The sequence below is a fragment of the Hevea brasiliensis genome, chromosome 7, assembly GCF_030052815.1.
Source record: "Hevea brasiliensis isolate MT/VB/25A 57/8 chromosome 7, ASM3005281v1, whole genome shotgun sequence".
In the NCBI taxonomy this organism is placed as follows: domain Eukaryota; kingdom Viridiplantae; phylum Streptophyta; class Magnoliopsida; order Malpighiales; family Euphorbiaceae; genus Hevea; species Hevea brasiliensis.
Genome location: NC_079499.1, coordinates 90576796 through 90648884, shown reverse-complemented (window position 1 = coordinate 90648884; position 72089 = coordinate 90576796). Strand labels below are relative to the sequence as shown.

The 72089-nt window shown below is 36.0% G+C and overlaps 4 protein-coding genes and 1 pseudogene across 5 annotated transcripts; 3 read left to right on the top strand and 2 right to left on the bottom strand.

Moving 5' to 3' along the window:
* Positions 1–23666: 23666 nt before the first annotated feature.
* Positions 23667–28440, top strand: LOC110663214 (wall-associated receptor kinase-like 14; annotated as a pseudogene).
* A 3058-nt stretch (positions 28441–31498) lies between these two features.
* On the bottom strand, positions 31499–34974 carry LOC110663216 (thioredoxin-like protein HCF164, chloroplastic). 2 transcript variants are annotated; one of them, XM_021822469.2, is made up of 5 exons: positions 34696–34974; positions 34400–34618; positions 34212–34315; positions 33660–34001; positions 31499–31804 (listed from the first exon to the last, which is right to left on the bottom strand). In XM_021822469.2, the coding sequence occupies exons 1-4, from the start codon at positions 34870–34872 to the stop codon at positions 33719–33721; spliced, it is 783 nt and encodes a 260-aa protein (XP_021678161.2). In that variant the 5' UTR covers positions 34873–34974; the 3' UTR covers positions 31499–31804; positions 33660–33718. The 2 variants fall into 2 exon arrangements, with proteins under 2 accessions (XP_021678161.2, XP_021678160.2); XM_021822468.2 differs by lacking the exon at positions 31499–31804 and adding an exon at positions 32089–32283.
* Positions 34975–35590: 616 nt separating this feature from the next.
* LOC110663217 (uncharacterized) lies at positions 35591–36143 on the bottom strand. The gene has a single exon (XM_021822470.2). It carries the CDS (start codon positions 36141–36143, stop codon positions 35664–35666), a length of 480 nt encoding a protein of 159 aa, XP_021678162.2. The 3' UTR covers positions 35591–35663.
* A 270-nt stretch (positions 36144–36413) lies between these two features.
* LOC110663215 (uncharacterized) lies at positions 36414–42466 on the top strand. Its single transcript, XM_021822467.2, has 6 exons — positions 36414–36724; positions 40062–40339; positions 41005–41205; positions 41320–41410; positions 41543–41816; positions 41896–42466. Exons 1-6 carry the CDS (start codon positions 36414–36416, stop codon positions 42220–42222), a joined length of 1482 nt encoding a protein of 493 aa, XP_021678159.1. The 3' UTR covers positions 42223–42466.
* An 8203-nt stretch (positions 42467–50669) lies between these two features.
* LOC110663213 (BTB/POZ domain-containing protein At5g66560-like) lies at positions 50670–53598 on the top strand. Its single transcript, XM_021822465.2, has 4 exons — positions 50670–51139; positions 51239–51308; positions 51425–52735; positions 52840–53598. Exons 1-4 carry the CDS (start codon positions 51102–51104, stop codon positions 53407–53409), a joined length of 1989 nt encoding a protein of 662 aa, XP_021678157.2. The 5' UTR covers positions 50670–51101; the 3' UTR covers positions 53410–53598.
* Positions 53599–72089: the final 18491 nt, after the last annotated feature.

Sequence of the window (72089 nt, the reverse complement as noted above, 5' to 3'; positions counted from 1 at the left end):
ACGACGCATGATTTGCTTAGCCATCATATGCCCATTGGCATGGGTTGCGCAATTCCCCTCATGAGTCTCAAAGAGGATTCTCTTTGCTTCTTTTGCATCTACACATCTCAATAATTCACCGTTGGAGCTCCTCTTGTATAGGGTTTCTCCACTGGGGAAGTACCCCAATGCTAATCTCCGAATCATCTTCTTTTCATTTTTGCTTGCCCCAAAGGGAATTCTCTGGTTCTACAAGAGACTGTGATGTCATGATACTGTGGCTTTCCATCTGCTCTTCTTCAATCATGAAGCAATAAGTCGCTCATCCCTTGCTTTGACCCTCAATGCTTGAGTTGTCCGCTTCTTCCATTTGAGCCATAACGCCAGAGTAGCTAAAGCATCAGCAAATTGATTCTTGTCTCTGCTAAGATGAGTGAAAGAGATTTCTTCGAATTCCTTAATCAGCTCCAGTAAGTACTTCTGATATGGGATCAACTTGGGATCCTTAGTTTGCCATTCTCCCTTGACTTGATAGATTATCAGAGCCGAGTCTCCGTACACCTCCAACTTTCTGATTTTCATTTCGATAGCAGCTTGTAGACCCATCACACAAGCTTCATACTGCGACATTGTTGGTACAATCAAACCTCAACTTGATGCCTATTGGGAAGTGCTTCCCATGTGATATCAATACTGCTCCAATTCCATTACCTGACAAATTGACAGCTCCGTCGAAATACATTTCCCATACATCGGCTGGCCCCCCTTCTTCGCAGTCTACTTCATTAATGTGCTCATCAGGGAACTCAAAATCCAGAGCTTCATAATCCTGGATAGGATTTTCTGCTAGGAGGTCAGCAATCACGCTACCTTTCACCGCTTTCCGGGTCATATAGACTATGTCATATTGGGAGAGTATAACCTGCCACTTGGCTATCCTACCTGGCACGAATGGGCTTTCAAATACATACTTGATAGGATCCATCCTGGAGATAAGCCATGTCTTGTGATTCAACATGTAGTGTTTGAGGCGATTTGCTGTCCAGGCTAACGCGCAGCAAGTCTTTTCTAAGAAAGAGTACCTTGACTCACAATCATTGAACTTCTTGCTCGTAATAAATGGCCCTCTCTTTTCGCAGTATCATCATGTCGTCCCAAAACACATCCCATAGAATTCCGTTGGACTGCCATGTACAGGATCAGAGGCCTGCCTGCCACAGGCGGGACCAATACTGGTGGGTTTGACAAATACTGCTTGATTGTCTCGAAAGCCTTTTGACAATCCGAATCCCATTGGGTAGGGTTGTTCTTCCGGAGTAGTCTGAAAATAGGCTCGGCTTTGGCAAAGTGAGATTAGAAATAAATCTTGAAATGTAGTTCAACTTTCCTAGAAAATCGCGCACCTCCCTTTCTCGCTTTTGGGGACGGCATTTCTTGAATAGCTCGAACTTTGTCCGATCCACTTCTATCCCTTTCTCGCTTACTATGAATCCCAATAGTTTTCCCGATCTAGCTCCGAATATGCACTTAGCAGGGTTCAGCTTCAACTGGTATTTCCTGAGCCTTTCGAACACCCTCCTTATCACCTGAACGTGGCTCTCTTCTCCCCGGGATTTGATGATCATATCATCCACATATACCTCCACTTCTTTATGCATCATATCGTGGAATAATGTGACCATTGCGCTGGTAAGTAGCCCCGGCATTTTTCAACCCGAAAGGCATGACCCGATAGCAAAATACCCCATTGGGTGATGAAAGCGCTTTATCCTTGTCTTCCTCGCCCATTGGGATCTGATTGTACTCAAGCCCCATCAATGCACGAACACCTACCCAATCCCGCAAAGATTGTCAACTAGCACATCAATGTGGGGAGAGGGAAATCGCTCTTCAAGCTAGCTTTATTAAGATCCCTGAGTCAACGCACACCCGACTCTTCCGCCTTCTTCATTACCGGGACGACGTTAGCCACCCATTGGGGATATTTGACCACTTCCAAGAACCCGCCATATCGCTTTTGACTTCATCCCGAACCTTAAGCAAAGGTGTCGATTCATTCTTCTTAGTTTCGCTTCACCTAATCGCTCTCGGATTAAGGGAATCTTGTGCGTCACTATCCGAGGGTCCAAACCCGCCATATCATCGTAGCTCCAAGAGAATACATCGAGGAATTCCTTGCTGCATCGATCATATCTCCCAATTCTTCACTCTCAACTACCTTAAGTTCCCTTTTTTCTTCTTCCGTGCCTAGGTTTATGGTGCGCGTTTCATCTCCACAAGGCACGAGGGAGACCTCGTTCTTTTCACCGTCTTCTTGTATAAGGTCTTCTCGTAATCACTCAAGTAATGGCAGTTATGGGGATTTCAAAATTAACCAGAGGAATTTCTGAATCTATTGGATTATTAGGTGTTAATTGATGAATAGTCCTGAATGAATAAAGAATAGAACGTGTTATAAGGACGGAATTAAAAGGAAAGAAAGAGAGATTTAAAATGCGCGATCAATTTATTAATATTAATGCCATAAGAAAAGGTCCATTTACAGTATTACACTTGTCATCATGGACAAAATGATCAAGTGCAGATAACCAAAGGTACTTTACTCGAGATTGAGTACAGGGATATCCTCCGTTGTCCAGTTATCCAGCCTCTTGCCCTCGCCATTGGCGAAACTAGGGCCTCATACAAGGAATCCAGCTTGGATGACATCTATGGATGGATCATCGGGTGATTCTTCCAGATTCTTGCCGGATGTTGAATGACCGGTTTAGTGAAGATCTCCGTAATTTCTGACTATTTTCATCTTTCCCATCTCCCGTCGAACCTCCGATCCCAAGTATTTTCCTCATCCAGAATCGCCCATCCACGAGGGCATCCTCCTCATATCCCAAACCACAACGGCCTATCTTCTGAATAGCCGGTATAGGTTCCACGATTCCTTGCAATGCGGTGCCCAAGCCTTTCCCCTCTTGATACCCATTCCTTGACATCACTTTGGCCACCATAGACATAGCACCCTCATTTCCGGTGTCTTGCAATTCAAGGGCCTTGAAAGAACTCTCCAATGACTCCTACCGCTTCCACATAAGGAAGTGATTGCGCTTGGTAACCAATATGGCTTCTTCACCCTTATGTTGATGATTTTGCCGCCTTAATGTATTTGATCTTCTCGTGCAAAGTTGAAGGAACAAAGATTCGCAGAATGGATCCACGACCTTCCCAACAAAGATAGTGTAAGCGGCCAATGTTCATCACCGAACGTGATGTTGAAAGTACATGCACCGACTTGATTGGCAAGTCAATGTCTCCCAAGATTTCTCTCCTTGTACCACAAAGGCTCTTACCACCATCGCGCTCGACGATATGCGATTGGTCGACCGCAGAGTTCGCTAAGGTTGCGCTTAGGCAAGACATTAAGGGCCGATCCGTTATCGATGAGAACTTTGGCCACTATACAACCCTTGCACTTCACAGTTACATGCAGAGCTTTATTGTGCCCTAAGCCTGCGGGATCTACCTCCTCTTCAGAAAAGGCTACAAAGTTGGAAGCCTGGATTTGTTCTACTCTCTTCTCAAACCGTCCCTGTGATGCCTGGTTCACAAAGGCTTGATCCAGATTCTCTGCAAGGCTTGTCGGTGGACCTCGTGAGCTCGTGATCAGTGATAACAGTGAAATTCGGCGTGTGTCTTCCTCAATTGCTCCACTACATCATACTCACTGCTTTCATTATTTGGAGCAGTAGTTCTTCCTCTTCTTTATGTTCAGTAGGTTCTACTTCCCCTGCTTTCTCAACCTCCTCTTCTGTATTTTTTGATGACTCTCCCATTTTTACTTTCCCTTTCCTCTTTTCTCTTTCTTCGTTCCCGTAACACCTCCCACTTCAAGTTATAAACTCAACTTCTTGCTCTGTGGAGAGGACTTTGTTGCGATAACGGGCCGAGAACCGGTTTGGGAGTAATGTTGCCGGTAGGTCCAAAGATAAGTCATTCTGAAATGCTCGTGAGGAGCGAAACATGGTTTTGGTGGTGCCGGAGGTGAGGCGAGACTGGGAGTGGATGTACTGCTTGACGCATCCTGAGTGAAAACTTGGAAGTTATAGTTCCAAGGGACAGCGTGAGTATTGGTGATGGGGAGCTAGGGTGGAGTTTGGATAACCGTTACTGGCGGTGAGGCTACCGGGGGTGAGAAGGTGATTCTGGGCTTGGAGGTAGAAGCAGTTTGGCTGAACCTAGTGGTGTTCACTCCCTCTTCCGTCTTTGACCTCTTCTGATATCTCAGAACCTTGAGAGACAATAAGTTCCGGACCTCTTGCCTGAACCCCTTACAATCTCGCAACTCATGGTCAGCTGCCCCTCCATGGTAAGGACACCTCATACTTTCTTCGAATCCCGCTACCTGAGGGCAAAGGTAGCCTTCCTCGTTGCTACAAAGAAAATCTCCTCAAAGTATGGAACCAGCTTATCCATTTCTGGTGTTGATCCCTCTCCCTTAGACTCTATCATATTTACACCACTGCCCGCATTATGGTTAGGTAGTGGGTTTGAGGTGACATTGGGGAGGGAACCATTTCCCTCGATCTTCAACCACCCGTTTCGGATTAAAGCGTGCACTCTCCCTCTGAGTGCCCCGCAGTTGTCGGTTGAATGCCCTTGTGCTCCTCCATGATACTCACAACGGGCAGTGGCATCATACCACCTGGGATATGGCGGCTGGATTGGGTCTAAGGGGACTAGTACGATTTGGTTTATACCGACAAGGTATCGGTATATTTCACTGAGAGGGAGGGGAAGAGGTGGATCAGGGTTCCTTGGAGGTCTCGGGTTGTTTTGTGGTGGTCTTGGTTGAACGGGAGGAGGAGGTGGTCTTGGTTGAAAATTTGTAGGTGGGGGATATTGTGGGCGTGGTTGCGGATAATTAGGGAAAGGAGGTGGAATGTTGGCGATGGTTTGGCCATGAGAAGAAGGATATGGCCGGTAATTATTTTGGGGAAACTGGGAGTAATTATTCGACGGTGACAGAGTGCACATCACCCTCCTTCTTCTTGCCAAAGTCGCGCCTTCTTCACAGGTTCTCACCAACTCCTCGTAGTCTTCCTATTCTCGAGATTAGCTTCAATTCTCTCACCAGCTTGATGATATCCGAGAAGTCGTTGGAGGTATTTCCAATCATCAAAGTTGAAGTAGGGAGCCTTCAATGTTTCAATGAATAGGAGCAGAGTTCATTGTCGGTCACCGGAGGATATACTTCGCAGCCTTCTCCCTCCATCGTTGGGCATACCGCTTGAAACCTTCCCGCCTTTCTGCACTGTGTTCCGGAGGTCCCTCCTTGTGGGTGCCGCATCACAATTGAATTTGTACCGCTTTAGAAAGGTATCGCTAAATCCTTCCAGAGTGCACTTTGCTCTCGCCCAATTGTATGCACCATCTCGTAGCCGCTCCGAGAGGCTCTCGTGAAAGAAGTGAATGAGAAGTCTATCGCCTTCGTTAAGGCGCATTTTGGCAATGTAGGTTGCCGTGTGGATGCGGGATCCGAAGTTTCCGTGTACTTGTCAAATCCGAACCTTGAATTTGGGTGGTACCACCACATCCGCACCAATCTCGTGATTTACACATCGATCGAACCATACATGTTCAGCCCTCTATTGCTCTCGCCTTTCTTCTAGAGCCGATAGTTTCTCGTTTTCTTCGCCTATGTTCTCCTTCCATCAGATGATACGCTCCTCCAACCGAGCCGAGGGGTGGAGTAAACCGAGGGATCGGGATTGAAGGGTGAGGCTCGCATTTGAGATAGCCGTAATAGGAAAAAGGTAGGTCATTATTTATGGTCACCGGATTGACAAAGGACTGCTGGTCCGGATTGATGGTCGGAAAGTGAAGGAGGTTGAAGCGTAGTGAGAATCAACCGCTGTAGGAGGTGGGGAGGTAATGGTAGGTTAGGGTCCAAGTGGGCCTATTTTGGGACATCTCCTCATCATCTTCATAAGTTCTCAAACCTGGTCTTTAGTTCGCACACTTGCCCTCGTAGGTTCTGCATTTGTTCCCGGTCTTCCATTAATCTTCTTGTTCGAGATCTTGTTAAGTACACTCACGGTTGAACCGTGTGCTTGGTCGACTTGCGTTGTTAGAAGCAATATTGATTTCTCAGAGGTAAAAAAATTTAAATGAATTTTAAATTTTGCAAAGAAACTAAAAGTTCTGGTCCGACGAAGGATACAAAGGGCATTTGAGAGCCAGTTGGGAATCGCAAAAGGATAATCGCATCAACTTTATCATGGCATCGCTCGATAGTCCGATCGCGAATGACGGATTGAATGCGCATTTATGATACCCGGCCCATATAGCGCATTTCAATTTTTCACATAACCCTAGCGAGGAAGTTCCTTGGAGTCATACTATTCATTCACAAATTTTGCTAAACAATGGTCCAAAAATCACTTCATTAATCGAGTAATTTGTACATCGATCTTTTACATTGGCCTAGGCTCGAAGGTTCTTTATAATAAGATGACATTTTCTCGAGATACTCATATAACCTTTCTTCTTGCTTGGCGGGTCGAATGCTTTCAGAGCGCACTTGATCTGTAATAATTCTTGTTTTCCCCGTGCTATCGTTCTCTCCAGCTGGTCTACATTCTCTTTCAACTCTTGATAGAGAGCAGTTTGTTTTTCCCTTTCCTTTCTTTCCTTAGCACACTCTTTCAAGATATCGTCGATGAGTTGTGCCTGTCCTTTCAATTTGAGCTTCTTCTTCTTACTTTCTTGCTTATATTCTTCGACGAGTACCTCTTGGTATTTCATCTTCTCCTGAAACTTACTATTCTGTACTTTCGCTTCTTTTACCTCAGCTTGGAGAAAGTCTCTTTCCCTTTCCCACTGTACCTCTTGCTCCTCGAACCCCATCCTTTCGGCCCTTACCTCTTCCTTAAGTCTTCTTACTCTTCTTTTAATTTTTTGCTGTTGGTCCTTCAGCTGTTTTATTTGTTCCTATAGTTGTGAGTTCTCAGTATTAGCCTCTCGCAGTGAGTCATCCAGATGGCCATTCGTTTCTTCTAATAGGACATCTAGGAGCGGGTTGCTGTCTTCGAATTTCACAGTTGAATGTTCTCGCCCCTCGCCCTCCATTTAAGATAATCGCCCGAGGTGCTTGGGCCTTTAGGCGATCTCTCCATCAGAGTGACGTTTTCCCAAGATTTGCGAGCCTTTTTCAACCCTTCTTCTCCTTTGAGCTCGTGGTAGAAGCGACCTTGGTGGTATTCTTCAATGTTGATCACAGACTGTGTTGAGCCGAACTGCCTCATTACCAATGCCGGAGTGTAACTTGTGTATCCGGTTACATTCGATCGTGACACCGATCGAATACCTCGCATCGATCAAAACGGGTTGGCTTGACGCCCACGCCTTCCTCCAACAAGAATCATGGCTATTGAAACTCAAAATCCGCTCCCACCATCGCTTTTCATTCTGGCTGATCACTAACCTGATCATCTTCTCAATGGGAGGCTTGTCAAGGTACCAAGTCAATCCTTTTGTCTCCACTGGACACATGTGACTGATAGTCCAGATGTATAACAACTGAGAGCATCACTTAATGGACCCTTTCCCCGTTGTTTGCAGTAGTTAGGTTAACAAGGTTTCTACAAGAATTGCCGGTATCGATTGATCCCCGCTTTCTATTGTCCAAAATACCTCCACCGGCCGCAAGTGATGATCCCCAATGGCCCCGGAATGTAATCGCACCGTAGATTCCCAAAGCGAGAGCCATCAAGCCCTGGCCCCACTGCTTTCTTGGAGGCATTGATCTAAACATTTCGGAGATATGTCCAATACCAACCATGTGTTTTTCCTTGGCGCTTTTTTGACTTTACTTCTTCCGGGAGAACCCAACATATGTGCCAACCGCTTCTGTGTCCGCCTATGCTCGAGGTGTAAGTAGATCCTGCTCGCAATGAGTATGGGATCCCCAAAGAATGCCCGATATTCTTCCATAGTGGGGACCGTATCAATGTCATTGAAAGAGAATACCTGCACTTAGGATTCCAAACCGACAACATGGCTTTTAATGCCGGGATTTGGACCTTGACTTGCATTAAGGTTGCAATCCTCCCGTACTTCTCTTCAAAACGTGCCTTGGCCTTATCGGGAAGCGACCTCCATCCGTTAGACAGACCCTCTAGGCTGTTCATTCTGACCTCTATTTTATTCAGATCTAGCGAAGGTAGCGAGCTAGCAGGTGCCTTGGAAGCATCATTTTGCGAGGGTACCGGACTATGAGCTGATTCAGACCAAAGTTTAGCATTCTGAATCTTTTCTGCCGACTGACTCGAGGATGCCATGGTAAAAATGGTGCCTATCCTTTACGCACTCTTGGTTTGGTAACGTCATGGAAAATTTGTTAGCAAGATAAATTCGTAATTTTGAATCATACTGTTGATTACAGTGACACATACACATTTATCAAAGTAGGAAAATGTGTAGGTGTTTCAGTAGAATTCAAGATTACCCTCACAAAATGAACAAAAGGAAGTCAAAACAGAGCAAGGTAAGAGTAAACATGTCCCTTTTTGTCCTATAGTAGGGAGACTCCTAATACTGGGTGAGTGCTACCTATCTGGATAGTTCTATCTTATAAGGTAGTTTACTACGGCTTTCAGCTATCGTGATAGTTTAGCTCAGGATCTATTTTTCTAAAAGCCACAGGTTCCCAAACTGCCCTCATCAGAACAAGAGAGCCCCATTCTACCCTCATGATATTATTGGGAAAATTCCACGGGTATCACGGTGAATAGAATGAGTTTCAATTTGAGCAGAAGCCTTCACGGATACTAACGGGGTAAAACCCACGGGTACCGCTACATGACCCCCACCTACGTTCCTAACAGGGTAAGACAGCCCGGGGTAGGACCAGCGAGTGGGAGGATATTGCGTGAGTGTTCAGTGTGTGAAGGGACACCTTTACCTCTTCCCAATTTAGGGGGATTTTACTTTTCCATTTTTCCCCTTTTTCCCTTTTTTTTTTGAAATGAAGAGCACTGTGAGAAATAGAACAGTCAAAACAAACAAAATAGTTAGCAGCAATAATAATTAACGCATACAACATCGCCGAATGAGCCTATCTAACTATAATTTGATCGGACAAAATTAAATCTACTTTTGGACCACTAGACCGGGGTACAGGTCCCCAGTGGAGTCGCCAAGCTGTCGCAATGGGATTTTGCGGTCGCCTGGACGATCACTCACCGAAGTGGGAAAGAGTGAGGAGTCGCCACCTTAGTTTTGAGGGAAACTAAAGAAAACCATTTGGGGAGATAAATTAAAAATGAAACCACTTCAAGACAGAGATTCTAGGTTCGGGGTCCGTAAACGGGTGGGGAAGGTGTTAGGCACCTCACCTCGTCCCTTAACAAGGGTAAGTAGATTTAACTTTACACTTTCAAATTTGATAGTTAGGAAGGCTCGAATGAATATGTTACCCTTCTGATATAGGGGAATATTTGCTTTCTCACCATTTGGATTACCCAGATACATAAGTAAATGAGACAACCTTAGTGAGTTGAAGTTGAGTTATGTCTTTTGTTTGCGAGATTATTCTGCATATTTATTAAAATTTGATTTGGAGATCGGATAAGAACTCTCCTCCGATCTCTTTTGAATATTTATTGGGGTTTTGAATTGAGACCTGATAAGAACTCTCCTCCGATCCCTTTAAATATGTATTAAAGTTTTGGATCTGAGATCTGATAAGAACTCTCCTCCGATCTCCTTTAATGGTTCATTAAAATTTTGGATTGGAAACCGGATAAGAACCTCCTCCGATCTCCTTTAAGAGTATTGAGATTTTTGGATTGGAGACCGGATAAGAACTCTCCTCCGATCTTCTTTTATTGGGATTTGGGTTGAGACCGTATAAGAACTCTCCTCCGATCTCCTTTAATCGTTGATTTAAAACTTTTAGACAAGGATAGGATAAGGACTCTTCCGACCTCTTCTATTTTGACGGACTCTGACAAAGACTTTTCCGACCTTTAAAAATTTAACTACGCCACGGGTCCTAAGAACCTAAAACTAAGAATTCCGCATTCAAAAATGCCGGGATAAGGTTTCGGATACCCCGTGGATCGAACGGGAACACTAGACTTGATTCACTGACCTTTTCATGTAGTCATTTTACCAATATCTATTAACATCCGATCTATTCTGTTTTGTTTACTTTTGTTCTATTTCGCTTTATGACATCTTGCCGAATTGTCGCTTAACGCCACCTAATAGTTTGGCTATCTTCCGACGTGTTATTCATGTTTTTTTTTAAAAGAGACCTCTAAGTTGCAGCTACTCACGCTTACCCAACCATTTACATACTACTAGGAGTTAGAAAACTTGCTTTCGTAAATGATAAAGATTAATAAAATGAACCGATCACTAAAGAGATGATTTGGGAGTGTCATTCTTAGGGATCGCTTGTGCAAAAGTAATCTTGAAGAAAGTCACGTATGTAAGAAGAACAAAGAAAATGCATAAAGTAAATATAGGCACTTAATAAATCTGAGCTCGTTCCTGTAAGGAGCCAATTTTATTGAAATAACTATGGGGTGTCGAATGGTGATAAGGCAACGGATTGATTGGCCTGAGGGTGGTGTTCTTCGTGAACTGGAGGGTACTTAGCTAAAATGCGATCGATCAAGATAGAAAGAACCGAGTGATATGAAGTTGAGCTTGGACAAAGGAAAACAGAGATGATAAAAGGCGTAAAGTGAGAGTATGACCAGATAATGAACAAACCGGAAATGTAGAGTTCCAAAGATTCGTAATCTCTTCAAGAAAACACTTTAAAACTAGTTTCAAAAGTCTTTTAATCGACACTTCTAAATAGCAGAGTAACAAACTAAATGAACTTTCAGAGTTCCTCCGCTATAATAATGACCTCTTGTCTATTTTTCCGTCCATCCTTGAACAGCTTTTTATGCGTGTATTTATAGGAATCGGTGCTCTTCGTGAAGGGTCGATTTATTTTGAGGGAGATGGAGGGTCAAGATTTCAAGGACATGATCGGAGGTTCAGGAATTAAAGAGAATCAAAATGAATGGTTGAGATCACTCTTCATAATATTTGTCCTTTTCTTCTTTCCATCCGACGGTCCAAATTTCCTTGTCCGAACGATCGAGGGCTAAGAGCGAAAGACGCCGTATTGTCGCCTTCTCTCTTGATCTAAGGGTTCCGGTTTGTCCTTACAAGTGGGATCAACTGGAGATTGGAATGTACAGATCACATGACATACCTCGCACTGCCAAAGATTGTGGGCGATTCTTAGGCGCGGTGGAGATCTCGCTTGCAACGCCTTAACTACTCTACCCGATTCGACGATCGTTATTGGGATTTGTCTTATTCTTTTACCTACCGATCCTCCTCTTCTCGATCTCTTTCACATGTTCTTTCCAACCTTTCATGCCGGGTCTCCCACCTTCCGATCTAATATTCCGATCTTTTCCTTCTTCAGTCCGGTCCGGTCAAAGCATTAATTGTCCTCGATTCCCAAGGCCCGCTGCTTTCTGCTTAGCAATAAATGCTCGTTTTCCCCCTATATATACCCCTGACAACAGAGACATTTCCTTCATCTGATTCTCCTCTCTTCCTTCTTACTTGTTCCGGCAGTGATTCCGGCTAAGACTGTGGCTTTTGATCCCTTTCCGATGGACCTTTTTAGTCACCGACTGAAAATTTACGATCCCGGTGATCGAATAACCTTGTCTGATGACGGTGAGAGAACTGGATCAATTGACCGACCGGATTGCGACCTTGATCGTGCCGGTCTCGAGTCGCTCATCTGAGTTTATTCGGCTTCTTACCACATTGGGTGTTCCGACAGCGTCTTTCCTCCACATTGGGTGTTCCGACAGCGGGTCGGTTTCGAGTGGTAACATCGGTGACGATGTCTCTCATCTTCATGGGAGTCATAGTCACCCCATCTGAGCTGTACATCTATCCGATGTCAATAGCCGGTCTCCTGATCGAACACCTCTCACGAGACTAGGCTTTGACATAGGTCCTTTAGATAGGATGTTCCACCGGTCTCTAGAGATCGCCCAAATGATGTAATCCTTCAATGTAATCAGATCTCTAGAGATCGCCCAAATGATGTAATTAGACCTTTATCATAATCCGATCCCTAGAGATCGCCCAAATGATGTAATCCGAACTTTTGGAAATAAAAATCTTGTTTCTCCAATTATTATCTTATTTGATTATTTTCTGATCTCTGATATATTTGTCCGATCTGGATTCTAACAAAATGACTCTTAACTGATCCTTTATTCAAAATATTCAACTTATTATGCCAACCTCTACTTAACCGATCTCCTTGGGATGTTCGAGAGACGTGTCGAATCACCGGCACTCACGTTAACCGATGCAATCGCTCGAATCTCGTGAGCATTAAATGCTCTGAATAGTATAAATAGGGGTGAGGGACTAGCCATTTTTTCTCTCATTCCATTTTCAGTCTCTTGCTCACAACTTAGAAGTTCTATCATTTTATCCAGTTCTTCCGACGCCATCGACTCGGTAAGGGCTTTGATCCTCTTTTTAGTTTAAATTCTTTGTTTCTTTTAAAATGAGCTGCCAAGGTCGAGAGCGCGAGCCCTCCTTCCATTCGGTTCTCGTGGTCATCGCCCGATGAAGAAGAGGCAATGGGCCAAGCGCTCAACAAGAACCTCCTGTGGCCTCCGCTCCAACTCTGGGGCGGGTCATACCATCAAGGCTTGCACCTTCTTCGTGGAGAGAGACTCTCCTATAGACGAGCTACCATCGGTTCTTTGAGAATCCGACCGCAATCGCTTAGCCAAGAATATAACATTCGCCCGATTCGCACGAGCTAATCAAGTGCCACGGCGATCTTCGTGTCGATCACTCCTTTGAAGATAATCAAATGGTTATGGTGTAACAGGAACAGTTAAAGGCCGGTCTGACGTACACTCTAGACGATTTCTATAAGGAGGTCCTAAAACTTCACCGAGCGTGCATTGCTCAAATTCACCCTAACTCGTGGCGGATCTTGGTAGCCTTCCGAGGTCTATGCCGATCTACGGGAATCAGACCTACGGCTAAAGTGTTCGCCGAGCCGCATGCACTAACTCACAAAGGATGACGAACATCGGTTCTTTCAGCGAAGCCTCATTATGGCTCTTTTCCGATCTGCCCTCATCCCTTAAGAATTGGAAGAACCGTTTCTTCATTCTGAGGAGCAAAGATCCGAGCTGCTTTGAGGACTTCCCCCGTAGCTGGTGGTACCAAGGGCCCTTGCTTCCGAGGCACATTACCCTGAACCAGGAGGAAAACTTAATAGTGATGGATCTGAAGAGTCAGGCCGCCACTCAAAAGTATTCTTGTTTGGATGCGGTGACTGCCGAGCTGTACCATTGGACTATTCAATTGCTCACCGGCCAAGACCGCGAACTTCCGCTCTCGACTCGGCATTGGTATTTTCTATATCTCGTTCTCACGACCTTAGCGATCTCACTAACCTTTTCTTTGTGCAGTATGGCGGGTGGTGAGGGTTCTAGGAAGCGGAAGAAGGAAAGAGAGATCTCCTGAAAGTAAAGGAGATGAAGCGTTCAGAAATGCTTCGAACACCCGGTCATGAGCCTGGGGAGATACAAAGAGACCCGCCTCAACCTTCGGGTCCGCCGACCTCGAAGTCGTCCGATCTCCTCCTAGAACGGAAGAGCAGCCTCCACCTCTCCCAATTGTTCCAAGCACGTAAAGGGGGCCTACTCAAGCTTCCGAGGACCTCTTCTCGTGGCGCCAAATACCGATCGACTCCTTGAAGAATAACCGATCGTTAGGAGAACCCCGATTTTGCCAAAGTCCCGGGTCTACCATCTTCTTTCAGAGGATCGGACAAAGCTATCCCGAATGGTCTTGATGATATCTTGACTCGATCCATGAGCTCGAACGTGGAGTGTCCGTGAACTAGACCATGGTTCGGGAAAAGATTCTGGCTGCAAGGAGATCGGAAGAAGAATGAGGAAGTGGCTTCCTCCGATCCCAACTCTCATCCGCCGGATTATATATCTCAAGTCGAGGGACGCAAAGTTCCATGAAGACAAATGGCCGAACAGTAATCATATTTTGGCCGAGAGGGACCGTGCTCTTGGGAGGTCCAGCGCTTCACGCCAACGGCCGCCAGTCGCTCAACTTATAGAGAAACTCAAGGCGAAGTATGAGGAGCTTAAGGATTAAGAGGAGGAGATGAATGAGAGAGACGAAGTGATGGTGGCGAATAGCCGAGCCTATGTGAATGCTCACAAGGACCTCTTGGCTGAACTCTAAGCGCTACTCAAGAGGACTTCTCTGGATGGCCGACTGCCCCTCGAGGGCGACGATGAGGACAGTGAGGAGGAAGCCGAGGGTGAGAGAGAGAGTGAGCAAAATAAATCAGTGGGGTGATCCTCACCGAATAGCTTGTACAAAAAAATGAAATGAAATGGAATGTCTCTTTTGTTCAATGAATGGATGTGATCGGAAAATCTCGAATTGCCTAAGTATCTAAATGCAATTATTAATCTAAGTATAAGACATCGGAAATCAAAATAATAATGAGATCGGTGTGGAAGAAATGCTGAACGGGACTTGATTAAAATTGAAAATTTAACTTGAAAACTTAAGATCGGAACCCTCGTTAAACCGAACCAAAACTTTAGCTCTTAATCTTCCGAAAAGGAGATCGGCAATAAAACTGGTAAGAAAAGATCTAATGCTAGTTCACTTCATTTATCAACAGAGATCAGGGATATACCCGACGGTCGGAAATTCGACAGTGCGTGAGATCGGTAAATGATTTGAGAGATCGGCAGGGCTTTAACGAATGTTAGGACTTAGCATTGATTCAATTCCTTTTAAGGAGAGTTCGGAAATATGGTCATCTGGTAAAGAAAAATAAAGAGAAATCGGAAATGTCATTGGCTGGCCCAGGGAGACCTAGTGCTGGGGATCGGCTTCAAAGTCTTGTTGATTTTGGGGATCGGCCAAAATATGGTGTCGACACTTGGGATTATAAGATTATTTATTTTAGAATTGTAAACTTATTAATCTATGTATGTGGAATGAGTGGATGGATGATCATGTTGAATGAGGGAGTTTGACTCCCATTTGATCTTATATTGAGTTGTTGATGATTGTGAGGAAGAGCTGAGCTCCCCATATATTTGTATATTGTGATCACAGGTTCGGAGAGCTAAAAACTCTCCACTGGACGGTCTAGTTTATGGCCAGACTTTGTCCGGTTGATTTCTTAAAAATGGGATTGTATATAGGCTTTAAGGTTGGGCTAATGAATAGTTAGGCTTACTACGGGTTTTGGGGCCTTATGCTGACCCAAGTCTTAGTGCCAGTCCGGCCATAATTTGGGTCATGACAATAATGGTATCAGAGCTTAGGCTTGAGATTCATGGAAAAGAGTATAATTGGGAGTGTAAAAAGGGTCTTGTTAGGAGGTCACATGCGGAGTGTAGAATCCTATTTCATCTTCCTCTGTAACTCCTTGTTTCTAACTTCTGCTTTATACCTCGGGTAATATAAGAGTGCTTCAGTTAGTATATTGATTTTCGTGGAGTACATAGAGATGTGAAATAGAGTTAGCAGACATGTTGAGGTCTGCCACGGGAATACGTACTCCAAAGACTATTGTGTTTTTATCAGTATGGGGCTAACGATGTGCCTATCTAGTGTAAGATATTTAAAGGTGAGTTATGACAGCATAGCCATCTTAGATGGGAGTGAGGGTACCACTGCTAGCAGTTATCAGTGGATAGCCCAGTCAGAGTAAGTGTATAATATTAGTGAGTTTAAGAGAGATAAGAGGTTCGAGAAATCTGGTATGTGGGATGTATCATAGTAACTATACAATGTTCTCGATGTTCGTGCTATAAGTTACAGATTACAGTACCGATATGAGATTATTATATAGCGCTGCCTGTTTTCCCATGGTGCATTAGGGTGAGGGTGTTTGCAGACTGTCTCTGTTTTGGTATAGTTATGCCAGAACAGAGTTCTATTTCTGTAGAAGAGTTTGAAAGTCTTAGTTAGCAGTTTAAAGCCCTTGAGCTAGAACATTGAAGGTCACAGTTAGGCAGTAACTAGAGTCAATGACTTAGTTATCCTAACTTGAGCGCATAATTATAGCATAAGTGGCACGAGACTAGAGGTTTTCAGTATGATTGTAGTGTAATGATGACACCTACTTAGTGGGATCATCTGGTCTCCGATATGAGATCGTTGGTAGTATTGGCGTTATCGTAGACGTATTGCCTAAAGTTTAATGAAGATAACACCTCCTTTATGTGACAATGGAGTATAAGCATGGCTCTACTCCCTAAAGGAGATTGGAAGTTATAAATAATATTCGTAGCCTATGAAGTGACATTCTAGGAAAGTTTACAATATAAAAAGAGAGCAGATAACCTTGTATGATTGTGGTAATGTGGTAGAGGTAATACCTCTCTTGCAGTTAGTTATGCTATAGAGTATGGTAATGTCTTCTCAGGAGAGACAGAACAGTGCCACTAATATAATGATTTGTGGAATGATGTCCTGAATGGGACTGTAGTGTAATAGAAAATAGTGGCTTAGGTACCCTCCCTTAGGGAGAGTACAATTTTCATTGTAAGGATCATAAGAGATCAGATCATAATGGATGTAGAGCTTTGGAGTAGTAAGGGAAAAAAAGGATCCTGTAGGTTCCCTCCTTGAAGTATTAGAGGGTAGTTTATAACTAAGCAGAGGAAAGGACAATGACTGTAAGTCAACGAGAATAAGTCATAGAATGTCAGTAGATAAAAGAAATTATAGAAATGAAAATTTGGATAGTTGGTTTCAGATATAACAGGAGAGAAATTCGAATGGCAATGGAAGTGCTAATCAGAGTGGTCGAAAGATCAATTCTAAATAGTACAAAGGTGAAGATGACCTAGTAGAGACACTGAAAAGTACAGTTATCTAGCATAGCTGTTAGGTTAAAAAGAAGAATGGAACTAGGTAATAATGTAATCAATGTTTTATTTTGGATAAAATAAAAAAGATGAATTAAAGAGCAAACTGAATAGCCAAGAATAGGAAAAGATTAGGAAGAGTAGAGTCAAGATATAGAGGAGACAAAGTGTAGTTCTAGGAAAGTTAACAAGATAAACAAAATAATTAGGATGGAGAGTTTAGAAAAGGATGACATTAAGAGGACGTTTATCACAGTATAGGACCTAGAAGTGTAGAGTTCAGAGCAGGTCATAGTTGATACAATGTTGGGAGTTAGAACATGAAGCTCAGAGTTGAAGGATCTAGAATAAATTTTATATATTTTCTGTCCCCAAGGAAGAATAAGAGGCAATGTGACAAGGACCTTTTGAGTGTTAATGGTATGAGAGAAGCTAGGTGAGGTAGGTAACCAAAGTAAATAATAACCTGAGGGTATGCAATGGCAACCTGAACAGTCTTAGCAGACAAATAAGTGAAGTCAGTAGGTAGTAAGTTGAATAAAACTCAACCTAATGGATTCGAATATGCCAGATGGGAGAAAGAAATGATAGATAATGGCATAGAGGTTTACATTAGAATTCAAGATGGTGAGACCTAGAGTCTGTAATTGGAGTTAGACAAATATTTTCGATGTGACCAACAGGATAATTATGTAAGAAAACATGAATAATAGTATGATAATATATAGCATAATACTAGTAAAAGTTAAGATAGGACAAGATAGGTATAGATGTAATTATAAGATATTGAGAAGTACATGGATTAGAGGAGTGATTGTTGGTAAGATTGGAGTAGATCTGAAAGAATCTGTTAGTGCTTTATCTTCCAAAATATAACCAAGTATAAGGAGCATTGGACAAATAATTATAAGCATGGAGGATAAATAGAGAGTAAAAAAAGAAATTATAAATTCTAAGATGATATGTTAGGTAGGACAACAGTACAATAAAGGGTAGATATAATTGATATCTTGTAGTAAATCACAATAATTACAAAGAAATGGTGGAATTGAAAAGGAGACTAGGAGGTGTGAGCTAAACATTGTTTATTAAACACTAGTGTATTATAAATTGTAAGAGAAGATCTCTCCTTCTTTTCAAATTAGCTTATGTTTTGATTCTAGGAAATGGTGTTAAGAAGGGAGGTTGTGTCAAGGTGACCAATCAATTGAATTTTGATGGGCATTAATACTTACACAGCCTCATGAGGCAAAAATGATGGTAAGTGTATATATAATGTCAAGAATGAAAAAGGATCAAGAGATGTGGCTATATCAAGGAGAATGAATACGTGACATATCTTGTCGGGGATTGTGATACAATATACATTTTTCATTGCCATGTTAGTATAGGTGGGACCTATAGGTTCAAGGATACCTATCTAACCATGAAGGGCAATTCCCTATAAAGAATAGTACATAATGAAAATGTTTTGATAGACATGTTAGGAAAGAGATACAGGAAGAATCATCCATGGTGGATTGCTTAAGTTCCATAATAGGAGTTGTAGGCTAGTGCTATAGTATGATACTATATGTTGTATGTGCCAGTGGAAACCAATCGCAGAGTTAGAATTTTGAAAGTAATGGAATTAGCAAATCAAGCTAGAATTACAAATCAATAAAAAGGTTAAAGTTAACACTGATGGGATGAATATCTTCAAAGGAAAAGGCATAAGGCGAGGAAAGACAAAAGGAATGGTATGAGAGGAACACTAAGGGACATTTAGAACGAGTTATGGTAAATTAGCAGGTTGACGAAGCGATGGAGCCTTGATTCAAGTGCCAGTGTGTCAGGAAGTAAGTTAAATAGTAAGAAATCTCAAGCAGAAGTCAAGAAACTCCTTTTTCAGGAAAGGAATAGGATATTATAAGTGGTGCTGACTGGGTGACTTGAGAATACTTAAACTTTTATCAAGTCAAGAGAGAGACCCAGTTCACTTTCTGATGTCGATAGATAGTGTAAAGAATGTTTGACAATTGGATAGTATATAGTGTGCTATAGCAAGGGCAATACAAGTAAAGTGTTATCAATCATCTATGCAGACTTTGAGGAAGTATCAACTGTATGCTAAGTTTTTAAAGTGTTAGTTCTGGTTGGAGAGTATTTCATTCTTGGGACATGTGGCCTTTAGTAAAGGTATTCAAGTAGATTCCAAGAAAATTAAAGCAGTAACTGATTAGCTTAGGTCTACCAAAATCACTAAGGTACGGATTTTTCTAAGCATAGTAGGCTACTGCAGGCTTTTTGTGCAGAATTTTTCTAAAATAGCAGCTCCTTTGACCCGGTTGACTCAAAAGAATGTCCCGTTTATCTGGTTAGACGAATGTGAGGAGAACTTTTAAAAGCTTAAGGAATGTTTAACTATAGCTCTAGTGTTGACCTTGCTGGTGAGTGAAAAAGGGTATATAGTGCATTGTGATACTTCCAAAGTTGGGTTGGGGTGTATTTTAATGTAGCACGGTAAAGTAGTGGCTATTTCAAGGCAATTAAAAAGGTATGAGCAAAACTACCCTACTCATGATTTGGAGATAGCAGCTGTAGTTTTTACATTAAAGATCTAGAGACACTATCTGTATGGTGAGGTGTGCAAGATATACACTGACCATAAAAGCTTAGAGTATATTTTTCAACAGAGAGACTTAAATTTAAGGTAGAAGAGATGGATGGAGCTTCTAAAAGATTATGACTGTACCATCCAGTACAAATCCGATAAGGCGAATGTAGTGGTAGATGCCTTGAACAGGAAATCTTTTGACAACTTGACACATATATCAGCGAAAAGGAGACCGTTGATTCGAGAGTTGCATGAGTTAATGGATCAGGGTTTGTTCTTGGCCATAATAGATTCGGGTGCACTTTTAGTACATTTTAGAGTAAGGCCGGATATACGGGACAGGATTAGGGTTTCTCAGCACAGAGACCCACAATTGATGTAGACTATGGAAGAGTGCAGCAAGGGAAAATTTGTGAATTTGGATTTGACGTAGATGATGCCCTTATACAAGGCTCTAGGATATGTGTGCTAGATGTGGACAACTTCAGGAATGAGATTATACAAGAGGCACACTACATACCCTACAGTGTTTACTCAGAATCCACTAAGATGTATCATGATGTGAAAGAAAGGTACTGGTGGAATGGCATGAAGAGAGACATAGTAGATTTTGTGTCATGAAGAGAGAAATTATAGATTTTGTGTCCAAGTGCTTAACTTGTCAGAAGGTAGAATTTGAACATCAAAGGTTGTTAGAGAAGTTGCAGGAGATTCTCATTCTGGAATGAAAGTAAAAAATGGTTACTATAGACTTCGCGATTGGGTTGCCTTATACCACACGAGGACATGATTCCATGGGTAATTATGGATCGTCTAACTCAGTCGGCTAACTTCTTACCTATGCGAACCACCTATTCCATTGCACAATACATCAGGCTCTATATTTGTGAAATAGTCAGATTACATGGAGTTTCTACGTTCATAATATTTGATAGTGGGTGATTATGTGTTCTTAAAGGTCTCTCCTACGAAAGGAGTTATGAGATTTAAAAAGAAAGGCAAGTTGACACCCCGTTACATAGGACCTTTTGAGATCACGGACAGAGTGGGAGCAGTTACTTATCGGTTAGAATTGCCATCAAGCCTTTCTCATGTCCACCCAGTATTCCACATTTCCATGCTTAGGAAGTATGCTCCCGAACCTTCTCATGTGTTGCAACTAGACACAGTGAAGTTAGATGAGAATTTGACTTTTAAGGAGCAGCTAGTAACTATAGTGGACTATCAGCTGAGGCAATTTTGGTCAAAGCAGATCCTCATAGTTAAAGTTATGTAGAAGAGTCAATCAGCAGAGAAATGCACTTGGGAGTTAGAGCAGGGTATGAGCAGCAAGTATCCGTATTTGTTTAATATGTAGTTCTTTATTATTATTCTGCTTTGTGTAAAATTCAAGGACGAATTTTCTATAAGGGGAGAAGAATGTAATACCCTAAATTTTTAAATAATTATTTTGTATAATCACTTGAATATTGTCTAGTTTGACGGGCCTAGGAGGGGCCATATGATGTTGTTGCTATTATGGGCCTGAGGCCCTGTATGTTGCGTTTTGTTGAATTTTTATGCAGGGGGGTTAGGTCTAGTTATAAGGAAAACTCTATCGAAATTTCAGTAATACCTTAGGATTTATTCTTGCTTTTATAGATTAAATTAATTAGTTAATTTTGTCAGTTAATTGATAGAGGTCAACATATATGTATAGGTGAACGGTGCTGGCCAATCTTCTTCTATCCAGTCAGACTAGCTGTAGTCGGGTCATCATCTTAATGAGTAGATATTGATTTTAGTTATAATTTCAATATTATTATATTCAAAACATATTCATGCATCACTTATATATATATATATATATATATATATATATATATATATATATATATATATATATATATATATATATATATATATATATATATATATGTATGTAGTAAATATTAGGCACGCTTTATATTACATTTGTTCTTGATGATATTGCTGTGATTATTTTTTTATGGTGATTTGGAGCTCTGTGTGTGAGTGGGTGTATACGTGGTGTGTATATGGATATGAGTAGGATGGGTATATGCGGCTGGAACTTGACTTGCTAGGACCCGATCCTTTTTATGGATAAGTAGTGGTAGGCACAGCTTTAAGTTGATCTCGCTGGCAGAGGTTGAAACTAAGAGAGCTGTATAGGGGATCAGTTCCCATATATATATATGTGTGTGTGTGTGTGTGTGTGTGTTTTGTGTGTGTGTGTGTGTGTGTGTGTGTGTGTGTGTGTGTGTGTGTGTGACACACGGGTGTGTGAGTGCTTCAAATTGCTTTTGGTGTGATTATGACTTCACTTGTTTGAATTGTGTATAGGTGTTGCATTCATTCTTAGGGATACACTAGACTTAGGTGCTAATAGAAATTATATGTAAAATCAATATTTTACTCTATGAGTCGAATGCTTAGTTCTGTTTACCCATTTTTTTAAGATACAGGAGAGCTTATCCTTGAGTTTAACCTGCTTCCTACATCGCAGGTCTAGTAGCTATTATTTTTGTACTTTGTATTGTTAAATTTGAATTTTAGACCTTCGCATGTGTAGAACCATTTTACTTAGCTTGGGATTATAAGATTAATTATTTTAGAATTGTAAACTTATTAATCTATGTATGTGGAATGAGTGGATGGATGATCATGTTGGATGAGGGAGTTGGACTCCTATTTGATCTAATATTGAATTGTTGATGAATGTGAGGGAGAGCTGAGCTCCCCATATATATGTATATTATGATAACAGGTCCGGTGAGTTAAAAACTGCTTGTTGGATGGTTCAATTTATGACCGTACTTTATCCGATTGATTTCTTAAAATGGGATTGTATATGGGCTTCAAGGTTGGGCTAATAAATAGTTAGGCTTACTATGGTTTTTTTGGTGAGTTAAAAACTCCAAGTCCTAGTGCCGGTCCGACCCATAATTTGGGTCGTGGCACAATTTCACACATGAATTTTATAAAAAAAAATTTTGTGACACCTTTAAATTTAAAATATCCTATGATATACTTTAACTCTTATAAAGTAAAATTTATATATCATTAACATCTTGCATGAACTCCAATTGAAAATATTTTAATTTCACTTTTACAGGAGTTAAGATATGTTATAAGACTTTTACATGAGTTGAAGTGTGTTATGGATGTTTTAAAAGTTAAAAATATCACGAAAATTTTTTTAATAAAGTTCAAGAGTGAATTTATAAATTCAGTTAATTTATTATAATCAATGATTAGAATTTATTTATCATACATATAATAATTACATAGAATAATTGAACCCATAAAAAAACACAGAAACACATATTTATGAATTCAGATAAATTTCAATAGTCATCGTGAACTTTAGAAAATATAATAGAGTTGTTTCTAAACTTAAAAGTATAACATAAAATTCTTCAATTTTAAAATTTTACATAATAAAAACCTTTGATTCTCAATAACCAATTTATATAATTTTAGTAATGTGAATAATTCTTTCTCCTCTTTTATGTGACATGGCAAAATGATTATGATTTTTTTCATGGAGTAATCATGAAAGAATATTAGCCATATATGAAATGTTAGATGTATATCAATTAATTCAAGGAATTTTATATCATTAACATTTCTGAATTATTTAGAAAACTGGTTTTTATAAATCTGTCATTAAAAATTAAAAAAATATTTACTATATAAAATTTTAAAATTTAAAAAATTTTATATTAACTTTTAAATTTAAAGACATCTATCTTTATTACATCTTGTTAAGACAAATCTTTGAAATTTATCCTTGTGAATTCATTTATGACCGATTGGTGGCCTACCTTCGTCTTCTTATTGTTCCCTGGCCTCACATTCCTCGAAATGAAAATAAAACCAAAGGGAGTAGTTATATGCCGTCCACACACCGCAAACATTTCTTAGTCATACCTTTTATAATTGCGTACTGACTGCACACTTTCCTGTCTTCTCTACCTGTAAATTTCTTGCTTAATAGGGGTATATATGTACATTCACAATCCACTTGGTGTTCATAGTCAAAGGTATTTTGGTCATTACACGTAAAATTTGCATTTTTATTTTCCACATGTATTTTTATATTTTGCGTGTGAAAAACAATGAAAGGGCTTTTGCAGGTTGCACGAAGGTTTTGCTCGTTTGAGTCTTCATAATGATTACTGTTTGATACAGGCCAAAAATATAGGAAAAAAAGGGAAAAGAAAGAAGGAGATAGAGAGAGGGTTTTTGGGGCTTTTGAGTTTTCATTTTTATTTTGTTAAGTAGGAGGAGTTTTTAATGATACAGGCTTGAGTTGGAAATTGCAGAGGCAGAGCAATTACACAGCCATTGAAGAAAGATTCAGAGTAAAGAGGTAAAAGCTCATAAATTCTTTTTCTTTTGTTTGTGAAGGAAAATAAAAGGATGAAAAGATTTTTTTTTTAACAGTAAAAAAAAAAATAATGAACCTCTGTCCTATGAATCATTTATTGATTTCTGATAGCTACCCAACGGCACCAAAAGCCTCAGCTTTTAATTCCCTATGTATCAAATTCCCTCTGTTCGCTTTCCAACTTCCCCCGCTTTTTTACACCACCCAATAGAAAATATTTGATCTTTAACAGTTTCTTATTGTTTTGATCTGCAGAAGAAGAGTATAGGGTAAAGACAGATTAAGGTAAATGATTGAGGTCTTTTCGATCAAACCCAGAAATGATTTCTGAAGGAGCCCAGCTAGCTCTTATTATCATCACTTCAATTTTCCTGGTCACATCAACTAAAGTGCATAGTCATAACTCATCGATCCATTGCCAGAAATCTTGTGGAACCGGCGATTCAGTCAGGTGGGTTCCTTACCCATTTGGCTTCTCGGATGGATGCAGTATCCGACTGAACTGCACCCAACGGACGGGAGAAATCAAAATCGGAGATTTCCAAGTTCAAAACATAACCCCAAATGGCATCCTTATGATTCTTCCAGCAGAATGCAACCGCATTCTTGAATCGATTAAACCTCTGTTTGGCCAGTACTACGCTCCAGCTTGGAGAAACGGGCTGCTTCTGCAAAATTGCAGCAGGTCTCTGAACAATTGCCTTGTACGCACGAGTTCGTTCTCGAACCAGTTTGATATACAGAGATGCGACTCCAAAAGCGACAATATAAACTGCTATTCTCAGCAGAAATTGGGAATGGATATTTTGCGATATGAGAATTTGAGTTCAACAAATTGTGAGTTCTTGTTCTCTTCGTTTGCGGTTGGGTCATCGAATGACCTACAGCTCTCTCTCGAGTTCGAACGAATTCAGTTGGACTGGTGGCTTGAAGGGAATTGTACAGCTAACTCTTGCGCAAAAAATGGTAATTGCACGATAGTTACGCTTAGTAATGGGAAGACTGGCCACCGATGCCAGTGTAATGAAGGGTTTGCCGGAGATGGGTTCAAAGTCAAACCAGGTGATGGTGCCGAAGGTTGCCGGAGAGGTCAGTCAATTCGGTCTTTTGATTTTTTTTTTTGTATATGTATTTTATTATTTATTATATACTGTTTGTGTTTGATTTTACGTGGGTTGGGGGTCGGCATGGGTTGGCTTTGACTGGGGCAAGTGGGTACCTGAGTTGGCTAATTGGAGAAAGACACTTCAATGTAGTACCGGCCGGCCAACGGTCGTAAAGTTGAAAAAAGGATCAGGGCCATGGAATATGATCCCAAGGGCTGCCTAATCAAGGTTATGTTAAATTTTTGGTTGGGGTTATATTCTTTCATGAAATTGGCAAAGCAAGTTGTTTGTATGAGATTCTTTTAGTATTGGGTTAGGGTATTATAACTAGTGAGATTGATAGTTTATAAAGATTAGTGTTTGGATAACAGGCAGAAATAATAATCAATAACGTGCATATACAAGAAAAAAGCTAGAAGTTTGACATTTAGGGCTCTAAAACTGTGCATAAAGTAATTTTTAGACATGTTCAAAGCAAATCTAACTACATTTCACTATATTAGCCAAACAGAAGTCTGACCAAAATTAGTGCATTATACCTGCCGCAATTATGGCATGGCCTCCTGTGGCATTTGACTTTAAGCGCTAATCCAGCCAAAAACTGATCATCTTTCAAGAATTTCAATCTTTTCTTAACGACAAAGTTTAGGTGAACAGAACCATTTGATCAAAATGTGGTGTGACACCAAAGGGTCTAGTTTTTCACTTTGCAGAATCATGGAATTACTTTGTGATTATGTGTACTATGATACTGTCCATTTGAATAGAAAGATGGAGAAAATTTTTAGGCATTCATTTTTCTGTAGTTCTGCTCGTTTCCTTAAGATCAACTGTTTAGTGCGATAAAAGCGTTTATGCTTCTGCAATTCAAGATTGTGGAAACAAATTTTATTATCTAACCATTCTTGTTTGTATCTGGTTTGTCTGTCTTTTGTTTGAATTTGAAATGGTTTGAACACAAGGAGTCCAGAAATGATTGAAACTTGGAAGTGTTGTCATGCAAGGGAAAATATAGAATGTAATTGCAACATGAAATGCAAGTGTACACTGATTTATGATCACATTTAGGACTTACAGTATTGTATTTTTCAAATAGACCATTTCTTCTGATGCTTCTTTCTTTGATTGCCATATGGTCAGTTTCTGGGTGCAATGCTTCTAAGTACATGAATGGGAAATGTGGTGGAACTACTAGAGTTGGTGTTCTTGTTGGAGGTAAGTTTCTTAAACAATAGAACAGCAACAAACAAAAATTTCCCTTTCTTAAGCTGTCAAGGTCTTTGGGCCATGAGCCACAAGCCATTTGCATATTTAAATTTATTTTCTGGTGGTCTTCCACTACCTTATGCTTTCAGGTGTGCTTGTCAACTCATTAATTATCATGTAACAATTTAGATGCATATCTAGTAATTGCACAAGAATGATGCATAGACTGAGATGCATGTCTTTGAGTTAGCTGGCAGTAAATACTAGATAGTAAGAGTCTGTTTAGTTTTGCTGTTAAAGTTGTTGAGAAAAACATTTTCTTAAATATATTATTTGAAGGGTATTAAAATTGATTAAAAAATTAATTTATATTTTAGCCATAAAAATACTAAAATACAAAAATACAAAAAAAAAAAAAAATTTAATAGCATTTTTTTTTCTGAAAAGTGATTTTTGACCTTGAAACTCAATGTCAAACAGGGCCTAATTCCTTTTTTTTTTTTGGAAGCTTCTAATTTTACATATAGTTATGCTTGTGTAGAGCTGAGTGTGTTTGCTTTTATTCTAGGATTTTGCAATAATCTTGAAAATATCATACTAGTTTATTTTTTTCCTTCCCCTTTTGAATTTCTCAGTTTCTGCATTTTTATGTTATCAGGGCTTATTGCTGGAGCTTTGTTAATGGCTGGTCTGGCCCTCATCTGTTACTTTGTTCGACGGCGGTCCACTTCTTTAAGACACAGGTCAAGTGCAAAGCGACTTCTATGCGAAGCTGCAGGCAATTCTAGTGTTCCCTTTTATGCATATAAAGAAATTGAAAGAGCCACGAATTGCTTCTCAGAGAAACAAAGGCTGGGAACCGGAGCCTATGGTACAGTTTATGCAGGAAAACTCCACAATGATGATTGGGTTGCCATAAAAAAGATCCGACATAGAGACACTGATAGCATTGATCAAGTCATGAATGAAATTAAGCTCCTCTCCTCTGTTAGCCATCCAAATTTGGTCCGCCTCTTAGGTTGCTGCATAGAGGAGGGTGAACCAATCCTTGTCTATGAATTTATGCCTAATGGAACCCTGTGTCAGCATTTACAAAGAGAGAGGGGCATAGGGCTTCCTTGGACAATACGGCTCACCATTGCTGCTGAAACTGCTAATGCGATTGCCCATCTCCATTCTGCCATGAATCCACCAATTTATCACAGAGACATCAAATCTAGCAATATACTCTTGGATTACAACTATAAGTCCAAGATAGCTGACTTTGGCCTTTCTAGACTTGGCATGACTGAGTCATCTCACATCTCAACAGCCCCACAAGGGACTCCAGGCTATCTTGATCCTCAGTACCATCAATATTTTCACCTTTCTGATAAAAGTGATGTTTACAGTTTTGGAGTAGTTCTTGTAGAGATCATAACTGCACTGAAGGTAGTTGATTTTTCTCGACCTCACAGTGAGGTAAACTTGGCTGCACTGGCTATTGACAGGATTGGAAGAGGTTGTGTTGATGAGATAATAGATCCATACCTTGATCCACATAGGGATGCTTGGACATTGTCATCCATCCATAATGTGGCAGAGCTTGCATTTAGATGCCTTGCTTTTCATAGGGATATGAGGCCTACTATGATGGAAGTGGCAGAAGAGCTAGAGCTCATCAGGCTTAGTGCATGGGTTCCAAACATGTACTCGGCCTCATCAGCAGCTTCCTTTTGTTCGTCACCAGACAATGGAAGTGAGAAGTCACTAGGTGTTTCTTCAGTTAAGAAGACAGGAGTAGCGAGTTGGAGATTACTTGTTCCACAGAGGGCAGCAGATCATTTGACTTCATTGGAGGAAGTGAAGGACCCCGGTTTCTGTGCAAGATCCTTGGTTAAGTGAACAGAGCTCACCTTCTGCAAACAGCTTGTTAGGTAACGTAGCCCATTGACAAAAAGCGGGTTCATTTCAGTGCTTGACTTGAAATACTCTCTGTGAATAGAATTGATGTATCTTACAGTTCTATTACACAAGTTGCTTACAGTTATATGTCTTGTACGTATGACCTGTTGTCTCTTTCCGAATTTCATTTGCAATATGTTGACAATGTTGAAAAGAAAAAAGATGTAGAAGCCATCACTAAATAGATTCTGCAAATATTTAGCAAGAATGTGAGACTGAAATTTGTGTGCGCGTGAATGTGGATTCGTGGGTGTGAACAACCTGCATCTAAGCTGAACTTATTTTCTTTGTTCTCTATCGTGGATAGATACTTAAGTTGAAACAAAATTCTTGTAAATGATTGAATGATTCTGATTATATATCATGATAAATTTTGAAACAAAGATGTTCGGTAACGGGATAAAAAATTCTGAATTTTTCTGAATAGTGTTCTGCATTTGAATGATACTTATTCGTCGGCTTCAAGATGTTTATATGATCCTGGAGAAAATAGTCTTTGTCATTCATTACCATTTCACTAGTGAAACACACTGTTATCATAAATTAAGGATTTTCCTTTCATTCTTAACATTATAGCCTTTGACAATGAATGCTGCAAGCTCCCACAGCCTGAGCATCATCACTTTCTGTTGAATGGATCCTCTGCCTGTTTAGCTATCCAAAATCTTCTTTATATAGGAGCGTGTCATTTGATTAAAATACATATTTGAAATTTGTTAGCCATGGTTAGATTTTAAAATTGAAACATCTTTGATTTAAGAAATGGATTATTTTCTCCCCTAAATTTGCAATGGCTAAAGAGTGAGTGATGATACAGAAACATAAAGCAATCATTCGTTTTCTTTTTTGTCGTCAAAAACCAAACTATCATTTTGCTTTTTCACTTCTAGAGAAATCCTCCCTCTTATAATCATGTTGTTCTTCAAAATTTCTTGTCCTGTGTGGGCTACCAAAAATCCTCCCATCCTCTTGGATGTTTGGTAGAAAAATTTTGAAAATAAGGTACAAATTTTTAAAGTAAAAAGTAAGATTTTTAAGAAGACTGTTCGCTTATGGAAAATCATTTTTTTTTTAATTTTAATTTTCATTTTTCATAAAAAATAAGGGAACAGAAACGGAGTTAGAAAATTCTCATTGGACCAATCATAAATCATCCATCTTTTATATATATAAAAAACAAAACTATCAAACTATAAAAATTGTGTCAGCACTAAAATATTATATTAAATCATTGCATAAAATTTAAACACCCAAAAAGTCAAAAAAATAAATAAATATAAACCCCATACAAAAAAATAAATATATGATCCATTGTGGGCATGTGGCACTGCATACAAGACACCCATTGGGATGAGCTTATTGTTTACTTGTTGGATTAGAGCACAAAGCTTACTGGGCTATTAAGCAGCTGAGAACAGACATGGATAAGGCTGCTGAGAAGCGTCTAACAATTATATTGCACCCACAAAATGAGGGGAGAGCAAAAATAAAAAAAATTAAAAATTCAATCTAATTTTAAATTATGTGATAATAAATTATTAAACTGGCGTGAATTTAATTTTTAAATAATAATTACTAATCAAATTTTAATTTATAGGAATAAAAATTTAATAATTATTGAACTTTTATATTTATTTAATGACAAAAAAATAATTTTAATATTTCAATTTAATTCAAAAGAAAAATTTAAGGTGGCAATTGATAAAAATAAAACTTAATATAGTTATTTAAGTTTTTCTTTCTTATAAATATTAAGAGAGACTAATAAAAAAATTTTGAGAAATCAATTAATAAAAAAATTAAATTTTAATAATACCTTTTAAAAATTTTTAAAAAAAATTGAAAGTCAAAACTACCCCTAGTCTCCCTTATTTACTTCTCCCTGATTAAGTAGTACATGAACACGTACAAAGAAATATCATGACATTTGGGCAGCAAGGCCACCCCTAGCACCCTTTCTGCCACTGTAAAGGACTATAAAGGAAAACACAATAATATATATATATATTTTTTTTAATTTAAAAAATTAAAAATATCAATATCTTTCATAATTTAAAAAAATTATTATAAAATATATTTAAAATTTTATTTTGCTTTTAAAAAAATTTTAATAGGTCCTATTCATTTATTTTATAATAGTATAATTAATTTTTAATTTTAATTACGGAAAAGGTATAGAGCATAAAAAAAAAATCATTGTTTTCTGTTAAAAAACAAAATTTTTATTATATAAAAAAATAGAAAATAACTTTAAATTATCTTTTAAATTTTAATTAAATTTTAAAAATCTGACACATGTAAATAAGGAATTCTGTTTTTAATTTTTTTAGAAATTTTTTTTTAAATAACTATCTCAAATTTCCACGAATGAACATGCTCTGTTTTCATAAATGATTTTAAATACCTTGACTTTCCTTACCTTTACTTATTTAAAAAAAAAAAAATTGCCAAAACAAAAATATAAATAGAGTTCTTAAGCACAATATATTCACCTCCTCTCTCCATTTCTTTCTTTATATATTCTTCTCTCTCTATTCCCCTCCCTCTATTTTCATCTACTTTTCCTGTCTTCCAAACACTCGTAGATTGACTCTGACAAAGGATTCTCACAAACTATCATTTATGAAGACTTTCCTTTCAAGATTCAAAAACGAAAAAGACCTCTAAATACTGGAAAGAAATCTGTTCTGATGTGTTTATCGTGAAGTATCATGTGTTTTGAGATTGAACAAGACATTTGTTCTGGATAGGATCAACTTTTCATTATATTAATGACATTACGCAACTTTCTTCTACAAAGTTTCAGTGATGTACAGAAAAAGATTGCGGAGGAGATCCAAGTGATCAACAATTACAAGATAAAGATAAACATGATATAATTTTGTTCTTCATCTCTAAATGGAAGAAGAAGAGATATATTGTCCTTCCCTCAGAATAGATAGAAACACAGAAAAAATAGTTTCTGACTGAAAATGATAACCTGACGTAAACAATGTTGCAAAATGAAGACTTAAATAAGAGATTCAACAAGCAAGAAAGGTGGTCAGAAATCAGCAAAATGTAAAATTTAATTGGAACGCTTTGTCAATGCCACCTTGAAAGTGCTTCTACAGGATTATTATTATTATTATTATTATTATTATTATTATTATTATTATTATTTTTAAATATTTATCTAGGCTTGAGACAGAGTAATGGCTTTGCAGAATTTAGATCATCGAACCCAGTTGAGTCCGGTGAGCCCAAAAAAGGAAAGAAGAGAGAGAGAGAGAGAGAGAGAGAGAGAGACAGAGAATTTAAATCATCAACAATTATGACTTACGAAACAACTAAACCATAAAGGATTTGCAAATACCAAAAGACCCCAAATTGGTGATAGTGTGCAAGGAATATGGGGGCTGTAAGTATAAAAAAGAGTAACTGAGGCGTGCACCAGCTAACATAGGTCAATTTGCCATAGGAAATCAGTTATTGTAGGATAATCTGCATTTCATTAGAGGGAGGCTAACAACTGCGTAAATTGATATGTTCCTCTTTTTCCCAACAAAATACTTTGAATATGGAAGCTTATTTATGATAACCTGAAGTGTTCCCCTGGAATCTGCGAGGCCATAAACAAATCAAAGAAATAAGGGAACAGATGAGGGGGAGGGAAGGGTTCTCAGCAGCAGATTCCCTCTAATTTCCATAAAAAAAAAAAAGACCTAAAATACATGGGTCATTTTTTATTTTCTCTACTGGTTATACTTGATTTTAAAAAGCATATAAGCTCTACAAGACATTATCCAACGACACCCTCATCATTTTTCACATAAAGAGCCCTACTTGCATGGATGCAAAAGTTTAAGAGGTAGAGTGAAATGCAAGTGCCATTTACAGTTCATGTCAGGAATATTTATCATTTAATATTTTGTATGGAAATTTTTATAAGTTACAGAATACATGCAACACTTCCAAACAGAAACTCTACAATTGAGAAACAAATCTAACCAGTAGAAAATGTATAAGTCTGTACAAGGTAAACTGCTTCTAAGCAGATGAACAACAATGGGATCTCAAATCCAATTTAAAACATGTAACCTGCATGCAAGAGATTATCAATATTAGGTCCTGAACACATTACACTCATGACTGATCTACAATCTTACTACTTTAGGAAAACAACAAATATGCTTGAAATTCAGTGTTTGGTTCATTGGCAGCACAGGACTTTCCTATCTATCCATGATAGAGGCCGCCTCACATTGAGAAGGGCAATCCAATGAGAAACAACCATTTCACTGGAGCCACGTTTCAAGAATCAAGATAAGCGCAATGGATGATCTATAACATTCAATTCAAGACCAAAAAGAAGCAAATGCTAGATAATTTAAGAAAAAGTCTCATCATTGAAGGTGAAACCAATTCCTCCCTCTCCAATTGCACAAGTACTCGGGTTGTGAGGAATAAATTGTAATCAAGACAGTGCAAATGTGCATGTTAAATTATTATTCAAAATCTTAGTGGAATTTGAAGAGATATATTTATTCCTGAAGAGAATATTTCCTATATTTTGTATGTAACGGACTGTGGGGACGGCGATACGTAACGCCTGCAGGTGCCGCCCGTCCCACATCGGAAATGGGAGAAGGGAATCTGGGCCATATATGTGGGGGTCAGCCTAAACTGGTCAGCGCGCTTTTGGGAGCGAAACCTCCCAAGGGACAAATCCGTGAGGCCCACGGGCCAAAGCGGACAATACAATTGGTATCGAGCGGACTCTCAGTGGGTGCGAGGACGCCCCCAGCGGAAGCTGGTGGGTTGTAACGGACTGTGGGGACGGCGATACGTAACGCCTGCAGGTGCCGCCCGTCCCACATCGGAAATGGGAGAAGGGAATCTGGGCCATATATGTGGGGGTCAGCCTAAACTGGTCAGCGCGCTTTTGGGAGCGAAACCTCCCAAGGGACAAATCCGTGAGGCCCACGGGCCAAAGCGGACAATACTGACTGGGCTGGGCTGGGTCGTTACATTGTAATTGAATGGGATTCTTAATTAGATCAGGGTTTAGGAAATTAACACTACAAATATGATTCCTAATTAAATCGCCCGTGTATGTAGCCCTGAATGGAGAGAGTGAACAGTATTTTGCGTGTTTGCTTTATTTTTTGTAATTTACACGCTGCACAACAGTGCCTTGCTATTGGTATGGTCCAATCAGATTATTTGAATCAGGAAGCAACCAATGGAGCAATTAATAAGGTGATTAAAATTATTCCTAGGATTTCATTTATAGAAAAGACTTCCCTTCGGAATGAACTTGAGGCCAGGTAAACAGGGTGTATCAGGTAAACATGAATATGAATCAGAAATTCTGAAGAAAAAATGCAAAAAATGTTTTTCTTTCATAATGCTAAGAACTTGCATGAAATTAGTAGAAAATAGGAAACATTACATCAATAAGTGGGAAATATTACCTTGAACCTGTGCTTCAAGAAACAAGCTACTGGGCCACTTTTCAAAGAGTATATAGCATCTACCCATGACTTCTAGGATCAACAACTTGATGCACTTTCCTGGATTCAGTACTTGAATATTGTCCAACAACACGAGAATGAGGAACACTTGCTTCCCCATGGGCAAGAGAATCCACATTCTCAAGGAGGTATTGCCTGGGAAATCTGCCAACTACATTACCCTCTTCATTCCCGTCTTTGTCGAGGAATGCAAAGTGTGGAATACCTTCAACACCAAACTCATCAAGCTCTTGTTCCCACTTTGTGTTGTCAACATTCAGCATAACAAAATTAACACGATCCCTAAATAAGATAAAGGAAGCTGGTATTAAGAAAAATTAATAAAGCAATTAAAAAAATTTGTGCAATTTGTCAATCAACAAGGCAAAATGTTCAATGGGCTTCGCATTCCAAAGACTAAATCGATCAAATGAATATACTTTCCAGAAAAGAATCCACATAACCCAAAACTATTAGAAGATGCATAACACGAGAAAGCTTGAAGATTGTTACTTGTACTGCTGCTCAACTTTGTAAACGTCTGGAGCTAACTCCCGACACACTTCACACCAATCTGCATAGAACTCCACAACCGTGGGCTTCCCATTTGAGAGAGCCTACACAAACAACCAATTTTTTAAAAAATATAAATGAAAAGCAAGATAAGGAAGCGCTTTCACAGAGAAGGAATATATGGAGACCTCTTCGTAAGGTATAGCAGCAGCCGAGAGATCCTTTAACGAAACACCCAAATCCAGCCGTGCCGATAAGAAAAGTCCCACCGCCACAACCACAGAAACCGCTGCTATTTGCTTATTTACATCTTTATTTGGAAATTCAGGCAATCCCGATCCCGGAGACGAAGATAAACCCTCGCTTCTAGTATCAGTTACCGAAGCAGGCTCAACAAGCACCTTTCCCTGCATTGAGTTAGAGAAAATTAGAGTCCTTCACATTGGAAACTTAAAGAAAAAAAAAAAAAAGAGAAAAAGCGAACCTTTGTGGACGTTTCGGTGGGGTTGGGGTCAGTTTGGCAGGCTACTATGGTTGTGAATCGGCGAGACTTGATTTGGTAACGGAAAGAGGTTTGGATGAGCGGCGGTGGAGGTTGAGCGGCCTGAAAATATGACCGGAATCTATGGAGGCCTAAGGGATTTGAAGCCACACGAGCCATGGAGATATTTCTGAAAGAGTTTCTTTCTTGTGGTGTACTTGAGTTGAGTTGGCCACAAAAGCTAGGAAAATTACTGGTCTTTTATTTCTCAAGAGAAGAAGACGACATCTTTACTTGTAATAGATGACAATTGCAATGTGCGAGATAAAAAAACCTTGTCGTTTAACAAATCAGAAGGTTTCGCTTTGGATTGTAACACTTATCAACTAACGACAAGTCGTATTGTGAAGGATGAAAGAAACATTTTAGGTAAATAAATCATTTCTCTTTTACATCTAACAAAATTATTACGTATTATCTTTTATAATTATATAAAATTTATTTTTTATATTATAAAAAAAATTTATTTTTTTATGAGAATAAAAATATTATTTTTTAATATTCTAAAAACATTTAATAATTAATCTTTAATTAGGTTGAAGTTCAGTGTAGAATTATAGTTAATATGTAATTTGAGAAAATTCAGCTATTGTTTAAGGGAATCATTAAGTTATTTTTCAAATTTTCACAGTTTTTTTAAATTATAAAAATATATAAATAAATAATAAAAATATATATCTTTAATTTTATATTATAATTATAAATAATTAAAATATTTTATTTTATAAAAAATTTAAATATTAAAATAATAAACACTTTCTTTTTTTTTTTTAACTTTTTTGCTTTTTCCTGGGAGAGAGCCTGCAACCAAAATATTGATCATAAATGGAAATGATGCTGAATAAGAAAACCAAATTTAGAAACACTGATGTTAGATTTACTAGAATTTACATCAGATTATCACAACTAAATCATGATTTTTGACTTTCTGGCTCTAAAATCCCATTTACAATGGATGTAGCCACTAAAACTCCTACAACCTCCGCTCCCGCCACCACTCCTGCCTGTGCTAGCCCTCCGAAGTTCACTGCCCCCTCTATTTCTCTCTCTGCTGTTTCGATCCCTTTCTCCGCCGTTTCTATCCCTCTCTCCACCGTTTCTATTCCTTTCTCCGCCGTTTCAAGTCCCTTCTCCGCTGTCTCGAACCCTTCCTTCACAAGCTTTTCCGCCTCCTCCTCCGCTTTCTTCAGCTTCTTCTTCAGCCCGAAGAGTGGAATATCCTCCGCAAGCGACGCCGATTCTCTGATCGTCAATGCCGGTGTTACTGTTAGAACGAAGAGCAACTGCCTCCTGTTGGTGAAAGATGCCAGTAATGATTTGGGACCGTGCGCATTGCGCGCACCGCGGAGCAAGAGAGATTGGAGAATAGGTGGAGATATTGTGGAAGCCATTGGTTTGGCTCTACAGCCGGAGGATTATCCATATTTGAAAGACTACAGAATATGTGGGTGTGGGTGCGTTGTATTTGCCGATGGGCAATACGGTCATTTAGACTATTAAGGAAACGCTGTCGTATGGCTTCTGCGTTTCCATATATTTTCCCTCGTTTTATCCAATTTTTTTCCGCCAGAAAGAGGGGTTTTGAAGCGCTAAATCGAATAGACCAAACCCTTACCCTGTCCCATTGCCCCTTTTCATTTTCCAAAACCCTGACCTAAACAATGGCGGAAGACGAAGCTGTGATATCGGAATCATCAGTGACAATGACTGAGCAAACCGTCGCCGAGGCCTCTAGGGCCGTGGAAACCCAAATCTCTAACGAGGCCACCATCGAGTCAAACGCGCAGGAAGGTGCTGACTCCACTTGCAATAACATCAGCAACAGCGGTGAAGATTCTATCCTTACTTCCAATGGAGATCAAGAGAAGTCACTAGGGTTCGCTGCTGAGTTGTCTGAGAGAGGAACCAAAGCTCTTAAGGAAAGTGATTATGGCGAGGCCGCCGATTGCTTCAGCCGTGCCCTAGAAATCAGGTTAGGGTTTCAATTTCGATGCATTTCTTCATTTTCATTCTGCTTTTCATTGCTAAGAAATTGAAAAAAAAAAAAAAAAAAAATCAAGTTTAATTTCTTCCTTCTCTTTACCCTTTAATGATTTTTGAAGGACTTGGATTTTTTTAAAAATTTCCTCCCTTTTATCCATTACCTTGTGGTGCTGTTTGCTTTTCTCAAATATTCTCTTGACTCTAGAGCAGGTTGTCAAACTCCCTTTTCTTTTTTTTTAACCTAGAAACGGTGGAGGGTAAAAATGTATCGTTAATCAAATAGTAAAACGGAAAGATTTTACAACTTAATTAAAATACTTTTAAAAAAATATAATTATATTTATATAAATAGGTAAATAACATTCTTACACATTTAAGCATAGAAAGGTATAAAAAAAAAAGTTTTCTAATCTATTGACAAGTCTAATATTCAAATTATTTTAATTTTAAATGGAATATTTTTTTTTCAAGTTATTAATATGAGAATAATTAAAATTATTTAATAGTTTAATAAAATACCACATATATAAATTTCATATGTGAATAATTCCAAGCTGTCAACTTTGAAAAGCTGTAAATACAATAGGTAGAAATATTTGATGAACAATATATGAAAATTAGATCATATTTATGATAAAACAATATACTAAAAGTTAATAAAAATAATATACAAAATAACAATAAATATGCATGATAATTTTAGTAACATAAATAATTGTGTCAAAATAAATAAATGGCAATGGTTTTAATAAATTAAAAGGTAATATTTTAAAATTTCAAATTTCAAATTTATAAAATCGTAGAATCTTAAAATTGTGTTATATTTTTATCCATTTTACTATTTAAAATCACGATTTTATCTTTATTTTACTTAATTCCCATTTTACTTACATTTTAACTCATTTTAGTGATTTTAAATTGTTAAATAAATTGTAAAATTGTAGGAGTCAACTCGAGATTTTAACAACTATAAGTTTGCATCTTTTAGGGTTAGGGTTTAGGCAGTCATTGTGGATCCTTCAGATCCTTAGAGAAAGAACAAGAATGAAGTTAAATTTGGGCTTTATGCTACTCTTTGGCATGTTTTTGGTTCATGATATCCTCTGCACTTCTTTATTTTTGTATTAGTTTCGCTTACTTTCATGATTACAGTTTGTAGTTACCATAATTAGACATGGACTGGTATGGTTTGGAATTATGGTTTTAAGGTAACAGCTGTTATTTAAAGATTTTTTAGCTTCCCATTAATTTTACACTCGTTATGTTAAGGCAACAGAGAAAAAATACACCTGTAATGACTGTAATGGCCTTTATGTAATGGCAACTACTGTTAATTACTGTTATCTCACCTTTTTTTCCCCTCAAATGGAGGCAATAGCAATTCCTCATCATTTGTTTCTAGTTTGGGGAGTTTTAAGTTGCTATGTCTCACTTTCTCTCTCAACTTTCCATCTAAAATTTTCTATCTCCTGCAAATCTTTCACTTCTTGTCTCTTGAGCTAAGATCATCAACTTGTGAGCTAAGATCATAAGCTGTCTTTCTAGTTCTACACATCCATATCTTGCAAAAGATGAGTTATTTATTTATTTTTTGGTTTTTTTATTTCTTATTTATTGAAGAAAAATATCTTTGATGCTACGCTTTTTTCTTATTAAATTTAGAACAAGAATGTCATTAGTTTGCCCGATCAATACCTTATTTTGTTTTTCTAAATTTGAACTATTTTCAAAATTAATTTTATTAAAATATACTAGTAATTATAAAATAACATCAAAGAAACTTTTAGGCTTTATTAATGTTTGTTAAGTATAATGCTAGTTCTTTACTGTCTACATGTTATTTTAGTTTAAAATTGATATATTAATGCTGATGATGTCTAAAAAATGATAGATTTAATGTATTTATTTGATATATTTATTATTATTATTATATAGCTGTGTATCTTAGTTTTACTTATATTTTTAAATATCTATTTATTTTGTGAATTTTGCAAATTTTTCAAAAAAAATTTGTGTAGCGATAGGCTGTTAATGTTATATTACGGCTATTATAGGCCTGTTTTTATTACTCTCGAATGCAACTGCGACCATGATTTAAATCCATGTTGGAATTGGAACCGGACCGGTTAAAACTGCAATCTTAATCGGTCAATGATTAGCGGGACCAAACCTGTGGTATTGTAGGGCCGGTCCTAATTTGGGGGTTCTTTGAACCTTGAATTGGACCAGAATGGAACCATTGGTTGGTCTATTTTGAACTAGAAAATTGAAAAAAAATGGCACATTGGAGACGTGCCACTTGGCATCCAGAATCGAACGGAATCACCTTTGAACCGAATTGGAAACTCCAGGATCGAAACTGTATGCAATCCCATAGGGCTGAGCATTCGGTTCAAACCGAACCGAATCAAATCTTCAAAACCGAATTAACTGAATTATCATATTTTTGAAACTGAATTGAAATGAATAAAAAATTGAATCGAACTGAATCCCTCTATTTTCGTTCGGTTTCAAATTGATTGGTTTTTAAGTTTTAATTTTTTTTTAATTTAGACTTGATTTTCAAGTTATTTGGTCTGATTTTGATCTTGGTTTGAACCTAATAACCATTAATCAATGAAATTAAATAATTTATATATATATATATATATATATATATATATATATATATATATATATATATATATCATTTATAAATTCCCTATAAAAATAAATCAATTTAGAAATCAGTAGAGCAATTCAGTTCAATTCGATTTAATCGATTTGTTTCTCTCTAAAATCGAACCGAACCGAAATAATCGAAATTCTTAAAATGCAAAACTGAATCAAATCGAATTATTTTAAAAACCGAATCGAATTACCGAATTAAGACAATTCAGTTTGTTTTATTCAGTTCAAACCAAATAGTGCTCACTCCTAGAACCACACCTATAATGTTCAGTCCCTGTATGGCTTGAAGGAAAAACTGGAACCACTGGTTCCAGCCTGGAACCAGCCTGCTCCTGCCTCTAACCATAATGTGTTTTCCAATATTGCCATGCAATGCTTGGCATGTTTGCTTGATGTGCCATCTCTAATTGTTAGTCTTCTCTACTGGAGTTGTTATAGTATTCTTAAGTTGCAATATATATATATATATATATATATATATATATATATACAAGGAATTGTCAAGTTTTAGAATTTAAATCATATATTGAAAAAGATGTTAGCAAAATTACTTTGTTATGGAAGTATATGGGACATCTCTCACTCAGTCTGATTGAAATTGGAGGGTTCTTTGATCTTCTCTTTTATCTAAAATTTATTGATCCTTGTAATCTTAGTGTTTCACACTATGGTGAACTTGCCCTTGAATGCCTAAATGCATACTACCAATATGGACGTGCACTATTGTGCAAAGCTCAAGAAGAAGCCGATCCACTGGCTACAGTACCCAAGAAGGATGGTGAATTTAAACAAGACTCTGATAAAGATGGATCTGTTAAAAATGCCATAAATGGAGAATCTTCTACTGCTTCCGTTTTGAGTAATGTAGAAGAGGATGGGAAGGAAGAGGATGGGAAGGGCAATTCAAATCATCAAGAAGGAGCAGCAGATGATGGTTAGTATTTTGTTTGTCCAAAGTATGTCTACAGGTTGTTGTGTTAGAACTAAATTTGTTGGCAAAGTGACTTGTCACCTGTTTCTATGAATGGGTGATTAACATGCTACCATGCCGTATAGTGCAATTTTACTGAAATTTACCAACATCCTATTTCTTGTTTGTTTAGTAGTGCATAAACTTCAGTGCCTAGATTTTTTAGGCCCCCTCTCTCCACGATGAGAGATTGTTCAGTAATAATTGTTGCTTCAGATTTCTGTTTGATTGCTAGACTGCGCTGCTATTTTGGATATTTGATTTGTTATACATGACCCCTGGTGTATGTGTGCATGTGATCATCAAAGGTACAACAATTACAATCTTTATAAAAGATGATGATATTTGATCATAATCTGGAGAAGAAAGTGGTTGCACTTTATATTATAGCTCATGTTACAGATTTATCTTTGATTGCAATACTGCTCCATGCTTTTAGTTATTTGATTTGTTAAAAAGAAAGAATGTGCATTATTTTGAATTTTCTTCTAGTTCCCTTCTTCCATATCTTAGCAAAAGTGGTATTAACAATTTTAGGTGCACAGAAGATGTTGGAGAAGGAATAGTATCAGTCTCAATAGTACAATGTTTCTTACTTTTTCCTGCTATCACATCTTTTTTCTTGACAGCATCTGGTGACAAAGATCAGGAAGAAGATGGTGAGGATAGTGATGATGAAGACTTGGCAGAAGCAGATGAAGATGAGTCTGACCTTGACTTGGCGTGGAAAATGCTAGATGTTGCCAGGGCAATTGCTGAAAAACACTCAGGTGACACAATGGATAAAGTGGATGTGCTATCAGCATTGGCAGAAGTTGCATTGGAAAGAGGTATTTGGGCTGGAACTTGTAATATTGGTGACTAGATATATAAAATTTACTAATTTCTGTATTTGTTTCTAAATCACCCCTATTTAAATATGGTTTCTATTTTTGTTATGTTAGAGGACATTGAAACGTCTCTCAGTGACTACCAGAAAGCATTGTCCATTCTAGAACGGCTTGTTGAACCAGACAGTAGACATATAGCTGAACTGCATCCTCTTTAAGGTTTAAATACTTCCTTAATTTGGGATGATTAGTATCATCAATTGCTAATGAATTTCTATTTGTTCAGTTCTAAAATTTTGTTCAGCCTTTTCTTTGTCACACCTTAACTGTAGTTCAGAAATTTCCGTATATGTTTGTGTTTGGAGATTGGCTCTAAGCCTCAGGAAGCAATGCCATATTGCCAGAAAGCTATATCAATTTGCAAGTCAAGGCTGCAGCTGCTTGTGAATGAAGTAAAGAGTTCCTCTGAATCAGCAATGTCATCAGCTGTTTCTGAACTAGATGAGGGTGTCCAGCAGTCATCCAATGACTTGCAGAGTGATAAAGGTGTTAGAGATAAAGAATCAGAGATTGAAACACTTACTGGGCTGTCTGGGGAGCTGGAAAAGAAGGCAAGTGCTATAACTGTGTCAGATATTAGAAATACTCTTTTGAGCTATCCTTAATTTATTGTTAATCTCTTGATTTGCACTTGAAGATCTTCAACAGTTGGCCCTGAACCCAAAATCAATTCTTTCTGAAATCCTGGGAATAGCAGCTGCCAAGGCAAGAAGTGGTGAGAAAAGTGCAGCTCCAGCTGTCATAAATTCTTCACAGATGGCTACTGCTAACAGCAGTGGAGGTTTTGACTCTCCAACTGTTTCCACTGCTCACACAAATGGGGCTGCGGTAACTGATCTTGGCGTTGTGGGAAGAGGAGTCAAGCGAGTGTCGATGAGTACAGGTTCAGCAGAATCAAGCCCAATGAAGAAACCAACATTGGATCCCTCACCAGACAAAGATGGCAATAACCATTAGTGTTCCCAAATCTGAATGGTCCATGCTTTGGTATTTGTAGTCCAAACTAGCAAGTTTCAGCTTATTCCTATGTTACAAAGATTTTATCTGTTCTCGATCGACCTCATGCTGTTGTGTTTCGTTTCTCAAGTAAAATCTTGTTAAGCCCCAAGCAGAATATATTTTATTATGCTTGTTATGGTGTGAAACGTAGCACCATTGTATGATTAAATGTGCTAATTTCATGTTTATTCTATTTTTAGTCTGCCGTAGGACTTCATTATTAGATGTTTCTTGATTATGTGATAGGCATTTCTGCTTCTGTTTTGGTTCTTATGTTGGACTTCCTTTATCAGTTAAGCCCTGTATTTGGAGGATGCTGATTTTTTAGTAAAATTTCCAAAACTATAAATGTAGACATTTTATAGTTGGCCAAGCTGGCAGGCAAACTGTTTAGGTCCTACAACAATTTAATAAACTTGGGAAATTTCTATTAGCTTTCATAGTTTTATTTATTTATTTAATTTTTATGGTGTATCTCAGACTGAGAGGATATCTGCCCTGAAATTTCCTCCAGGTGCTGTACTTTTGCGTCCTGATGCAAGGATTGTTTGAGATATGTATGGATGGCACCAAACTAATTGATATGGCGTTGACAGCCTAACTAATAAAATAGTCCATGTTGAGTCGAACATGGCATATAGCTGGTTAATAGGGGAAAACAAGCAGTGATGATTATAGTAATAAATGAATGGATTGCAATAAAATGCGTTGAAATTTTACATCTTTTGAAATTGAAAAGTATAATTATAGGATTGTATCAGAAAGAAACTGATCATGTGAAACCAAATTATAAGGAGGACAACAAATGTGCGAAAACAACTATTTGGTGTTGTAATTATAATGAAGGCAACACCATTGGTAACAACTTATGCTCATGAAAATAGAGCCACATTTCTTGATTAAAAACAAAAATAAGAACTTTCGAAGAAATTGGTATCAAATGAACATGTTTATATGTAATATACTAAGCAAAATGTAGCAGGACAACCATTTAATCCCTATCATTCAATTGTCCTAAGGCATCTTTTTTTTTTTTTCTTTGTCAAAGTCCTAAGGCATCTTTGCCACAGCAATCTTCTCACCTAAAATAAGAATCATTGTTTTTTTAAATTTTTAATCGGCAACTTTGCAACATCAAGCCATTGTATTGGAGAGGGTTATATATACCATGCTAACGATGATTTCAAGGCCAATTAAGTTGTTTGATACATATATAGAATTTAATTAGCTTAGGAGAATAATTTACGATGATGTCAATGTGAAAAAATGGTATATAACCGAGGCTGGATGAGAGAATTGAAGCACCATTGCACCAATAATAAAAGAAAACGCAATCCCTCATTAACATTTATAGGAAGTAAAGCCATGTGCTTCCGAGTGGATTGCAGACAATGTGGGAAGTACTCATGGGGTGGATGTGGCAAACACCTTGCCACTCTCTATAACAGCATAGACAAGGGAAAGCACTGCATGTGCCGGCCATGGCCTGGCGTTGTCATCCGAACTGAGGAGAAAGCTACCGGTCAACAACCACCAAAAACTTTAGCAGCTTCCGCTTCAACAACCGCAGCAGGTATATAAAGCCTGCAAATGTTAAGTTCAAATAACAGATTTCTTGATTTTTGTTTGTGATTCAAGGCATCAGAAAGATGGTACACGTTTATAGTTAGGTCATTAATATAATTTTCTTATATTCTAGTATTATAGGTCCTTTTATTATGTCAGGCATGAGTGTGTTATTAGCTATGCATCCAAGAGTTGGTGCGTTATATTATAGTTGTTGAAATTAGAAAATCATCAATATTTGCTGAACACTTCAGCTTTGCTTCCAAGAATGATGGTATGATATGCTCTCATTCCAAAATATTTAATGATATATTCCACATATTTGTTATATGATGTGCTTCACATGATTATATAAGTAATAATCTTGTGTTAATAAATATATGCAGGTGTTGAAAAATCTTCAAAGATGGGTGTTGGTCAGCAAGTGCTGTATTAGAGGGTCATGATGGGGCTATTACCACCTTACCTTACCACAATATATTTGTCAAAGCTTGGCTATGGAACAGTGATATAATTAGAAATAATGTAATAGGGTAACTATGGTCAATGTTGTATTGACCAATCCTATTCCTGTTTTTTCAATTTCCTTTAATTGCTTGTTATTGTGACACCCCTTACCCAACTACAGTATATCCGAGTAAGCTATGTCATACGGTGTACCGGAACACCCTATCTTATCTCAATCATTTTTATTCTTTTTAATTCATTTTCATCATAGTTTTGAATATAATTTGTGAAATATAGTTCATTTAAGTCATTAATTGAAATTATAAATTATTTGAGATTCTGAAAATTTTTAAAGAAAATCCGGCAGAGTACCGGCTAAAAATGGAGAAAACAGTTCTTCGGAACCTGTGAAAAACACTTCCAATAAACAAATTCATTCATTCTCAACTCCAATATCATCACAAAACTCAATATCAAGATCTCAACATTTCAATTTCAATTCTCAGTCATCCATCACATGTGATGATCACATATATATCACAAATAAACATTTACTTTTCCATTTACAAATACAATTTTCATAATTTACATGAACATTAATATACATTACACAAGTTTAATTACATATGAGAAAATCAAAATTTATTACAGAATGCCAAAATGACACCTAGTGTCCTACCAATGCACTACAGAAGTTGAGGTGACACGAACACTGTGCAGAACTGTAGGATGGATTCACCCAGTCTGCGGTCTACTGGGCTCACGATCTGTATCTCCAGTACCTACGCGTGGCAAAAGCAACGCGCTAAGCAATAATGCTTAGTGGTGCAATAATATAATAAAAGAAAATAGCAAGAAAACAAATATGTAGGGAATGTGTATGATTTATTTGTTTAGTATGGGTATATACATTAATTCATTAACTTTGTTCACTTTCATTCATTTTGTTGCCCAAGTAACCTACACTAGACAACTGGACTGGATAACGGGTAAACTGGCACTGGGTACCTAGTACCTCGGGCCGTCACACCATCGGTCACATATGCATCTCCCGGTGTGCAACAGAACAGCTAATAAGCTGTAATAACATCAGGCACAAGGCCAAGTCTCAATACAAAGTCAGAATGGCTAAAAGCCATAAAATCACGGAATGGCATGTTGCCATGTGCAGTACTGCTAACTGAACCCTATTGGCATGCCAAACTATCCAAACCAATCTTGTTAGGTATATTAGGGCATTTGAAACTTTTAAATTCTTCAATCTTTGAATTTCAAATTTCGGTGTCACTATTCACCTTTTTGGTCAACTAATATGTTGACTTTTAGGTAGAAATTAGGTACATTGGTTTTGGCACTCCCAACATACCACATTTTGCCTTTAAAACTTGTTGGAATTGGTCACCATTACCATTTCTAACTTAAAACCAAGAGGGCAAAAAATTTTCAGTTTTTGAAGCATATGTTTACTATTCCATTAAACACTGTTGCAGTGGGAATTTGAAGAAATGACAAACATGAAAGTTGTTCCTTATTTTGTCTAGTTGAATTTCCTTTTTTGAATCACTCCATTTGGAGTTTTGTAGCTCCAGATATGGCTCAAAAACCACAGCTGGCCGGATTGCCAATCTGCAGAATTGACCATATCTACAGTAACATGAACAGTGACTGTGATTGCATTTTTGAATTGGTTCTGGCCATAATTTGGGATAGGTTTCTTCATGAAAGTTGTTTTTCTATGTCTTAACTTGTTGCTGTAAAAATTTCAGGTCAATTGACCAAATCTACAGTGAGTTATGGCTACTGTTCATTTGGTCATTTCTGCAGGTGCTGTTGCAGGGTATCCGGATTGGGGCTAACTTTTGGTCCTCTTGCTTTGGTCTTTTGGGCATGGTTTCTTTAGCAAAAATATGCCATTATAAGACTAGTTTCATGTCCAATTGGCCAAACACCAATTGGACCAACACAGCCAAAGTTATGGCTGTGTAATTGGACTGGAATCTCAGTCACCATTCTGCTGTCTTTAGGCAGCCTACCATTCCACTTTGCCATGCCATTTTTCAGTCCAATTTATGGTCAACATACCTCAAATGGTCACTAATTGACCATTAGAGTGTTCTTTAACAGTTTCATAAGCCAAGTCAATTTTTACTTCTCAAAACCCTAATGTCCAATTCAATTTACCCATAAACCTCAATTAGCACACTAGTTCAACATCCATGCATATTCATACCTTAAACATCATTTCTAGCCACTCTAAATTCATTACAACAATCAAACTCATCCTTCCTTAGGGCTGCCGAAAATTGAAGATACTCTAACATATATGATTTACTTCAAATTCTTACAATTTCTTAACTTAAAATGATGCTCTAGCAAGGATTAAAGGAGTGAGAGTGAAAGTATAGCACTAACCTTTAAGTGGCAGAATTTTCAGCCACCCAAACTCCTTTCTTTCTTCCTCTTTTGGCTGCCTAAAGCTTCCTTAGGGTGTGTAGATAAATTTTAGTGAAGATAACTTAGGGTTTTTGGGTAAGGTTTGAGAGGTTTTTCAAGCTTGAAAATGAAGAAAATGGAGGTTTAGGGCAAGGCTTGATTTCGGCTGCAATTGGGGAGGATGATGGCTGCTGGATTTTTAATTATTTTGGTCTTTGTTTTGTCTCTTTTAAGTATTTAAGAAAGCTTATTAGCTTGTGATTGGTTGGTAATTTATAAATGACATCATTATGATGTCACAAATTGCTTTATTTTGATTTTTCTTTTCTTTTCATCACTACTCAATTTCAATTAAATTTTTAGTAATGTTTTTTCATATTTTATGTCATATTAATTATTTACTTAGCTGGACAAGTCGGCCAAAAATCACATCTGAAGGCGAAATGACCAAAATGCCCTCCGTTTGGCTCAACGGGCCAAAATTGTCTGTACCGATTGAAAAATTTTTCTAAATATTTTCTTGGCATTCTAATGCCATGGGAACCTCAATAACCCTTCTCTGGAGTCCCAAAAATTATTTTATAATTTTTCCCCCGGGTCTAGGGCTCATCGTTGCGAGAACCGCAACTTCCCTCTGGTTTACCCCTCGCTAGGGCACCGGCTCGTTTAATTTGGTTGTATTTTATTTCTTAAATTTTTACTAAATTTTTCTTATTAATATTTGAGTTAATTATGGTTCCTGACTTTAGTTTAAATATTTTTCCGAACGTTCTAGCTGTCCGGACCGACACCGGTCACCGAAACAGTAGAATGTACGGAGTTGCTACCGGGAGGGGATTACAGTTATATGCTGAGTTTATGGTTAATAAAGAATTCAACTCTCATTATCTTGTGCAGGGTGCCATAATGCTTCAGTTTAACGCACTAGTTTCTTGTGTTTTGTAAATTTTTGGATGATTTTGTCATGGTTTTTGCGCAGCCTGTTTTTTTACCCACTAGCTAACTTTTGCCGTAATAGTAAAGCATTAATGAGAGAGAAATTTGAAATCAGGGAATGAGAGGTTCTTGGATGATGAAAATGGTGCCTACAATCTCTAAGGTGGTGGGGAAGAGCAGAGAACCCATTGTCCTATGTACCCAATACAATGTGACCCACATCTAGCATTCTATAGCCAAGGGCTTGCTCCGAGTCTCTGACCTTAGATAAATCGATGGCAAATGGTGTGTGCTCAACTGAAGCAAGCAATTCACTCTTTTTATGCATTTTGTCTAATGATTAGTCACCAAATCACGTGAAATGTAGAAATAAAAGGGCTCCATTAGTCCACTTCAGTAATCGTCTCCCTATCTTTAAACTTTTAAGTCAGCAGCAATTGTTGTATCAGAAGATTCAGTTCTATGCAAGCGGGGTAGGGAGGGAGGGTTGGGTTTGTTTTCCTTTCTATAGCCACTATTTCTGACATCATCGTCTCCATTCTTTATACCCATAATTTCGTTTAATAGTTTAATAATCTTCCATACGATTCATTAATCCTATCCATACTTCTATCTTTAATTTGTTCTCTTCTTTCTAGGTAGCATGTTCTATTATGGAACAACTATAACAATTAAGTTTTATTTCTAAATTAGTTGAAGTCAATTATATAAATTATTTTTCTATTCAATTCTATTAGATATTAAATTCGCTTCAATATCTAAAACTTATAAATTCGGCGATACTATTTCACTTCACCTCATCTTAGCTTATTCCTTCCTTTTTCTCACTTCTTTTCCTCTAATTTATCATTTTTTTATACTTGATTATTTGATTTTTTTGTGTCATACTATATACATTCTCTAACGAATGCAATTATTTATAATCTTTTTTTTATTATACATTTATTTTAATATCTGTAATTTTTTACCATACTCATTTGGTGGATATGATATACTTTACATGTTTCATTATCAAAATTATGCAAAACTGCAAACACTCTTGGCTGTTCTGGTATGATCACATACCACTCCTATCACCTAATTAGTGGCCATAAATGCTGGGAAAGGAAAAGGTGGGGTGGTAGATATGCAGCTATAAATGAGAATGAAAATAATGAAATTTTTTTTAAAAATTAGGAATAAATTTCGTGGTGGGAATGCTTTATTTATTTATATTTTATGAAATGAGGTGGGAATAGTATTGAAGAGATGGAAATTTCAAGAAAAGCATACATTGAGAATAGTAGGCTTTTTCTTTCATGTGGGTCACATCCTCCATGTGACCATTTATTCCAACAAGGTTTTTCTTGCATGAATCCTAAGAGTGGCCATTTGAGTTTAATCTCGGAAGGCATAATTAGTTTCAAAATTTTCTCCCTCATCTCCTGCACCTTTTATCACCAATTAACTAAATTAGTGGACCAGCTAAGACTTCTGTACCAATTTGATTTGGATTTGATTGGGATATGTTAGCTTCTAAAATAAGAAGAAATCATTAAAATCCAATCATCATTATCTTTTTGTCGCTTTGGCTGTGATGTATGTTTCAACTAAAGATTATGAATGTGGGGCTGTTAATAATAAGACATGCTTCGATATTGCTTCTAGCTTCGAGTTGAATTTTTCAGATTAAAAATCATTTCTTCACCTGTCATATTATATACCCCATCTACCCTTTGATTATTAATCATATTCTCAATTTTTTTTTTCCATATCTTTGATCTTAATATTGGTAAATGAAATTATTCTTTAATTTCAGAATATGAAGTATTACTTACAAGATTTCACCACCCAACACAAATATTTACTCATTTTAGATTTTGTTTCATAATATTAATTATTTTAATAGTAATTAATTATTTTAATAATTATTAATTATTTTATTAGTTATCAATTGTTAGAGGTTATATATTTATATAGTGATTTAAAATAAAAATATTAAATAAAAATAATTATTAAATTAATTATTAAATATAAAAATAATGATATTATTTTATTGATATGATTAAAATACCTTTTTAATTTTAAAAATTAAAAAAATTAATTTTTTATGAATTATTTTTTTTATTTTTTAAATATTATTATAAATATTAAATATTATATTACTGAATAATTATAATTAAAATATAAAAGCTGTTATTAAATAGAGATCAAGTAAAAAATATTCCTCAGACCTGCATGAGGTAGTTAGAGTGCACATGATTGAGATTGAAATTCCTGCGTCAATTCAACTATTTTCAGATAAGATTCAAAGAAATATGTAAAATAATTACATTTCCTATTTATAATATATTTCCTTGAACATAGATATTTGTTTCCTACTAGCTACTTTTAATAAATTATCTTTCTCTAAAATTTTACATTTTAATTTGTCCATGTAATAACATTTTAATTAGGTTTTAAAAAAATTCTAATTACATTTAGAAATCTCGTATAATTTTTTTTAAATTGCAGGAAAGTTTATCTATTTTGTGTTTCATTATTACAGTAATATTTGATATAAATAAAATTTACCAAATTTTATAGAATTTATTTATAAATTCAAAATTTTGATATTTAATTTAAATAAAAATTCATTAAAAATTTTTAATAATTAATTTTATAAAATTTATTATAATTAAATTAAATTTCATGATATAATTTATAAATAAATTTTGAATTTAAAATTATATATTTTAAGTAATGAAATTATTTTTTATTATATATTATTTTATTTTCTTTTATTTTAAATATTAAATTTATTTTATTTGTAATAAATTTTATATTTAATATAAAATATATTAAATAAAAAATTAATTTAAAAATAAAATTTATTAATAAATAAAATAAAATTTATTATAAAATTAAACTAAATATATTATTATGAATCTATTCTCCGGAGGCACCTTTGACTTGGATATGATTGATTGATAGGGTAAGAATTAAATTTAAACATTCCATAACTTCGGCAAAAAGCAAGTAAGTAATGCGATTATTGCCTAATGGGAGGTAATGATGGCCTTTTTGGGAAGAAACTCTTCCAGAAATACTTCCTTTTATTCTATAAGGAGAGAGAGAGAGAGAGAGAGAGAGAGGGCTGAGTTGGAGTGGTTGAGATTCTCATCCGATTCGAAGAAAGCAAAAGGAAATTTTGCTAAAGAAAATAATGTTTTGATCCACTTTTTCGAAATATGTTCATTTTTTTTTTATTTGTCCAGTTTTTAGTTTATATTTGTAAAGAAATTCTCTCTCACTCAGGAAACACCAAATCGAAAGAGAAGCAAAAACATCTCTCCTTTTTTGTTTCTTTCAAGTGAAGAGTTAATATCACCCACCACTAAAGACTCCTGCCCCTGTACTCTGTACTCATGGATCTAGCTTAGCTCTGCCTTTCTCCATTAATTGTCTAAACAGGAACAGATTTTCTTTACAGGAAAATGGCAGCTGAGAGGCCCAGCTCCAGGGGCCAAGCATGGTTAGAGTTTTCCTTTGTTTAAATTCCCCTTTTCTTTAGCTATCACAAAATCAAGAAAATATTGGCTTATATCTGTTCTATTTCTTTTCTTTGTTGCAGGTTTTGCACTACTGGGTTGCCAAGTGACGTTGTAATGGAGGTGGAAGATATGACCTTTCATCTCCATAAGGTCAGCCTAATTATACCCACAAAACCCTATCTACACTGCTATAGTCCACACCTATCTAAGACCTAATACCAGTCTCTGTGTTTATCTTTTTTTTGTTTGGTGATGGTGTGATTCAGTTTCCTTTGATGTCAAAAAGTCGAAAGCTTCACCAGCTAATAACCGAGCAAGAGACAAACCAAACATACGCGGCGGAAAGAGGAGGACGAGAAGGGGAAGAGCATGAACCTGATAGAGATGAAATCGAGGAAGTTCACTGTCAGATTTCGCTCCAGGATTTCCCGGGCGGCTCTGAGACTTTCGAGATGGCCGCCAGGTTCTGCTACGGCGTCAAGGTCGATATCACTTCTTCCACCGTTGCCCCGCTTCGTTGCGCCGGAGAGTTTCTCGAGATGACGGAAGAGTATTCGGAAGACAATTTAATTTCCAAGACAGAGCGGTTTCTCTCTCAATCTGTGCTCAAGAATCTCAAGGAGTCAACAAAAGCATTAAAATCGTGCGAGAAAGTAATGCCTCTTGCAGAGAGCTTAGGCATTACGCAGCGATGCATCGATTTCATTGCTTCCAGAGCCTCCTCCGCTGATCCCACTCTTTTTGGCTGGCCGGTTAGTGATGGAGCTAATGACAATAGAGCCACATCCAATCAGGCCTTATGGAATGGGATTGAATCAGCGGTGCGTAGAAAGGGAGCCGTCTCTGCCTCCACCGTAGCTGCCTCTGTCGGTAGAGGTGCGGACTCATGGTTTGAGCATTTGGCCCTTTTGAGCTTGCCTTTGTTTCAGCAATTGATTCTTGCCATGAAAGCGCAAGATGTGAGTACAGATATTATAGAGAGCTGCCTAATGTACTATGCGAAGAAGTACATTCCAGGCATATCGAGAATGAATCGCAAGCCATCTTCGTCTTCCTCTATAGCCTCAGAGAGCGAGCAGAGAGAGGTATTAGAGACTATAATTTCAAATCTTCCACTGGAGAAAAGCTCCAAATCTTCCACGGCAACAAGGTTTCTATTCGGCTTATTAAGAACCGCAACCATATTAAACGCATCCGAATCGTGTCGCTCCGCTTTGGAAAAGAAGATCGGTTCACAACTGGAGCAAGCTACACTTGATGATCTATTGATTCCTAGCTATTCATATCTTAACGAGACTTTATACGATGTAGATTGCTTGGAGAGAATCTTAAGCTACTTCTTGGATGGACTGGAAGAAAGAAATGCAGATGGAATTGAAGCAGAGGAGAATGGTGATCACAATGTGAGATCGCCGGGTTTGATGCTGGTCGGAAAATTAATCGATGGCTATCTGGCTGAAATTGCCTCCGATGCGAATCTGAAACCTGATAAATTCTACAATCTGGCAATCTCTTTACCAGAGCAAGCTAGGCTTTTCGACGACGGTCTTTACAGAGCCGTCGACGTCTATCTCAAGGTAACTATATGAACGAACACATTTTGAAGGGCTTTCTTTTTCTTTTTTTTTTTTTTTTGCTACTCTCGTTCTCCTTAGCCATTTTAACTCTCTCTGTATTTAAGGCGCATCCATGGATATCGAAGGCGGAGCAGGAGAAGATTTGTGGAGTGATGGACTGCCAAAAGCTAACATTAGAGGCGTGCACGCACGCGGCACAAAACGAGAGGCTTCCGCTGCGTGCAGTAGTTCAAGTTTTGTTTTTCGAGCAATTACAACTCCGACATGCAATCGCCGGGACATTGATTGCGGCAGATGCGGCTCCGCATGATTCCATGAGACCTTCGTTGTTGAGACGGGAACGGGAAGGGGTAGAGGAGAGAGCAGTATCGGCTGCTCCTGCGGCGGGAGCGGGGGAGGCACAGGACAGCAGCAGTAACTGGAGGGCAGCAGTGAGGGAGAATCAGGTGCTGCGACTGGACATGGATAGCATGAGGACGCGAGTTCATCAGCTGGAAAGAGAATGTTCGACAATGAAAAAAGTGATCGAGAAAGTTGATAAAGAGGGCCCACGTGGGTGGAGAGGTTCCCTGACGAGGAGGTTTGGGTGCAAGTTCAAGACTCAAGTGTGTGATTCTCATGAACAGACGGTGGTAAATACGAGTAAGGGAAGATACCATCATCACCAACAATAGGGCTTCCCATAGGTGAACACGACATGTCGTTAATTGTTTTGTTGTCTCGTTTAAGTTGACCAATCTACACTTTGTAGACGAGTGGCCTTCATTTGCTATGCCTATGTAATCTGCTGGCAGTGCCACGTAAATTGGAAAAAAAATAATAGTAATATTTTTCAAAGAGGTCAAATTCTGACCAATTATTTAGTTGATTGGCCAAATTCACGCGGTTTTTGAGGAAAGAGCATGAGGCGTTAGTGGGAACATACGGTCTCTTTCTTTGTATAAAGTTTGTGCAATTTGAACACGGTCCAATAGGTTGAGCAGTGGCCCCAAATTTTGGAAAATTTATTTATTGAAACTATTGCCTATATGACAAATACACTATCTTTGATAATTATATAAAATTTCACTTCTCTTGATTAGTAATTATAATATTATTTTTATTATTATTATGTATATTAATGCTTTTTAAATTATAAGCATTTTCTTATATTAAAAAATAACATATTAAATTTAAAAAATATTTTATTTTATTTTATAAATTAATTAAATTAACTAATATTATCATTATCTATAAATAATATTTATATTTAATTTTTTTATTCAAAATTATTTATCACATTTAAGAGACTAATAAGATTTAGTTTTTTATTTAATTTTACTCTTTATCTCTATAAAATATAATAAATTACTTTCACTTATAAATAATAATCATATTTATTTTTTTTTGTCTAAAATTATTTGTCACATTTAAAAAATTATCTATCACATTTAGAAAATTAATGAGGCTTAGCTATTTTTTTTTTAAATTTTACTCTTTATCTTTTTAAAATATAATAAATATTTATATAATATTTTAGAACTAATATCATCACATCCTTCTTAATTAAATTAGCTGTTTTGTTATATTGATATTTATTTCTTTAGATTTCTAAGAAAGAGTAATTAAGTAAATTACTATTTTTTTTTATGAAAATGAGATTATTTAATTATTTTTTTAATTAAAGTGAAAACTTTAAATATGACTATTATTTACAGACAGAGTGAGTAAACTTTAAAAATAAGTTGATCTATTTGTTTATATTACTATTTTATTTATAAGTGGAGCTTATAAGAAAAAAAAAAGAATGGGACTAATCATTTTATTTAAATACTTATAAGCTAATTTGATCAAATATTTTATTATATTATTATTATTTAATTTTTAAAATTTAATCATAAATCTCATTTAATAATTTTTTATCATTTTAATAATAAATGTCCTCATAATATATTTTTTTATTAAATACATCAACCATTTGTTGATCAATTATAAATATTTTAATTAAATACATAATTATTTAAAATTTTATATATTTATAAAATTAAATTAACCTAATTTTCATAAATGAAGTTAAACATTTTCTTAAAACTTGAAAGCTTAAGAAATTTGTATTGTTTTTGTCCCCGCTTTCTTTGGATTGTTGTGTGGTAAAGTCTAAGCCGCCAGCCCACAATAGCACAAACACATTGGTTTCACGATGGTTGCATTATTTTGTTTATTTTATTTGGCAATTTGCTTTCTTGTTGTATTAAAATATCATCATGAAATAACTAATTTGATTTAAATATATGTGCATAGTAGCAAAGCAAAGTGTATCGTTAAAAAATACATAGTAATCCTATATTTCTCTTATACATAGTAGTGAAGTTGAAAAAAGTTCTCTCGTATATTTAAATATAAATGGTATTTTCTGTGTTTGGCAAATGATGCTCTATTATTGCCAGTGCCTTGCAATTCAAAACACTTTAAATTCATTTTTTAAGTAAAGTGCTGTGAAGCTTTTTCAGATCAGTTTTGCAAAGTTTGAATTACTTTTAGCTGATCATTTAATTTGAGTCTTAATTCAAGCTTAGATCAAGGATTATCAATCTTTTTTTTTTTTTTGTATTTTTAATTTCTACTATTGTAAATCTATTTGTTACTACAGATTTGTTAATCCTAATCTAACAAGTGGTATCATAATCACGTTAGTCTTGTAAGACCTATGAGTTTCAAGAGAAAATCAAGAGAGTTCGTAAAAACTTATTTTTTAAGTCTTATTCAAAACAGTATTGTTGTATCCCAGACGGCTCTGGCCACCGATGGTATCAGAGTCAGTTACTTAAGAGGGGTATGTGAATAAGGTATAATATTAGGGAGTGTTTGGTACGAGGTTAACAAGAATAATTATCTTTGTATTTTTTTTAATTCTTTATTAATATTATTTGAATATTTAAAGAGATTATGTTAATTTTTTATCTTATTAATATTTAGACAATTTTACGAGATTAATGTTAACCTTAAGGATTAGACTAACCATGACCCACTTTAAAGTTTTTTTTTTTAAATCAAATTTAAAGGTTAAAATTATAAAAATAACATTTAATCCTTGAATTTTTTAATCTTTTATCAAATACATTATTAGTCTGTTTTTAATAGCTCGAAAAGTCTTCACTGGTGAAAAATATCAGATTTTGTCAATGAAGATATAATCTTACCTGGAAGCCTGTGATCTTTGGGAAATTGCAGCGGTAGATAGGCCTGTGGCTCCACTCCTTAGAGATCTCCTACTTTGGCACAAATAAATGCTTGCGCAGAAGAGAAGACCAAAAGGTACAAAGCTAAAACACTTGTTCAAAAATAGTAGCTGAATCAATCTTTTCTAGGGTCATGATTTGCAAGACAATATAAGAAGCTTGGGGTAAACTTAAATTAGAGTGTGAAGGAAGTGATGGAATACAAATGTAAGTTTTGAACCTAAAATGGAACTCAAGTCTCTAAACTTTCAAGAGAATGAAACAATTACAACTACTCTGACATGATTGCTTTGTGTTAATAAATTAGGTTGCTTGGTAAAGATTTTCCTGACAATGGCATTGTTGAATAAGTACTTTTGACACTTCCTGAGAGGCTTAGTCTAAAATCTCCTCTATTGAAGATTCCAAGGATCTTTCCACTATCTCTTGTAGAATTAATGAATGCTATTTAAGCATAAGAGCAAAGAAGGGCCTAACTAAGGCAAGATAAAGTCACTGAGGGTGCTTTCCATGCACAAAATCAACAAGCATGAAAAGACAAGCATTTCAACAAAAAGAACAACTGCAAGCATGAAGAGTGGTGGTTATGAAGGATCACCAAGGAAGAAATATTTTCCTTGCAAGAACCATAAAAAGACTACACAAATGGAGAAATACTGCTGGTAGAGACTTGATGCTGACAACACTTGGCTCATTAACATTATTTGCAGACACCAAATGCCATTTAATGTAGCAATGTTTAAAGAACTTGATAAAAGATTCAGTTCCAAGTTGAAGAATGGAAACGGAGACATTGTGGATGTGAAAGGTAAAGGCACAGTTGCAGTAAAGACCTCTGCAGTTATCAAACTTGTTGCAGATGTGTTATATGTACTGTAATTATGATATTCCCTTGAATGCAGAGGCAGCATATACACTATTTTTTGTTCTCATGGAGCTGAATTCTTTTGTGTACTGTAATTATTCTCACAGATGATTGAATATCTAACTTTTAGCATAATTATCCTAAAAGTGCGAATCCAATTTGTTGATGGCAAAGGGGAATAAAAAAGGAGAAAAGGTTAGAGAAAAGGAAAGGAAAGCAAAAAAAAAAAAAAAAAAAAAAAGCCATCGTTTTCATTCTCTCCCAACATTGTTGGCTTAAAATTTCCTTTTATTATTGAATTGTATTTCAAGATGATAAATTCTGACTTAATTTTTTTCTAATATAAATGAAAATTTGTAAGTTTTAAGAGTTAATATGATGATTTTTTTGATTTGACTTAATGTGTAGTTGACTCATTTGAATTATCCAATTGAAAATTAATTGAGTCAATTTTTTTTAAAAAATAATTAATTCAGAATAATCACAATTCGCACATTGATTTAATTTTTTTTTTTTCATGTAGAGATTCAATGGATAATTCAAAAACATTTGCAATCCAAATTGACTTTACATTAAACCTAACAAAAAAAAAAAGTTTGAGAGATCTGCAATGCTAAATAATTAAAACTAAGGCTTTTAAATTTGGCTCAATTTGAGAACTAATGAATACAATAATTAAGAGTTTAAAATTCTACCAGAATCAAGTCTGTACTCCATTCATCCTATATATTATTTAGTAAATATTAAATTTGTATCAAGAAATTAATAATTTTTACACATTAACATTAGTATATTATTTCTTCTTAATATTAGGATATTAAATTAATATTATATTATCTAATAGTTAAAAAGGAAAACTCAATATACGAAACATCTCATGCTTGTAAAGTTGAGAGAATATTAAATAAATATAAAATATTATATAATATTTAATAAATATTAAATTTAATTATGTTATTTATAGTTAACTTATTTAATTTATCCTTAAGTCCAATTAATAATTCTTAATTTTTAATGGATAATTGTTCCCTAAAATTAATTATTGAAAAACATCGATAACAAACTTGTGTTATCCAGAATAGGATCTAGAGTTGCTTCTTAGAGAAATGTATATCGGCAGAGACATAAAGAAACTTGAAATAGGATCATCCAATATTTTCTTTATCTTATGGAAGGTTGCCATGTGGGTGCCACTCATTTCCTGCAAACAAAACATGACCGCAAAAACAAAGAACCAAATCCATAGCTAAGAATCAAACGCAAGCCCTCAACAAATTGGTGTGATAAACAAACTGGGAATAAAGCAAACAGTTTAGAAACACTATTTGGGATTCTTGATTCATCACCATGTCAATTGGAAATACTTGGTTCTTCTTCAAGTGATGACGAAGAGATAGCACATCCATCATCATCATCATCTAATCCTCTTAGTATTATTTTTGTTTAGCTGCAACCTCACCACCTAGAAAAATCTTAGAGATCTTGCATTTCGTAATTTTAAGTTTGTTAGTTTAGGTGAATTCATTGAGTAACCAAGCATTTCCAACCCATGTCCGCACAAAGCCTTCTTAGCCTTCCCATTATGAATAATTAAGATCCTCAATTCCCAAGCTAATCATCCCTTTGTTTTCTTTTTCCATTTGTATACCTCCTGCCTTCTCCACTTCCACCAATACTAATAAATCCCTTAATAGAGAAATTGATGTGGTTTGGTCACATGCTGCTATAAGAAGCCTAAAAACCATCCACGTTTCACTAGCTAGGGAATATGTGGTATCGAAAATTCAAAAAAAAAAAAAAAATTCTGAATATGACAAGAATGATTATGGTTAGTAGAGCTGACCAGAATTCAAATTTTAACTGAAATTCAAATCAAATTAATTTAATTTAATTTTTAAATTTAGTTTCTTGATTAAAATGGTTCAATTTGGTTAGTATTTTGGTGAAAATTTAGTTATATGCTTCTATTATTTTCATTAGAAACTAAAGAAAAATCGAACCAAATCGAAATCTTACGCTACATCATTTAGAGTCGCAATATAAACCATATATAATTCTCAATTCTTTGATTTTTCTTTTGTTCTTCTTCCCTTTAACTGCTGACTGCCACCTAGTTCTTTTTCTTCGCTCTCTAGCTCTTCTTCTTCATTTTCTTCTTCTTATACTCACAGATCTATAGCTTCTCTTCTTTTATCGCTTCTTCTTCTTTTTATGGCCATCGAATGATCAACCAGGATTGCAATAAACTAACAATCCAAAACTAGTGATAGACAATGCTGAAACTAAAATATATGAACCTCTTTTGAGTAAATCCAACATGAGTGCCTTCACTTTAGCTTCTCACATATTCAAGGGATTCATTGCTTCCCTTGAAATTGTGTGGCACTATGTCAGGTATGTTTGGTCTATTCTCATCCAAAGTTTTGAGGATTTGTGAATTGAGGATTTGTTACAATTTATTGAAATTTTGTTAATTTGTTGCTAGGAATCTGGTATTGGAAATTGGGATAAGGCAGTAGGCACTGTTGGATATTAGGCTATTGGTCAGGTAGAGAGGAGAGTGAAATGACAACCTTTTCTTGGTGGATTTCTGTTCAAAATCAATGAATCAAATTGAATTAAACTAAATTGATTGGATTCAATTCAATTATTCTATAATTTCAATTCGATTTGATTTTTCATTCTATAGAATTTTGATATTTTGGTTTTTAGGGTTTGATTTTTTTCATAATCAAACCAACTGATTGCACACCCTAATGATTAAGGTTGCACCATATGTGCTTTGCTAGTTGAGTTCATGTTCAAGGATTGATCGGAAAGGAGAGATGGATTGGCATTTTGGGCTGATAGCATTTTCAAGAATGTTCAAAGTTGATGAGAAATCAAAAGCTTTCACTTTAACCAAAGGAGTAGCAGATGTGAAGAAATAGAATGTGGTTGTGCTAGTAGTAGTGTAGGAATAAAGCTTGGGCTTGAGGATAAGATGAGAATTTTGGAGCTTTCTGATAGCATTTGCAAGATTTGAAGTGTCTGGAAACTTGAAGATAAGAATTACCAAGACTATTATGCGAGTGCCACTAGGAATGATCAGGTACTAGCTGTGCTCAGTGTGTATATATATATATAAAATTGAGTATTATATATCATAAATATCTTCATATTTTGTTATAAACTCAAATTTCATTGAATTAAAGCGGTAAAGAATCAGATACAACTAAATCAAAAATTAAAGTTGTAGTTTCTTCAACCAAACCAGTTCACTCTCACCTTCATGACTAAGCTTTGCTAGAGCAAGTCAACAATAATAGCTTACCGCTTAACAAAGACCAGGAACAATGTTGGAGACAGCCAACCAAAACCAAATAATCAATCAAAATTATACCAAGGCTAGAATGACAAGAAGCTAACTGTTGAAGAAGAACAATTGCACCCTTTGAATCTAATTTGACAATTAAAGAACAGAAACTCAATTAAGAAGCAAGCTAGAGACCATAGATTGCTATTGCTTTTGCCACATCCTTTTCCTAAAAGCCAATCATACTTTTAGATGCATAGGCCATTCACTTAACTAATTTCAAAAAATAATACCCAACCCAATAAGTCTTGTAGATGACACCTTGGCATCCATATTAATCTTCAATATACCTAAAAGAAGAGGAAGCCATTTATCAACTACCAATGGAGCAAAATGGAATGTAACATGATCCAAAACATCATGGACTTGCTGATATTCAGCTACTAGGAATCCTACACGGTAAGCAATCTTTTGAGCCATCCATTGCTGACCTTCAAAAAGTGTATGATTTTGCCCTACCAAAATAAAGTAATAGGAAAAAACTATTTGAACTAATTCCTCAAAAGAACTTTTCTCCAATAAACCCATCCACCATTGCTTAAAAGATACACCATTAATATCACAAACCAATGGTAATTTGCACAAATGCCACAACTCCCAAACTTGGGCATAATCTTGGTAAAAATGTAGAATGGATTCTAATCTAGAACATAGAGAGCGGGTGGGATCAATAGTCGATAACCTACTATTCAACACTCATTTAGTAGGAAGAATATTTAATATTGCCTTTTATAAAAAATTAATTACCTTGACTAGAGCTTAAATCTTCTAAACTGATTTCCAAAGTTAAGCAATAGAGCACACTAATGATGAGCCCACATCGTTCGAATTAGATTGCAAAAATAATACTGAGCTGTATCCAGATCGAACTGAATAAATGTCCCTACAATCATAATGCCAAATAAACAATTAGGTCTCAAATAAGCACCTGATGGAATAAGCTTAAATCGTTCCACATCAATAGGGAGTAGGATGTCAGAAGCAAGATCCCAATTCTAAGAACGATTATGTGGATCCAGTAAAGTTGAGACATAAGAATCAATAAGGAGCGTATTTGGAGAAGTAATAAGCTTAAAGGATATAGGCTATGGAAGCAAGGATTAGTCCATAATTTAGTCGAATTCCCATCTTAAATATGCCATCTCAAACCATGCAATCCTTATCGAAAATAATACTGTGCCAAGTAAAACTTACAGTATAACCAATATGAGCATTTAGAAAATTTCCATTCGAGAAATATTGGGCCTTGAGCACATGAGAAATGAGAGAGTTAAGATTCACTAACCTTGTTTAACTAACATGGCCTTATTAAAACCACCAAAGTCCCTGAAACCAAGGCCACTGTTATTCTTAGGTTTACAAAGTTGACACCAAGAACAAATATGTAGGGGTGTAAACTATTTAGTCTGAACTGTCCTAATTTGGTAATTTGATTTGGTTTTAGGTGATTCGATTTGGTTTGATTTTATTTTTTTTAGAATTTTCAATTATTTTGGTTCGATTCGATTTTAGAGTAAAAAAAAAAATTAGTTAAACTGAATAAAAAATGCATACTACATCATTTTTAGTTCCCATATATACCTATCATCTCTAATTTCTTTTTCCCTCAAAGAACTCTCTACACATATCTCTCACTCTCTCTACCTAATCACTCCTTCTACTCCTAATTTTCACTTTACCTAATCTTTATCTTCTTTGGCTCCTCAAACCCACTTCAAAGAGGAGCTCTACTCAATTCTATCTGACAGACCCATGGCTCCTCCCTACCTCACAGATCCATGCAAGTCTTCAATCAAGATGTTCAGTTGTTTAATTGTCGATTCATGGCCAAATGCCTAGATCTGTGGAGTTCCAAATGTTGATTCATGGCTAGATTATTCGAGTGATGACTAGATTAAGTTCTATGTACTTTCTTCTTTCTTATTTTGTTTCCTATTCACTATGAGATTTGGTTGTTTGATATGTGTTGTCCCTTGTAGCCACCCAAGAGGGGGGTGAATCGGGTGAAATTAAAATTTTTGGTGACAAAGAGAAATTAATGAGAAAATAGACACAAGAAAGAAAAAGATAAAGAAAGAAGACATGATCAATTTATAGAGGTTCGACTATCCCAAGCCTACATCCTCTCCTTAATGCCCTTCTTGAGAGTTAACTCCACTAATCTTTCTTCTTTGGGTAAAGAACAAATCCCTTACAAAATCACAAGAGCAAACCCTTCATCTTTTACAAATTTCTTTTCTTACAAGAGCAACTTAATGCTCTAACATACTCAAGATATAATAAATACTCTCAATAACTTTAAACTCACTCTCACAACTCACAAATTATAGCTCAATAAGCAAGCTCTCAAGAATTAATTGTGGAAGCTCAAGTTCCAGAGAGAGAAAATAGGGAAAAGCTTTAGAACTCAATAAATTTTAAAAAAATCAGTTGTTATTATTTTTCTCCGGTCATAAAAGGTCTCTATTTATAGTTTTAGCAAGAAAATAACTATTGGGCTTGCATTAAATGCAAATATAGCCGTTCAACTACCCAAAACCCCATTTTATCGAGTTGTAGAAGCATAAGTTCGGCTGTCGAAATCCCTTACTTCGACTGCTGAAAGTTGGGGTGCCAAAACTTTATGTTTAAAATCTTGACTTCAACTACCGAAGCCCCTAACTTCGGCTGCCGAAGTCCTTTCTCGACAAAAATGCAAAAACACTTTAAAAACTCATAACTTTTTGTCTCCAACTCGGATTTTCGATCTGTTTGAATTGTTGGAAAGCTAATTCAATAAAAATTTCAAAAGAAAATTTTGCATTTCTCAAAAATAAAAATTTCATTTTACTCCCCCTTGGTTAAGAAATAGTAAAAACAAAGAAACTAAGAAATTTTAGAAATTTTTAGACTTGAGCCAAAATAATTAACCAATTGAGATTCACAAAGTATAAAGAAAATAAAAATTACATTGTAGAGTCTCCTTGATCTTTGCTTCAATTTCTTGCTCTCTTTCAATCTTGATTTTGAAGCAATTTCTTATTTTTGAATTTGAGACCTACAATTTTAAGACAAACACTTTCAAAGTAAATTAGTAGCACACTAATTGTTTATTATTATGAAAGCATGGATTAAGATCCTTAGGTCCAATAATTTTTCCCTTTTTGATGATGACAAATAATTAATGGATAAAAGAAATTAAGCAGAAGTGAAGTGTGTATTTTTCAAAAATTCTTTCCCTTAGTGTACTCCGCCTTACAAAAGCAATTTATGCCTTAATAAATAAAATTAGGAGAGCACATAAGAGAGGTTTTGACTCAATGGATGCAATAGCATGATGTCATGAGTCCTAAATAAATGATGATACAAAAAACAATCCAATAAGAGAATATGCCAATATATGAGTCAATATATCATAAATATACTAAGAAGAATAATCATCATCCAAAAAGCTAATGTGGGCAAAAGCATGTATTGGAACTATAATCATGTATCGCATTTGTAAGCATGTGTAAAACTTATAACTATACATCTGCTAGCTAAAACATCCATAAGAAGACAAAATAACCACTATATACTATCTCCCCTTTTGCTTCATCAAAACACTCACCAAAGGGAAAGATGTACAAAAAGAGCATCAAAATAGAATAGAAAAAAAGTCAAGACTTAGGTGGTGGAACAGCTGTATCCGGTGGAGGAGCACCAGAGGTCATATGCTGGAGAAGTGAGAAAATCTGAGCCAAATACTCCTCCATATGCTGCTGATGGTGAAGTTGGCGGTCCTCCATCCTCTACAGTCAATTCTCTATCTAGACAGTCCTGAGCTCCAAAGGAGCCAAGGCATTATATATATCATGAGAAGTCCATGAGGACTCACCCTGGTCAACTGTGCCACTGGGTCTTGCAGTGGCTATGGCTGTACTAGCTGGATCAGAAGAAGCTCCCACTGGTAGACACTGAGGCTATGGTCTCTGTGCAGATGTGGATCTATCTCTCTTGACATGCTTATAGTCAGCCACATAGACACTGAGCCCCATGTGTGGTAGAGTATCCATGGTGTAATAACCATATTCTCTAGGGATGGTCATAGCAGCCTCGGTATCAAGTCTACCGTAAGTGACCTAAGAAGCCTAGTGATTAGACGACCATAGGGGAGATAAGCGGAGGAGTACCTAAGAGCTGTGGTCATGGTATGAATCATAAGCATAGGTAGGTTTAGAGGACACTACTCCAAAAGGCAAGACATGACAAACATATCAGCATAAGTGAGGTCAGATCTATGTCCAGCCCTAGGGATGATCTCATAGGTAAGAATGTCATGAACTACCTTAGGGATAGCACCTAGATGAGCAGTAGGTAAACATATAGGGTTTCCAGTATGGTCACCCTTAGATATAATTTTGATCTAATCCTTAAGAGAGAAAAGTTCAGTGATCCACTGGTGAGTGTTGGTGATAACCCCATTGATGTTGGGTATTCCTAGAACCTTAGCTAGGATAGTAGGTGTAATTTCAACACTGCATTAGTTTACATAATTGATGAGAGTAGGGGGGGGGGGTTAGATTGATGAAATGCGTGTAGGTTAGAATAAAAGTCTCTAACAAGGTTCTCATGGGAGGTCCAAGTGTGGTGATATGCAAATCTCACCCCTGAGCTACAAAGGGCTATAGGAACCTATATGAGGTGAAGTGAGAGATAAAATCTAGTCAGTGGGTCAACCCGGGTGAATAAAACATATAGAGAAAGGAGCATATTGCTCAGAGTTCCTAGTCACTATAGGATACTCAAAGGCTGGAGGAGGTTAGGTGGGTTGAGGTACTCGACTAGATTCTCCCCTAGGTCGTTTACCACATGCCCTCTTTTGACCCATAGGGATATGGACGGAGATGTAGAGATAGAGACACTACAAAAAAATAACCACAAAAAGCCCATATTCAAATTAAAAACAACATAAAATATGCCATTCATCAAGAAGATAGCCAAAACAAGTCACAATAACCCCAAAATATTGGATTGCAAGACAAAGAATTATATATAAAAAATAAGCAATTTAACCATATATCAAACCCAATAGTACAAAGAGCTTCAATAAAGACAATTATAGCTAACTTACATTTATCTTAAGATTAAGTAAGAAAACTACAAAACAGAATTAGTGGTAAGCATAAGGCTTCAAACAATTTACTTAAGCTGATAAGAACTAAAGATAAGACAATAATTCAGCATGCCTATACCAATTATTGCTATTTAAAAAATTATAAAGTTAAAAGAAATAAAATCGTTTAATACAATTGGTGTTAACAAAACAAGGATGTGAATAGCAAAATAATTTTTATAATATACAAAGGAAAACATTTTGCATTGACCAAGAATAGTTTTAAAAAAATTTGGGCATATACACAACTAGCAAGTTAAGATGAAAGAGTGCAAGCTCAAGATTTCAAAAGGTCAATTTATTGTGTCAATATATGTGTATGTTCCTTTGTCAAAAGAAATCACAAATACACATTTCAATTACCTCACATGCTAGGTAACACGAGGAGAAACAACACATATGAACTTCTTAAGACAAAAAATTTCAATGTCAAAAGTAGTATTAATGTGTGTCACATTTAAGCGAATCATAACCAATATTGTATTTTGCATTAAAAAATGATAAAAGATTAATGAACCAAAAGACATATGCACATGACTCATTTTAAAAGAGTTACAAGCCTTAACATCCTAGGTTCAAACACTTCTTAAAAACAATTCACATGTTAAGCAAATTGAAAACAAAGTAAAAAAGCACACAAGATCTCTAACTAGTCAATGGAGTAGACATAGCCTCCTATTGAATTTGTGTAAACTATGGTAATAGGGTCACTTAACAACACACAGTATAAAGCCTAACAATAAACTTAGCGTCAAAATCATGCTAAAAACCAAAGTGAAGGCATAACACAAAAAAAAAAAAAGTTGGCAGCAAAGGGGTCTATCATATAGTTTTGTCACTTTAAAAATATAGACTATAATATTTATCAAACAATTTTAAAAGAGTTTCAAGATGGTATTAACAAATTAATATTAGAACAACCTAAAAAGAAAACAAATATTTAAGATTCAATTTTCAAAGTAATTTTCAATATACTATTACTAACACCTTTTATCAAGATGTCACCCATGGTAAGCACATTAACAAAGTTTTGACAAAAGTTCCCATGCCAATTTTTACAAACTTAAGGTTTAAGAGCTAGTTAATTTGATTCTATGCAACAATTAACAAGGATAAAGGAAACTTAGATTCAATCCTAAACAAACTAATAGAGCTGCAAACACATCAATAAGAGTAGAAGAATAACTTACCAAGAAAAAGAAACACTGCCCAAAACTCATGATAAACACAATGCGAGAGAGAGATCCAAAACTCACAAATCCCTATAAAGCTTGTCATTAATCAGTTTCCTTTTTTATCTTTGTCAAGCTTGGTGTTTGTGCTCATTGGAGTTCTACTTGGCTTGCTATTCTCCATCCCAAACCTTTTGATCAATTCTTTGGTATACTTGGTTTGGTTGATTAAGATGCCATCCTTAGCTTGCTTGATTTGAAGCCTAAGGAAGAACTTGAATTCTCCTATTATGCTCATCTCAAACTTACTTTTCATAGTATTAGAAAACTTTTCACATGAACACTTATTAGTAGCACCAAATATAGTATCATCAACATATATTTATATTATAAGGATGTCATTTTCATAATTTTTAACAAAAAGTATTATATCAACCTTTCCTTTTGAAAAATCATTTTATAAAAGAAAGTTACTAAGCCTTTCATACCAAGCTCTAGGAGCTTGTTTCAAACCATACAAGGCTTTAGTTAATTTAAAAACATGATTTGAAAACTCATGATTTTCAAAACCAAGAGGTTGCTCAACATACACCTTCTCATTAATAAAACCATTTGGAAAAGCACTTTTGACATCTATTTGAAAAATTTTAAAATTCATTTATGATGTATATGCAAGCAAGATTCTAATGGCTTCTAATCTGACAACAGAGGTAAAGGTCTCATCATAGTCAATGCCCTCCTCTTGGTTATAGCCTTTAGCTGCTGATCTAGCCTTATTCCTAGTTATGTTGCCATCTTCATCTAACTTATTTCTAAACACCCATTTGGTACCTATGGTTGGATGGTTCTTAGGCCTAGGAACTAAGGTCCAAACCTTATTCCTTTCAAATGTGTTAAGTTCCTCTTGCATGGCAAGTACCCAACCTTTATCATTAATGGTCTTATCTATGGTCTTAGGCTCTATTTGAGATATGAATGCAAAGTTATTATAAATATTTCTAAAAGAGGATCTAGTTGTTACCCCTTTTGATATATCACCATTGATTTGGTCCTTGGGATGATCTTTCTTAAAAGTCCAATCCTTGGGCAAGTTTGTTGAACTCTTTGATATGGAACTATTTGACCTTGTTGCACTTGGAGCTCAACCTCATAATCTCCCAAAGCCTTTAAGGGATCTTCTTTGAGTTGATCTTGATCTCCACTTGGTTGAGTATCTTCAAAGGTAAACTCATCAAGGTCATCTACAACACTATCATATAAGAAACATCATTTCTAGGACCAAAGGGATTAGCTTCATCAATATAACATGCATTGACTCCTCAACAACTAGAGTTTTGTTATTAAAGACTCTACAAGCTTTATTAGATGTAGAGTAACCCAAAAAGATACCTTCATCAGTTTTGGAGCTAAACTTATCTAAATTATCCTTAGTATTCAAAATGAAGCACTTACAACCAAAAACTCTAAAGTAGCCTGTTTTATGTTTCTTGCCATTCTGTAGCTCATAAGTAGTTTTCTTTAAAATTGGTCTAATCAAAACTCTATTTGAAACATAATAAGTCGTATTAATGGCTTCTATCAAAAAATAAGTGAGCAAGTTATATTCATTTAACATAGTTTTTCCCATGTTTAAAAGAGTTTTATTTTTTCATTTAATAACACCATTTTGTTTGGGAGTTATAGGAGAAGAAAAATTATGAGTGATCCTTAGTGAGTCATAAAAATTTTTAAATCTTTCATTTTTAAATTTTCTACCATGATCACTCCTAATAGAAGAAATTTGAAAATTTTTTCCATTTTGAGCCTTTTTTGAAAATCTTTCAAAAACATCAAAACATTCATCCTTATAAGCAAGAAATGCAATCTAAGTATACCTAGAGTAGTCATCAACAATCATAAAAGCATAATATGCACCATCTAAGCTAGCTACTCTAGTAGGACTAAAAAAATCTATATGCAATAATTGAAGGGGTCTAGAAGTAGATACCTGATGAATTGATTTAAAAGAACTCTTGACTTGCTTACCCATTTGGCATGCATCACACACCTTATTCTTTTAAAACTTGATCTTTGGAAGCCCATCAACTAGCTCATCCTTATTCAAGTTTGTAAGAAGATCCATGCTAGCATGTGCAAGCCTTCTATGCTAAGTCTAAGAGTCATCACTAATAGACATAAAACACTTCATATCTTTGTTAGACAAAGCATGCAAATCAAGAACATAAATATTTTCAATCCATTCACTAATAAATAACATTTTATTATCACACATTTTAGAAACAAAGCATGATTTTGACTCAAATATAACTCTATAACCCTTATCACATAATTGACTAACACTTAGTAAGTTATGCTTCAAACCATTAACTAAAAGAACTTTGTTAAGGATAGGAGAGTTTTCCTTACCAATCTTACCTATCCCCATAATTTTACCTTTGTTATTATCACCAAAGGTCACTTGCCCACCTCCATCCTTCTTCTCAAGAGAAAGGAAGAGGTTGGCATTTTCGGTCATGCGCCTTGTACATCCACTATCTAAGTACCACTTGCTCTTAAGCTTTGAAGATTTCAAGCACATCTACACAAAAATAATTCAAACAACTTTAGGTACACAAATGTTCTTGGGTCCCTGGGGGTTAGTAGTTCCATCATCATTAAAATCAAATAATGTACTATATCAAAGAGGGATTTTCCTAATAGCACACCTATAGTTGGTGTGACCAAACTTGCCACAATAGTGACAATGAACATTGAGCCTTCTTGTTCTTTATCTATATGCATGAAAGTACGCATATGGTCTCATGTGACCATTATGTTTGTGTCCAACATGTGCATGTGAACATGAGGCATTGTGAGTATGATGATGGTTGTGAGGCCTAGTTGCATGTCCCCTATAGGAGTTCAACTTAGATGCAAATTTCCTAAATGTATATGTCCTATTAACATTTTATCTAGGGACATATTGATGATATGAAATCTTTTTAGATTCATTACCATTAGTTGTCTTTGGCTCTTGTCTTTTAGGATTAGACACCTTTGGGCGAGACTCTTGGAGACTAGGCTCACTAGAACTAGTTGGTTTAACAAATCTAGTCTTGAAAGGAGGTGCTTAAGCAAATTTGCTATAGCCAAGTCCATACTTGATGCTAGGAGACCTTTAGAGTCCAAAATTACATCAACTTTGTCCTTTCCTTTAGCAAATTTGGAAAGATAAGTTTTTAACTCAATAATTTCATTTCTCAACTTCTTATTTTCTAAAGAGAGCTCATTTAAGGATTTTTACATATCATTATCTAAAGGTCTAGCATCCTTAGATGAGGTCTAATTCTCTTTCTTTAAAATAACTAGTTCTTTTTTTAAAAGTTTATTTTTTTTATGACTCAACTCAAGTTCATCATTCATGACCTTAAGAGCATTAACAAGTTCATCATAAGAAAATTCAACAACATCATCACTTAAAGTTACCTCATTAAAGCTTTCTTTTATTGCCATGAAGCACTTTTGGTAACTTCATCACCAATCTCCTCATCTTCGAAGTCACTTGATTCATCCCATGTTGCTTTGGGTGCCTTCTTCTTGACCTTTTTGGAGGACTTCTTCAACTTGAGACAATCCATTCAAATGTGACCCGGCTTGTTGCATTCATAGCATATGGGAGGATCCCTTTTGCTACTCTCACCTTTATCCTTCTTGAAGTTTCTCTTTGGAATGAATTTCTTATTTTGGAAGAGCATCTTCCTTATTCTCCTTATTACTAAAGCCAACTCTTCCTCTTCCTCATCAAACTCTTCATCTTCATCACTTGAATATTCGGAAGACACCTTAAAAGCAATGTTCTTCTTAGCCTTGTGGAAGATGCTAATTGTGGAAGCTCAAGTTCTAGAGAGAGAAAATAGAGAAAAGCTTTAGAACTTAATAAATTTTCAAAAAATCAGTTGTTATTTTTCTCTAGTTATAAATAGTCTCTATTTATAGTTTTGGTAAGAAAATAACCGTTAGAGGTGTATTAAATGCAAATATAACCATTTAATTATCCAAAACCCCATTTTATTGAGTTGCAAAAACCCAGGTTCGGCTGCTGAAGTCCCTTACTTCGGCTATCGAAAGTTGCGGTGCCATGTTTAAAATCTTAACTTTGGCTCCTAAAGTCCTTTCTGGACAGAAATACAGAAGCACTTTAAAAACTCTTAACTTTTTATCCTAAACTCGGATTTTCGATGCGTTTGAACTGTTGGAAAGCTAATTCAATAAACTTTTCAACAAAAACATTTTCAAAACCAATGTTTGCATTTCTAAAAAATGAAAAATTTTATTTTACTCCCCGTTCATCAAGAAATAGGTAAAAACAAAGACACTAAGAAATTTTAGAAATTTTTAGACTTGAGCCAACATAAATAACTAATTAAGATTCACAAAAAACAATAAAAATAAAAATTATATTGTAGAGTCTTCTTGATATTTGCTTTAATTTCTTGCTCTCTTTCAATCTTGATTTTAAAGCAATTTCTCACTTTTGAATTTAAGACCTACAATATTAACATAAATACTTTCAAAGTAGATTAGTACACACTAATTGTTTATTATCATTAAAATATGGATTAAGACCCCTAGGTCCAACAATATGTAATTGTGCTATTTTTATGTAAATTTTTTTGGGTAATTAGTGTTGTGTTTAATTGTTTTATATTAATTTTGTTGATATTTGTATTGAAAGTTGTGAAATTTACTAGAAGATTGGTATTATTTTGCTAGTTTGCTGAAATATACTTGTTGAAGCATTGAAATTTGTCAATTGCTTGCGGTTTTGTTTGGGTTTTTGTTAATTTCATGTTTGTTTCGGTTTGATTATGTGACTATATAACAGTGGGAATGGCTGTTCGGTTAAACAAAATAAGTAACACCCCTTATCCGGTTTATAGTGTAGCCGAGCAAGGCGTGCCACATTCGGTACCGGAGCACCTTATCTTATCTTACTTTATTCTTCTAATAGTTTTAATCTCGTTATATTTTAAAATCAATTATATTCTCAGGAAAAACTAACAGAGTTTTTCCTATTTTATTACCGTTTGGTGTATTTTACTATTCACCTATTAAAAAAAAAATTCAACAATATTTTTCAATAATAATTTCATTCATATTTATCATAATCATCTCATCATTTCAAATATCATATATGTATTACAATTCCACATTCATTTCCATACAAATCCATCCGTGCTCAATTCATATATAAAAATACTCAATTTTCATTTATTTACATGATTTACAATTTAATTACATAAGTTCATAATTTACATTACAACATTATGAATATTTATAATGTATAAAATACATTAATATGACTTATATGGCCATATCTATATACACTACTGAAAAGGTGACAACCTGAACACTTTTGCAGATCCAGACTCCAAAATCCCAGTTTCATGTCCACTAGATTTTTTCTTTAGTACCTACGCGAGGAAATAATCCATCGCACTAAACATTTTTACTTAGTGGTGTAATAATACAATAAAAAAATAATATATACAAATAAAGATAAATAATGGAGCGAAACTTGTATAGTTAAGAATTATATTGATTTCATATGAAATTTTAATATTAAATATT

Coding starts and splice junctions, on each gene's coding strand:
- LOC110663213 (XM_021822465.2), top strand. CDS start 51,102: ATGGCAGCTGAGAGGCCCAGCTCCAGGGGCCAAGCATG. Junction 51,140..51,238: donor AGCTCCAGGGGCCAAGCATG/GTTAGAGTTTTC, acceptor TCTTTGTTGCAG/GTTTTGCACTACTGGGTTGC. Junction 52,736..52,839: donor CCGTCGACGTCTATCTCAAG/GTAACTATATGA, acceptor TCTGTATTTAAG/GCGCATCCATGGATATCGAA.
- LOC110663217 (XM_021822470.2), bottom strand. CDS start 36,143: ATGGCTTCCACAATATCTCCACCTATTCTCCAATCTCTCTTGCTCCGC.
- LOC110663216 (XM_021822469.2), bottom strand. CDS start 34,872: ATGGCTCGTGTGGCTTCAAATCCCTTAGGCCTCCATAGATTCCGGTCA. Junction 34,619..34,695: donor CCACCGAAACGTCCACAAAG/GTTCGCTTTTTC, acceptor AACTCAATGCAG/GGAAAGGTGCTTGTTGAGCC. Junction 34,316..34,399: donor CTGCTATACCTTACGAAGAG/GTCTCCATATAT, acceptor TTGTTTGTGTAG/GCTCTCTCAAATGGGAAGCC.
- LOC110663215 (XM_021822467.2), top strand. CDS start 36,414: ATGGCGGAAGACGAAGCTGTGATATCGGAATCATCAGTGACAATGACT. Junction 40,340..41,004: donor AGAAGGAGCAGCAGATGATG/GTTAGTATTTTG, acceptor TTTTCTTGACAG/CATCTGGTGACAAAGATCAG. Junction 41,411..41,542: donor AGTAGACATATAGCTGAACT/GCATCCTCTTTA, acceptor ACTGTAGTTCAG/AAATTTCCGTATATGTTTGT.